This window comes from Hyla sarda, chromosome 3 (assembly GCF_029499605.1).
Source record: "Hyla sarda isolate aHylSar1 chromosome 3, aHylSar1.hap1, whole genome shotgun sequence".
Lineage (NCBI taxonomy): Eukaryota > Metazoa > Chordata > Amphibia > Anura > Hylidae > Hyla > Hyla sarda.
The window spans coordinates 306,397,698-306,469,519 of record NC_079191.1 but is presented as its reverse complement, the minus strand read 5'-3'; the positions used below and the strand labels follow the sequence as shown (position 1 = coordinate 306,469,519).

The following is a 71,822-nucleotide window of genomic DNA, read 5'->3' as shown; positions in this document are numbered from 1 at the left end:
AAAATGCACGCACGCAACCTGCTCATGTGGGCCTGGCGTCTCTGGGTACGGAGTCTGCTTCTCCATCTCTCTCTGTGCCCATACGGATTTCTCCTTCTGCCAACTCCTCCTTCTCTGCTGTGGCCGTCTTGGACTCTGGTTCTTCTGGAAATTTTATTCTGGCCTCTTTGCTTGATACGTACTGCATCCCGGTGACCCGTCTCATCAAGCCGCTCTATATTTCTTCGGTCAACGGGGTCAAGCTGCATTGCACTGTGCGTTATCGCACAGTGCCCCTGCTTATGAACATTGGACCACATCTCGAGGAAATTGAATTTTTGGTTTTGCCCGGCTGTACCTCTGAAATCCTCCTCGGTCTGCCATGGCTCCAGCACCATTCTCCCACCCTTGACTGGACCACCGGGGAGATCAAGATTTGGGGTCCTGCTTGCCGCAAGGAGTGCCTCACGTCTGCTCCCAGTCCCGTCTGTCGGTCCTCAGTGTCTCCTCCTGTGCCTGGTCTCCCCAAGGCCTGTCAGGACTGTGCCGTGCCCCCTCATAGTCCCCGTCCTGGTGACACTCCGCCCCGTGCCAAGCCTCACCCTCTGCCCCCCCTCCCCATTCCCACTCCTTCTGACCGGTCTGCCATTCATGTTTATACCCAGGACTTCACTGTCCCCCAGAAGGAGACTCTACAATCGCTCCCGATGTCCTCGTCCTCTGTGGAGCGACATCCCGACAAAAAGAGGGTGAGACCTAAGGGGGGGGGGGGGGGTACTGTTACGCCGAGCGCTCCGGGTCCCTGCTCCTCCCCGAAGCGCTCGCAGCGTTTCTCTCCCTGCAGCGCCCCGGTCAGACCCGCTGACCGGGAGCGCTGCACTGACATGGCCGGCGGGGATGCGATTCGCATAGCGGGACGCGCCCGCCCGCGAATCGCATCCCAGGTCACTTACCTGTCCCGGTCCCCGGCTGTCATGCTCTGGCGCACGCGGCTCCGCTCTCTAGGGCACGCGCGTGCCAGCGCTCTGAGATTTAAAGGGCCAGTGCACCAATGATGGTGCCTGGCCCAATCACCCTGATTAGCTTGCACCTGTTCCTTGCCCTACTTATACCTCACTTCCCCTGCACTCCCTTGCCGGATCTTGTTGCCTTGTGCCTTGAGAAAGCTTTACTGTGTTACCCATACTGTGTTCCAGACCTCCTGCTATTCCACCATTGACTACGAACCTTGCCGCCTGTCCCGACCTTCTTCTACGTCTGACCTTGCTCTTGTCTACTCCCTTGTACCACGCTTATCTCAGCAGTCAGAGAGGTTGAGCCGTTGCCAGTGGATACGACCTGGTTGCTACCGAATCGTGACAAATACACAGTGATGTCACAGTACAGGAATAATACACAGTGATGGCACAGTACAGAGTTAATACACAGTGATGTCACATTACAGGGATAATACACAGAGTGATGGCACAGTACAGAGATAATACACAGTGATGTCACATTTCAGGGATAATACACAGAGTGATGGCACAGTACAGAGATGATACACAGTGATGTCACAGTACAGGGATAATACACAGTGATGTCACAGTATAACCATCTCACAGCCGGACCACCATGTAATTTCAGCAGAAAATAAAGCAGGGCCTCATGTTCAAGTTTCGCCTAAGGCCTCACAAAGTCTAAAGCCGCATCTGGTCGGCCCTACCATGGGACCCGGTGGGACCATAAGTCCCAGGTGGCACTTTTCAGGGGCGGCATTTTGCTGCCCCCCTTTTTTTTTTGTGCCTAGTAGGTTCATGGTAGGGTAGGCGCCGCCGCTGCTCACTGTTCTAAAGCAGCTGCGGGGTATAATAGCGCAGCGGGCACTTTAGACAGTGAGTCTGCCTCCGGCCGACCGGGGTCTGACGAGGGACGTCGCACAAGTGACGTACTTCTGCAGACCCGCTCAGGAGGACGTCAGTGACGTCACTCGTCAGGCCGCTGCCGGAGAGGAGAAGCGCTGTGCAGGGCAGGTAAGTGTGTCTCTGTGTGTGTCTGTGTCTGTCTGTGTGTTTGGGGGGGCTATGGCTACCTAATGTGAGGAATCTATGCTACCTAATGTGGGGAAACTATGTTACCTAATGTGGGGAATCTGTGCTACCTAATGTGGGGAAACTATGCTACCTAATGTGGGGAAAGTATGCTACCTAATGTGGGGAAGCTATGCTACCTAATGTGGGGAAACTATGTTACCTAATGTGGGGAATTTGTGCTACCTAATGTGGGCAAACTATGCTACCTAATGTGGGGAAACTGCTACCTAATGTAGGGAATCTATGCTACCTAATGTGGGGAAACTATGCTACCTAATGTGAGGAAACTATGCTACCTAATGTGGGGAATCTATGCTACCTAATGTTGGGAATCTATGCTACCTAATGTGGGGGGCTTGAATGAGCTGCGGCATATGGGAGGCCTTAATAAATAATTAGAAACTTATACAGCAAGTGACATATAGGGGTCCACCTGAGTAAGTGACACATGGAGGGGGGGTTCTGAACAATTGATGTTTTGGGGGGGGGGGGGGTGGGGGGTCACAGGCACATTCTTTGCACAAGGGCCCTCTGCTGTCTGTGTCCGCCCCTGGGTAGAGAATAAGGGGTAAAGTGGAACATAGAACAAATGCAGTTATTTTTTTCTTAATTTTTTTTTAATGAAGTAAACGAGATAAAGGTAAGCAATGACTTTTCCTCAGTCTGAAGCGTGGTCCTCATCGGCAGGAAGCAGTGAGGAGGAGGAGGATGACGGAGGTTCTGATTCCATCTCTGCTTCTTTTTCGTCCCTCTCTATATGTAGGGCCGTGGCCATGAAGAAGGCCCCTCCGATGACTGCCATTATGGTGCAGGTCATGAGGGCATACTCCAGGCTGCGGTATTTCAGAAGAGGGGATTTGGCATATCCTCGTTCGTAGGTGTCAGATATCAGGCCGATGAGGTACGGGCTGCCGGCGTCACCTAGGAGGTGATAGATTGTCATCTGCACGGCCAGGGCTGAAGATCTCCTCCACGGAGTTACTACTTTTAGTATAATGTCAGATATGAGGGTGAAATTTACTGACAGAAGCGTCTCTCCGATGAAGATGAAGATGTTGGTGGCAACGAGGCTGATGTTGCCAAAAGTCAATGCCAACAGAAGAAAAGGGGCGGAGAGCATCATCGCGCATCCACACACAAGCGGGTCCGCCCGTGGGTTGGATTTGCGATATCTTTTACTTATCTCCGTCCCTGCTACAACTCCCAGAATGCCGGAAACGACTGTAACCACACCAAATATTAGGATGTCGTGATAGTCACACGGTTCAGCACGGCAAGGGTCCTTCTCTTGTAGGAGTGTTCGTGCGTGGGTCAGGTATGACGGACCCCATACACCTATGGCTCCCACTATGAAGGATACAGCCGTCGATCCCATGGTGGTTAACATGAAGCTTCGATTTTTAAATAGTTTTTTCAGATCTGTCGCCCATTTGGCAAACTTCTGGGATTTGTTGTTCTTCTTCCCGTTTGTAGTCGTTCTTGGAAGCTCTTTTGTGACCAAAATCATCAAAGCCACAGCTATGAGGCCCAGGCCAGGGGTGACTCGAAACGCCCAGTGCCAATCACCCCTTGCTGCATCAGTCACTTTGGGCCCGATGATGTATCCTAGTCCGCAGCCTACAGGTATGACGGAGTAAAACACGTTCAGCATGCGGGTCCGCTGGTCACTTGTAAAAAGGTCTGCAATGATGGAGGGGGCGATGGTGCAGAAAGTCGCCTCTCCGGCCCCAACCAGTCCACTCGTCAGCAGGAAGAGCAGGAAGTACCCGTCAGGGATGAATGACAGGGTAAGTGTCATGCTCAGCCAAACGATGACTCCTGCGCAAACAGTATATTTCTTATTACAGTGGTCGCCCAAATATCCGGCAATTGGTGCGACCAGCACGTAGCTTCCAATGAACAATGTATTCAATAAGCCGGACAGACTAGCATTGGTGTCATATGCTTTCTGTATATAAGGCAGCACCCCCGCCACGCTGGAGCGATTTGCATAGATGAGCAAATTAACAAAGGCGAGGATCACTACGGTGATGATGGAACGTGCGGTGGACATCACGCTTAGAGATGGCAGGTTCTGCCTCTCAGGGATATCGCCCTTTTCTACATCCATATCACTATGGTCCTCCATTGCTTCTTCCTCCTCCTTCAGCAATGGGTCTTGTGGAGAGGCCATGGTCACAGGTCAGAGCCTGAAAACACTAGAGAGAGAGAGATAAGTGAACACATTAGACAACATGTCATCATTCCTGTCATTATACAATAGATCCTTCATACAGAGCAGAAATGTCCAGCACAGAACCACAAGATAACACTAAGACCATCGCAGCCTCAGAAGAAGACGCTTCTCTATAAGTGTTTTATATGGAGACGTCTTCCCTGAGGTTACCAATGTCTGATAACCCTGAACCTGTCCGGTCCTAGTAATATCTGATAACCCTGAACCTGTCCGGTCCTAGTAATATCTGATAACCCTGAACCTGTCCGGTCCTAGTAATATCTGATAACCCTGAACCTGTCCGGTCCTAGTAATATCTGATAACCCTGAACCTGTCCGGTCCTAGTAATATCTGATAACCCTGCACCTGTCCGGTCCTAGTAATATCTGATAACCCTGCACCTGTCCGGTCCTAGTAATATCTGATAACCCTGAACCTGTCCGGTCCTAGTAATATCTGATAACCCTGAACCTGTCCGATCCTAGTAATATCTGATAACCCTGAACCTGTCCGGTCCTAGTAATATCTGATAACCCTGAACCTGTCCGGTCCTAGTAATATCTGATAACCCTGAACCTGTCCGGTCCTAGTAATATCTGATAACCCTGAACATGTCCGGTCCTAGTAATATCTGATAACCCTGAACCTGTCCGGTCCTAGTAATATCTGATAACCCTGAACCTGTCCGGTCCTAGTAATATCTGATAACCCTGAATCTGTCCGGTCCTAGTAATATCTGATAACCCTGAACCTGTCCGGTCCTAGTAATATCTGATAAACCTGAACCTCTCCGGTCCTAGTAATATCTGATAACCCTGAACCTGTCCGGTCCTAGTGATATCTGACAACCCTGAACCTGTCCGGTCCTAGTAATATCTGATAACCCTGAACCTGTCCGGTCCTAGTAATATCTGATTACCCTGAACCTGTCCGGTCCTAGCAATATCTGATAACCCTGAACCTGTCCGGTCCTAGTAATATCTGATAACCCTGATCCTGTCCGGTCCTAGTAATATCTGATAACCCTGAATCTGTCCAGTCCTAGTAATATCTGATAACCCTGAACCTGTCCGGTCCTAGTAATATCTGATAACCCTGAACCTGTCCAGTCCTAGTAATATCTGACAACCCTGAACCTGTCCTAGTAATGGCGGATTATAAGGGCTTGGCTGTATGGTCGCTGGGCCATGTGAACTTCATACTGTAGATACAAGTGGGCTATCCTGCTATATACATTTACTAATAATGAACCTACCCCATCTCATTGGGATCTATCCGTACCCTATATGACTTTCTGCCACTAGTTGATTTGAAAATGTTCCCTTTCGGAGTACACGGAGTATTTCTATTGTTAGTACACACAGAATTCTATTATATACTTATTATATTTCTGCCCTAATCTTTCTGTCATTCTTTTACTACACCACCAAATCTTTCTCATAGACTTATATCTTTTAGAACTTCATGAATTAGGACTCTTTTTCTTGGGGGCTATTTTGGGCATAATTGCATTTTAGCAGTTTTGCAAGACAAAGCTCTGGTCATGATACTATCTGTGCGTTTTATTATGTTTAATGCCTAAGCCAAGTATTGTCACAATGCTATGAGGAATATAACTTTTGTTATTTCTTTTGGAAATTAATTTCTTGTTTTTTTTTTTGCTAAAAAAAAAAGCAACAGCAATAAAAAAAAACTGTCAAACAAAAAGCCCTGTGTATGTATGAATAGAAGAGGCTGAGACTTACCTTGTGGTTCTCTCTTCAGACAAGGAACGGTCAAAATCTTGAATTCTCTATCGCAAATAGAAACTCTCTAACAAACACTTTGCACCACAGGTTGTGAATGCAAAACACACTGAAGAGACTGCAGCCGGCGCGCACCTCCTTGTACAGCTTACGGTGACATCATCACAAGCATGTGTGACATCACAAGGTTCTAAACCATCTTCAGGTATGTGTATATCTGTATAGTAAATGTGAGTAGCCGTATTAGTCCAGTGATGCAGATTGTAATACCTTTTTTATTGGACTAACAGAATTTTGTAGAGACAAACTTTTGGGATTCCTCCCTGATAATTTATAAAGTCCTTTGATCATTAGTCCTTGACTATTGGACTTGATAAAGGGAGGAATCCTGAAAGCTTGCCTCTACAAAATTCTGTTAGTCCAATAAAAAAGGTATTACAAGAGACTGCAACATATTTTTTGATTTGTGTGTGTATATACATATATATATATATATATATATATATATATATAGTTCCAAGCGTGAGTAGGTGCCTCCAGCTAGGGTCCGTGTCCAGGATCCTGCATACGTAGTTCCAAGGAAAATGCTGTGGCACTCAAGGTATGGTGAAAAAATGAAAACTATTTATTCATCCCAAATGTGCAAAGAGCAACGTTTCAATGGTCTCACACCATCATTATCAAGCCACTTGCTCTTTGCACATTTGGGATGAATAAATAGTTTAAATTTTTTCACCATACCCTGAGTGCCACAGCATTTTCCTTGGAACTACGTATGCAGGATCCTGGACCCGGATCCTAGCTGGAGGCACCTACTCACGCTTTAGGAGTGCTGCTTTCTTCTTTGACATATATATATATATATATATATATATATACACCTAGAAATACATCAAGTACATAAAAACATCTTTTAGAAAAATATTTCTCCAGGCCTGCCGAGTATATCCCCGTACTTCACAGTGTCTTCTTAGTTTATATATTTTAATCTTTTTACCTTTTAACCCCACTAGGACCAAGGGCATCCTGGGACTTAACCTCTTCAGGACATAGGGCGTATGGATACGCCCTGCATTCCGAGTCCTGAAGGACGCAGGGTGTATCCATACGCCCGTGGGAATTCCGGCCCCCACCGCTAGCCGGTTGGGGACCGGAGCCGGATGCCTGCTGAAATCGTTCAGCAGGCATCCCGGCATATCGCCCAGGGGGGTCATTATGTCACAAATCAGTCCAGCGATCTGCGGCGATTCCGGGTCAATCGGGTCTCCAGTGACCCGGTGACCCGGAATTACTGGCTGTTCGGGGCCGTCTCTGACGGCCCCGAACAGCCAGAGCCTGCAGGGGTGAGGTGGCACTGGTGCCACCTCACGATCGCCCTGATTCGTCGGCCGGATTACCGGCCGACCAATCAGGGCGCCTGCTGCGGGTGTCACTCCTGCACCCGCTCCGCCCCTTTCCGGAGGACGTGAGCAGGTGTGGGACGTGCACCCCGGGTGCTTGGGACCCCGATCCCCGGCGTCCCTGCTGTGATCGGGGCCCCAGGAGCAGCGGAGGCGGCGGGACTGACCTCATGTGGCTGGATCGTTGGAGGTGAGTGACAGCCTCCTGCTGTTGCTTAGCAACAGCTCCCAGCATGCAAAAAGGGCATGCTGGGAGCTGTAGTTATGCAACAGCAGGAGGCAGACTACCACAACTCCCAGCATTCCCTTATGGGCATGCTGGGACTTATGGTTTTGCAACAGCTGGAGGCACATTTTTTCTATGGAAAAGTGTACCTTCAGCTGTTGTATAACTACAACTCCCAGCTTGCACAAACAGCTAAAGTGCATGCTGGGAGTTGTAGTGGTGCATCTGCTGGTTGCATAACTACAACTCCCAGCATGCCCGTTGGCTGTCGGTGACTGCTGAGAGTTGTAGTTTTGCAACAGCTGAAGGCACACTGGTTGTGAAACAGAGTTTTTTTTTTACCTAACTCAGTGTTTCACGACCGGTGTGCCTCCAGCTGTTGCAAACTACAACTCTCAGCAGTCACCGTACACCATGCACCGTACATGCTGGGAGTTGTAGTTTTGCAACAGCTGGAGGCACACTGGTTGTGAAACACTGGGTTAGGTCACAAACTCAGTGATACATAACCAGTGTGCCTACAGTTGTTGCAAAACTACAACTCTCAGCAGTCACCGACAGCCAACGGGCATGCTGGGAGTTGTAGTTATGCAACAGCTGGATGTCCCCCCCCCCCAATGTGAACGTACAGGGTACACTCACATGGGCGGAGGATTACAGTAAGTATCTGGCTGCAAGTTTGAGCTGCCGCAAACTTTCTTCTGCAGCTCAAACTGCCAGCGAGAAACTACTGTGAACCCCCGCCCGTGCGACTGTACCCTAAAAACACTACACTACACTACCACAAAAAATAAAATAAAAAGTAAAAAACACTACGTATACACATACCCCTATACAACCCCCCTCCCCTCCCCAATAAAAATGAAAAACGTCTGGTACGCCACTGTTTCCAGAACGGAGCCTACAGCTGTTGCAAAACAACTCCCAGTATTGTCGGACAGCCGTTGACTGTCCAGGCATGCTGGGAGTTTTGCAACAGCTGGAGGCACCCTGTTTGGGAATCACTGGCGTAGAATTCCCCTATGTCCACCCCTATGCAAGTCCCTAATTCAGGCCTCAAATGCGCATGGCGCTCTCACTTTGGAGCCCTGTCGTATTTCAAGGCAACAGTTTAGGGTCACATATGGGGTATCGCCGTACTCGGGAGAAATTGTGTTACAAATTTTGGGGGGTATTTTCTGCTTTTACCCTTTTTAAAAATGTAAAATTTTTGAGAAAACAAGCATTTTAGGTAAAAAAAATTTTTTTTTTTTTTACATATGCAAAAGTCGTGAAACACCTGTGGGGTATAAAGGTTCACTTAACCCCTTGTTACGTTCCCCGAGGGGTCTAGTTTCCAAAATATAATGCCATGTGGTTTTTTTTTTTGCTGTCATGGAACCATAGGGGCTTCCTAAATGCGGCATGCCCCCAGAGAAAAATTTGCTTTCAAAAAGCCAAATGTGACTCCTTCTCTTCCGAGACCTGTAGTGCGCCAGCAGAGCACTTTTCACCCCCATATGGGGTATTTTCTGAATCAGGAGAAATTGGGCTTCAAATTTTTAGGGGTATTTTCTGCTATTACCCTTTTTAAAAATTAAAAATTTTTGGGAAAACAAGCATTTTAGGAAAAAATGTTTTTTTTTTTTTTTACATTTGCAAAAGTCGTGAAACACCTGTGGGGTATTAAGGTTCACTTTATCCCATGTTACATTTCCCGAGGGGTCTAGTTTCCAAAATGGTATGCCATGTGGTTTTTTTTTGCTGTTCTGGCACCATAAGGTCTTCCTAAATGCAACATGCCCCCCAAAAACCATTTCAGAAAAACGTACTCTCCAAAATCCCATTGTCGCTCCTTCCCTTCTGAGCCCTCTACTGCGCCCGCCGAACACTTTACATAGACATATGAGGTATGTCCTTACTCGAGAGAAATTGGGCTACAAATACAAGTAAAAATTTTGTCCTTTTACCCCTTGTAAAAATTCAAAAATTGGGTCTACAAGAACATGTGAGTGTAAAAAATGAAGATTGTGAATTTTCTCCTTCACTTTGCTGCTATTCGTGTGAAACACCTAAAGGGTTAATACACTTACTGAATGTCATTTTGAATACTTTGGGGGGTGCAGTTTTTATAATGGGGTCATTTATGGGGTATTTCTAATATGAAGACCCTTCAAATCCACTTCAAACCTGAACTGGTCCCTGAAAAATACTGAGTTTGAAAATTTTGTGAAAAATCGGAAAATTGCTGCTGACCGTTGAAGCCCTCTGGTGTCTTCAAAAAGTAAAAACTCATCAATTTTATGATGCAAACATAAAGTAGACATATTGTATATGTGAACCAAAAAAATGTATTCGTAATATCCATTTTCCTTACAAGCAGAAAGCTTCAAAGTTAGAAAAATGCTAAATTCTCAAATTTTTCAGCAAATTTACGGATTTTTCACCAAGAAAGGATGCAAGTATCGACAAAAATTTACCACTATGTTAAAGTAGAATATGTCACGAAAAAACAATCTCGGAATCAGAATGATAACTAAAAGCATTCCAGAGTTATTAATGTTTAAAGTGACAGTGGTCAGATGTGCAAAAAACACTCCGGTTCTAAGGCCAAAATGGGCTCCGTCCTGAAGGGGTTAAAGGGGTATTCCAGCCCAAAACTTTTTTTATATATATATCAACTGGCTCCAGAAAGTTAAACAGATTTGTAAATTACTTCTATTAAAAAATCTTAATCCTTTCAGTACTTATGACCTTCTGAAGTTAAGGTTGTTTTTTTCTGTCTAAGTCCTCTCTGACGACACCTGTCTCGGGCAACGCCCAGTTTAGAAGCAAATCCCCATAGCAAACCTATTCTAAACTGGGCGTTTCCCGAGACAGGTGTCATCAGAGAGCACTTCACAACCTTAACTTCAGAAGCTCATAAGTACTGAAAGGGTTAAGATTTTTTAATAGAAGTAATTTACAAATCTGTTTAACTTTCTGGAGCCAGTTGATATATATAAAAAAGTTTTTGCCTGGAATACCCCTTTAACCCGATAACGACCACGGACGAGTATAGACGTCCAGGTTGGCGGCCGTTCCCGCACCTTGACGTCTATACTCGTCCATTATTCTCGTGGGTGCTGCCCAGTGCACCCACGAGATCGCGGCAGGGACTCGGCTGTATCACACAGCCGGGACCCTGCTGCACTGCCAGGACCGAAGTAAACCCTTTTAGCCGCGGTCGGAAGTGACCGTGGGCTGTAAGTGTTATGACAGAGGGATGGAGCTCCCTCTGTCTCCTCTGCAGCACCCCGCATCGCGATCGAAGGTGCTGTGTGTGGCCGCAACTGGCCGGGACCTGCCGCACTGCCGGGAGTGAAGTTCACTTCACTCTCGACAGTTTAACCCTTACAGCCGCGGTCAGAAGTGACCGCGCTGTAAGGAGTTCTGACAGAGGGAGGGGGCTCCCTCTGTCTCTCCTGCAGCACCCCGCAGCGCGATCGCGGGGTGCTGTGTGTGGCCGCACTGCTGGGAGTGAAGTTCTCTTCATTCCCGACAGTTTAACCCTTACAGCCGCGGTCAGAAGTGTCCGCGCGCTGTAAGGAGTTCTGACAGAGGGAGGGAGCTCCCTCTGTCTCTCCATCAGCACCCCGGAGCATCGCGGGGTGCTGCTGCATATCTGGGCAGCCGGGGGTCCTACAAAGACCCCCAGGTCTGCCCTGGGTATTGCCTGTAGGACGTGCCAGAGGCACGTCCTAATATGCTGCCTGCTAGTGAAAACTGGCAGGCAGCATATAACTGCAATGCTTTGGAATACTAAGTATTACAAAGCATTAAAAAGTGTAAAAATAAATAAATAAAATAAAATTGGAAAAATAAATAAAAAAATGTAATAAAAGTGTAAAAAAAAAATTCATATATATATATATATATATATATACCGTATTTATCGGGGTATACCACGCACCGGCCTATAACACGCACCCTCATTTTACCAAGGATATTTGGGTAAAAAAAGTTTTTTACCCAAGTATCCATGGTAAAATGAGGGGGTGTGTGTGCGCGTGTATACCCCGATACATCCCCAGGAAAGGCAGGGGGAGAGAGGCCGTCGCTGCCCGCTTCTCTCCCCCTGCCTTTCCTGGGGTCTAGAGCCCTGCTGCCGGCCCTTCTCTCCCCCTGGCTATCGGCGCCGTTGCCCGTTCTGTCCCCCTGACTATCCGGCGCCGATAGCCAGGGGGAGAGAAGCGGCGCCGACAGCCAGGGGGAGAGAAGGGGCATCAGCACCCATTGCCGGCGCCGCTGCCCCGTTGCCTCCCCCCATCCCCGGTGGCATAATTACCTGGGTCCACGCTGCTGCAGGCCTCCGGCGTGCGTCCCCTTCGTCGTTGCTATGCGCTGCACGGCGCGGCGCGTCACGTCAGTGCGCCGCACCGTGCATAGCAATGAGGCAGGGGACGCACGCCGGAGGCCTGCAGCAGCGCGGACCCGACCCAGGTAATTATGCCACCGGGGATGGGGGGAGGCAACGGGGCAGCGTCGCCGGCAATGGGTGCCGCTGCCCCTTCTCTCCCCCTGGCTGTCGGCGCCGCTTCTCTCCCCCTGGCTATCGGCGCCGGCAATGGGGCGCCGGTACCGATAGTCAGGGGGACAGAATGGGCAGCGGCGCCGATAGCCAGGGGGAGAGAAGGGCCGGCAGCAGGGTTCTAGACCCCAGGAAAGGCAGGGGGAGAGAAGCGGGCAGCGACGGCCTCTCTCCCCCTGCCTTTCCTGGGGGTGTATCGGCGTATAACACGCACAAAGACTTTAGGCTAAAAATTTTACGGTATATATATTAAAAATACATTTATTAAATGAATCTAATAAAAAAAATGCATAATGTGTAGGATCGCATTGGCGGACATCCGCAGCATGTAATATGCTGCGAATGTCCACCATGTGATCCTACACATTATGCAGCAGTCACGGTAATGAGCTCCCTGCTGCGGCTGGGTAGCTTTGTGTGTCCACTCATAGCGGCGGATTTCCCGCCAGCAGTCATGAGCGGACGCACTGAGCTACCCAGCCGCAGCAGTGATGGATATATTCGCCATGAGCGGGTGCTTATTCCCACAACATGGCGGATATATCCATCAGGAGCCTTAACTGTCACAGACAGACGCGTTATACTGCCAGCCGACCAAGGACCAATCAGAGAGGTCCCTGGTTCAGCCAATAACTTGTAGGGGTATTTAAATGGGGTGGGGGTACTGTTCTGCCCTGAAAGCCAAATGGCGCCCACGCGGCCAAGGAACCATAAACGGCCAAAGCGGGGGTATTTCCGAACATGGGACAAGCAGCTAAATAAAATATAAGGTGCATTTCTTTCAATATCAGAAGTGATGTACAAAAAATATGCCCCACAAATGATGCATTTGTGAAAAATTGCAAATTTCGAATTTTTAACACTGACTTTGTAATAATTCCTGCCAAAAAACTATGGTGTTAAAATACTCACTGTACCCCCTAGCGAATACCTTGAGGGGTCTAGTTTTTAAAATGGGGTCATTTGGGGGGGGTGGTCCTATGTTCTACTACCTTTTAATTTCTGCAAATCTTGCATAGCACACAAAAAAAGATGTACTTTTCTAATTTTGAAAATTTTCAAAATTTCAAGTTAAATTGTTAGGCTTCTAACTAATTTAAAATGTTAATGAAAAACAAAAAAATGACGTCAAAATAAAGAAGACATCTGAAAGTATAAGTTTCATAAACTATTTGGTCAGTATGTATAAATATATGCAACCTATTAGTGTTAAAATAGCAAAAAATCTTAATTTTTTGTAAAAATTTCATGATTTTTTACATTGTAAAAAAAAAAACTACAAATGATATCGGCTTACTTTTACTATGTACATGAAGGACATCTTGTGACAAAAAAAACAATGTCAGAATTATCGTGATTGACAAAACGTTACCAGACAGATAAAGACAGACATCCCCGATTTGAAAAAACAGGCCTGGTCTTTCAGGGGCGTACAGGTTTATTTGTATTGGTCCTTAAGGGGTTAAGATTGAACCGATTATTATTGATATATGTCATGAATACATCAACGGTCAGATGGTCGGACGACCAAATGATGACCACATCGTCTACATACCTCCCATACCATGCGAGGCATGTGGAAAATGGATTGGTGTCAGAAAAAATAAACTGCTCCTCCCACCAAAAAACAAAAAGCTTAGCCCGAGCTGGTGATGACTTTGCTCCCATTGAAGCACCCGTGCGCTGCAAATAAAAATTGTTACCAAACATAAAATAATTGTATTTTAACACAAAATCTACCACCTCAATAATGTAATGTCTCAAATCCACAGAATATTTAGAAAAACTCATCAGTATATCCGAGATAGCTGATAATGCCAGGTTTTGCGGAATACTGGAATAGAGCGATTCAATGTCGCAAGTAAGTCACGACAGAGAATCGCTCCATGTGAATTTAGTTCTTCTGACCAGGAGTTTACTGAAAATTCAGATTGTTCAGATACCACGGACACTAGCGGGGACTCAGAACCGCAATATGTGAACACTCACAAGAATCGCAATGCGAGAAGACAGTCAAAAAACGAGAAAGGCGCGGTGGCAGAAAACATAGGAAGAAGAGCTTCGGAGCGTAACAAGGACAAACGGAAAAAGTAATAAAAGAGGATTTTCAAGTCATCAACATTTCTGCACAAATCATTACAGATGAAGAAACCTCGGTCCTGTGGAAAGGACTGGGTTTCTCTCCTACACATCATTTTGATTTTTATCGGACAATTTTGGATATAAATAAATTTGTGAGAACTTTAACAGTTAAGAAACATTTTTTTGTGGAAAATGCTGATGAACCATCGGACCCACCTCAACTTTCTATAAACCCTGATTTACCACTAATGCATACATTAGCAGAACGAATTGCTTTTAGAGATCTCTGTATCCTTGAAAATAGTGGGATATCAATTTGTGATGAAGTGAATACTGCACATACCTTCTCCACTAAAAAACTAAATTTTTACCCCATACAGACCAGACCAGCAATTTTTGATTGGTTCCAGGACCTTATCATGAAAGATTTGGTTAATCTACAATCAAAAGTAATGTCCAAGGCGTGGCCTAGACGCTGAGCCGAAGGACACATGCTGAACTAGCTCCGCTCTGAACCGTGTTATTTAGCATCCTCTCTTCATCCTGGACATCAGAATTTTGCCACAGAGACTTCGGAACCGCAGTGGATCGGTGGGGTCCATCATGCCAGCTAATAAGAGAGGTGTGGCGGCAGCCGCGAAGTTGCAGAGTTTTGCGCGCGGCTCTGACCAAGATGGCGCCGGGCCCTCTTCCTCCGCTCCTGCTGAGCCAGTCGCTGACTCCCGCCCGGAGACTCCCTCTACACTGGTCGCTGTCTCAGGGGAGGTGACCCTACGTGAGGTGTTTGCGCAACTCGTGGCCGCCATTACCATGTGCAAAACTTCCCTGACGAGTATGCTGGAAGAAGCGAAGATTGATATTGGCCTAATCAGGCAGGACCTGCACAACCTCCGGGACAGGGTGAGACAGGCTGAAGATCGCATCTCTTCGGTCGAGGACTCGGTGGTGCCCTTACCTGCTGCGATATCAGACCTGGAGCGCACCGCGTCGCAATGGAAGGAGAAGGCAGATGACCTGGAGAAATGGTTGCAGAGGAACAACCTCCGGATTGTTGGCCTACCGGAACACTCTGAAGGTCAGGACCCCGGCTCCTTCGTTGAAAAGTGGCTGCGGGAGCTATTGCCTGACGCTCCGTTCACTACCACCTTCGCGGTGGAGAGAGCACACCGGGTCCCGACTCGCCCCCTCCCGCCCGGGGCCCCGCTGAGGCCGCTCCTGGCTAGGATGCTGAATTGTAATGACAGAGACATCGCCTTACGACTGCTCCGTCGTCTGCCAGAGCTTACCTTCAACGGATCTCCGGTGTCGATATTCCCTGACTTCTCCCAGGACCTGCAGAAGAAACGTGCCACCTTCCAAGCGGTGAAGCAGAAGCTGAGAGACATGGCGATCCCTTATTCTATGGTGTACCCGGCCCGACTGAGGGGCCATTTTCTTCATTACCCCACAGGAGGCTGACGAGTGGGCCTCAAGGAGGCGCAATGTGAGGCGTTGAGGTCTTGTGCGCCATCTGGGCCCGGCTGGGCCTTGTCACTTTTTGCTCTGCCTGGTACTCCTGGACTGCCAGTGAACTGTGAGTACTGCTGTCTACAGTGACTTTGCTTCTGAGACCCCTGGTGTGCCCCCTGTACCCATCTCCCGGTCCCCTCATGGTCTACTCCCCCATGTGCATACACATTCTGGGCTGCACCCAACTGCCACCTTCACCCGTGGACTTTCGTCCTCCGTGCCTGCATACCCCACCTGAATACCCCACCCGGTCTCGCTGTCCTACCCCCCCCCCCCCATGGACTGCCCCTCAGTGACTGTATGCTCCATCTCATGCCGGACCCATGCAGACTCTTTCCTCAAGCTGCTCTGTGCCCAGCGGATCCTGCATTTTCCCTGTGCCGCTTATCCCTTTCCCCTACGCTGGACTTCCCCACAGGGGACCTGGTACTCCACTGGCGAATGTCGCCATATACCTGTGATTGAAGCAGTTCTGATGGTCCGTTAATGCTTTGCTGATGGGACTTGATGTCTGGTTGATACCTCTGGACTGCATGTTGTTTTGCACTGCTCGTACTCACTATACTGTGCGGTGTATTAGCCGGGTCATAACCCACCCGTACTTACTTTTGTTTATGTACCCTAGTTATTTGATGGCACTGCTGTTTGTCCCTGGTGGCCGATTGTGGGGTCTCTTTCCCCTGCGACCCCGATTAACACGGTTCTCCCCGTATTGCACACCTCTTCTGGGCCTTAGGCTAATGGCCTTATGCATGTTGCATTTGTTTATGACCCTCTTGTTTTGTCTTTGTCTAGTGTTCTGTGTCTGTCTCGTTCTGTGTACGTCCCGGTCGGGTTGCTTGCCCTTCTTCCCTCTTTCCTTCCCTCCTTCTCTGTGGTTTCCCTGCTCCTCTGCCTTCCTCTGTCATCCCCCTACCTGCCCCCTCTTCTACTTACACATTGGGTACTCGCTTTACCCCTGTTTCTCATCTCTCACCATTCCTTTCATTTCAGCTTTACTCTCTCCACATGGTGAATGTTAGGTACCTTTCGTGGAATGTGAGGGGTCTCGGCTGTCCTCGTAAGTGAGGACAACTGCTGTATGCAACTATACGTAAGTACCAACCAACTGTGGTTTGTTTGCAGGAGACGCACTTGATTGCTCCTAATACCCGGTGGTTATCTAGGCCCTGGGTGCAATGGACGCTACACTCTTGCCACACCTCACATTCCAGGGGAGTCTCTTTTATGATACATAAATCCCTGAGGTGGGAGGCGAGGCATACTCGGGTCGACTCTGAGGGCAGGTATGTGTTTATTTTCTCACTTATTGATAATTCCCCCTACGTCCTCTTGGGTATTTATGTCCCTCCTCCTGGTGCCCTGGAGGTTCTACACCAAGCTGCAGTTTTCGCTGCCTCTTTTCCAGGGGCTAGAGTTCTCTGCATGGGTGACTTCAATAATGTGTTGGACCCGGCTTTGGTTAGGAGAGGGGTTGGCATTGTCCCCTCCTCTTCCCCGACTCCGCTGAGTGCCCTGGTTCAGGAACTAGGTTGGAGGGACATCTTTCGACACTTACATCCACATGCCCGAGTTTATTCCTGTCAAGCTGCTAGTGGCAACTCCCTTTCACGCATTGATATGGTGTTGGGTAACCCGCTTGTCCTCCCTATGGTCCAGGCTGTAGCGTATGTCACTAGGGGGGTCTCCGATCACTCCCCTCTCCTGCTGACCCTGCTGGCCCCTCTAATATCCGTTGCTGGAAATTAAATCCTTATTGGTTATCCTTATTTGGCCCTCATGATGGTATACCTGGACAACTTTCCATGTTCTTTGTAGATCATAATGGGGTTGACGACCGAATCTTAGTGTGGGAAACCACTAAAGCATTCCTATGGGGGTGTTTACAGTCGGCCATATCTTATATTAAGCGGGAGGCGATGAGGGAGGAGTCTGAGCTGGGGGATCATTGTGCTCACCTGGAGAGGACTTACATCACTGACCCGACCGATGACAATAAAACTGTATGGCTGCAGGCGGGGCGACAGTACTTACATTGTCTGCAGGAGAAAGCGGCTCGTAAGCTTTTTTTTACCCAACAGAAGGCCTTTGAGATGGGAAATCAGTCCAGTAGATTGCTGGCCCACCTTATTCACCAGAATTCCCAGTCTCTGACGGTTCTACAGGTCCGTTTGGTGGATGGGACTGTGTTGACCACTACTTCCCAGATCTCTGACAGATTTGTCTCCTTCTACTCTGATTTATACACCTCTCAGGCCACCTACTCCTCACAGGAACTATCTGACTACCTGGACGACATCATATTCCCTCGACTGTCCGCTGTCAGTGCTTCCTCTCTGGAGTCGGAGTTGACTATGGAGGAATTGGAAGATGCCTTGGGTGCCCTGGCGAGAGGTAAGTCGCCGGGCCCTGATGGGATTCCAGTGGAGGTTTACCAGCAATACAAGGAGCAGCTGGCTCCGGTATTGCTGGCCATGTATAACTACGCGTTTGCCTCTGATGTGTTGCCCGAGTCCTTTTATGATGCTACTATAGCGGTCATTTTGAAGCCGGGTAAGGACCCCTTAGAATGTTCCTCATACAGACCCATTTCCCTCCTCAATTTAGATTATAAGTTGCTCGCTAAAATACTCTCCCTTCGGCTGAATCGCGTTATTTTGCAAATCATTCATGCAGATCAGTCAGGCTTTATGCCTGGGAGGTCCACATCTGATAACATCAGGAGGGTCCAGACACTCACCCAGATAGGTGCTACGGGGGGGAGGGATTGGGCGTTGGCCTCTTTAGATACGGCTAAGGCATTCGACTCCGTTGAGTGGTCTTTCCTGCTGGAAACCCTCCGGAGATTTGGCTTCGGACCTAACTTTATAAAATTGATTTCTCTTAGATCCCCGAGGGCACGTATGTCCATCAACGGTGCTCTTTCTCCTTATTTTTCCCTGGGCAGGGGCACGCGACAGGGCTGCCCTATCTCTCCCCTGTTATTTGCTATTGCTATTGAACCTTTGGCCCTCCGAATCTGTCAGCATCCAGGGTACGCTGGTATATGCATTGGCTCGAGGGAGGATAGGGTAGGCCTGTATGCTGACGACATGATCTTATTCATGTCTGATCCTGCGTGCACTCTGGCTTTGGGGATCGGCCTCATTGACAGCTTTGGGGTCTATTCGGGTCTTAGGATCAACTGGAGCAAGTCGGTGTATATGCCCATCAGAGATTCTCAGGTAGGGACCTGCTTACATGGCATGCGGGTCGTAGATCAGTTCAAATATTTAGGCATCAACATCAATAGGCGGTTTGGGGAGGATCACCAGACGAACATTCTACCTCTTCTACCCTATGTCCGCACCAAATTCCGGACCTGGGCTGCCTTACCCCTTTCTGTGGCGGGCCGAATTAATCTCATCAAAATGGTGGTCCTCCCCAAGTGTCTTTACCTGTTAGAGCATGCTTCGGCCATAGTACCAGTCTCCTTTTTTAAGCAGCTGCATTCTCTCTTTCCCCCATTTATATGGGGCTGTAATAGATCCAAGCTAAAACTGACCACATTGCAAAGACCTAGAACTCAGGGAGGTATGTCACTTCCCGACCTACAGCTATATTACATGGCTGGCCAGCTCAGGTATCTTAGACACTGGGTCTCTTTGCAGCCCCTCCCCAATAGTGAGCATCACCTCGCCCATAGTTTACACCTCTTTCACTTGGGGGGCCCTTGGCTTCCTTTGCATAGACTGGCCCTGAAACTCTGGACCTATGCTAAACGTCTATTTGTTTTTACGGACAACATGTTGGATCGACAACTGTGGCATGATCCTACGTTGCCACACTTCTCTGACCAACTGGACCCGCACTTTTGGAGGTCCTATGGTGTGATCTCCATTAGTGATGTCTATGATGGTAGTGCCTTTAGGGACTTCCAGTTCTTTATTGATGTTAAGTCTGTCCCCAGGCGATCATTTTACCGATACCTCCCTCTCAGACATGCCTTCCAAGTACAATTCCCTAGGTCTAGTGCTCCTTTCTCCCATTTCCCGGTTATTGGGGTTTTCACCACTCAGGGGCCTCGGGGCCTTATATCGGCTCTATATACTGCCCTTTTGAATGCTAGGTTGGGGGGGGGAGCCGCTATCGGTTGAGGCGCGCTGGAGGAGCTGTGTAGCTGACATGACCGATGAGGAGTGGAATGATGCCCTCTCCTCACATCTCTATGTCTCACCTTCTATTAACAACCGACTGATTCAGCTGTATGTTCCACCAGTCGTACCTCACCCCGATACGCTTGGCTAAAATGGGTAGGCGTCCTGACTCATCTTGCCACCGTTGTGGGCACCCTGACTCTGACTTTATGCACATGATGTGGTCCTGCCATTATATAGCATCGTTCTGGTCCGAGGTGATACAGTTTCTCAATACCTTAACTCGGCGACCGGTGCCGCTCCTTCCGAGGTACTGCCTTCTGGGTCTCTTTGATGAGGAACTGTGGTCACCAGCTGAGATTATATTCCTCAGGGAAGTTCTTTTCCTTGCACGCAAGGCCATAGCATTGCGTTGGATGGACTCTAGGACTCCCACAGTTGCTGGTTGGAAAACCCTTGTGAACACCTCAGTGAACTATGAGTATCTGGTTTATAAGCATCGTAAGAACCCTGCCAAATTCTATAAAATATGGGCAACCTGGTGTGCCTCCCCCCATGCCCAATACACGGTCTCCAGGTTTTTAGCTGTAAGAGACCTCCTTCTATCACAGTCTTCTCCCCCGGCTACTTGATTTCTCTTTTCTCATCTGACCTATGCTGATACTCCCCCCCTTCTTCGTCTCCCTCTCTCCTTTCCCTTCTTTCTTTTCCTTTTCCCTTATTTTCTCTTGTTCTTCTTTTTCTTCTCTCCCATCTCCCTCTTCCCCTTCCCCCTTCCCCCTGACCTGGACGGATTTGTGCGGTTTTGTGTTTGTAGTGTCTTGTCTTTGTGTTTGTCTTTGTTTCCCTTTCCGTAGTTCTTGCGTTCCCACCATATGGTGGTTGGTTTCAATGTTTTCTGTGGTTTAGTTTGGTTCATTGCTGATGTATCTGCTCGTGTCATGCTGATGATTGATCCTCCTTTTTCCGGCATGGTGTTGGATGATACCTGAATGTCTCACCACCAGCTTTTGATATTTGATATTGATATTGCAATAAAAACAGTTAAAAAAAAAAAGTAATGTCCAATACAACTTGTCCTAATTTGAATAAAAAGGAGGCTGCTGCCATAAAGAAATTAAAGAAAAACAAAAATTTGACGATCCGATCCGCTGATAAAAGCGGCTCGGTAGTATGTATGGACACGGGACTGTATATCAATTTAAATGAAAATCTACTATCTGATGATAAAACTTACCTTAAACTTTGTGGGGATCCCACTGAACCTTTTAAAAAAGAACTGTTGACTCTGTTGGAAGAGGGGAAAGCCAGATCTATTTTGACCCAAAAAGAAATGGATTATGTTTTCGTGCCTGCTCCAATTATTCCTATCTTCCACTCGCTACCCAAGCTGCATAAGGACCGATTCCCGCCGCCGATGCGTCCGATCGTGGCGGGGATCGGATCCCTTAACAAGCACCTATGCGAGTGGTTGGACTCAGTACTGCAACCTCTGGTTATGCAATGCCCAAGTTATATCAAGGACACTAAGCACTTGCTAAAAATCATGGATGAATTCACATGGAGCGATTCTCTGTCGTGGCTTACTTGCGACATTAAATCGCTCTATTCCAGTATTCCGCAAAACCTAGCATTATCAGCTATCTCGGATATACTGATGAGATTTTCTAAATATTCTGTGGATTTGAGACATTACATTATTGAGGTGGTAGATTTTGTGTTAAAACACAATTATTTTATGTTTGGTAACAATTTTTATTTGCAGCGCACGGGTGCTTCAATGGGAGCAAAGTCATCACCAGCTCGGGCTAAGCTTTTAGTTTTTTGGTCGGAGGAGCAGTTAATTTTTTCTGACACCAATCCATTTTCCACATGCCTCGCATGGTATGGGAGGTATGTAGACGATGTGGTCATCATTTGGTCGTCTGACCATCTGACCGTTGATGCATTCATGACATATATCAATAATAATCGGTTCAATCTTCCGTTTACCCACACATGGTGTAAAAGTGAAACCCCCTTTTTGGATGTCATATTACGTGGCAACCCTGATACAAATAAAATTGAGGTTGATCCTTACAGAAAAAAGATATCAGACAATACCATCCGAAGGGCGAATTCATGCCATTCCAAACAAACGGTAAGAGCCATACCAGTAGGTGAACTTATACAAATTAAGTGGAACAGTTCTTCCGCCGAGGTGTACCGCAGGGAAGCTGATGCAGCATGCACACGCCTGGCGGCTCGAGGTTACCCTGGATGGCTCTTGAAAAAAGCTCGGTCGAGAGTGGATCCTATGGATCGAAAATCCCTTTTTACAAGTAAGCAACCAACTGAATCACAAGATTGTCCTACATTTGTCACCACGTACAGTCCAGAATTTAATGACATCAAACGCATTGTAATTAAACACTTACCTTTGCTATCAACAGATCCCACGGTAGGGGAGATTATAAAGTCAGGTGTGAGATTTGCAGCGAGGAGGGCACCTACTCTATCCAATCTCTTTGTTCCCAGTATGGTGGACACGGCTAGTGTTACCACCCAGTGGATTAGCACCAAGGGCTTCCACAAGTGCGGTAAATCGCGGTGTGTGGTATGTCCCTTTGCCGAAAAATGCCAGAAAATAGAAGGTACGGTGGATGGCAAATGCCATGTCATTCACAACTTTAGAAACTGTGATAGCACTTTTGTTTTATATAAAATCATGTGCACACAATGTCACTTAACATATGTGGGTTACACCAAAAGGTCCCTTAAAAAACGCATGCAAGAGCACATTAAACATGCTGCTGGCCCTTTAAGCTCGAACATTTCTAACATATCTAAACATTTTCTAATATGTCATAATTCAGACACCACTTCCCTCAGGTTCTCAGGCATTGAGAAGGTGAACCTAAATAAAAGGGGAGGTGACCATATTCGATCCCTCCACAATAGGGAAATCATGTGGATTTATCTTTTGAATTGCATTCAACCCCATGGTCTAAATAGCAAAACAGATTTAATATTACATTACTGATATGTCTCCGAATAATTTATCTGTGTTTGGTCCCGTGTTTTTGTTTTAATCAGGTGCACATGTGATGTGGACCTGTCCCTCCCCTTCCTGTGGGAATGGGGAAAATGCCGTGGAGTATATAAGGGTGCCTCATTTGAGGATCTACAGGCTATGAGTAAGGATCGATAGATCAGAAACGCGTCAGCCATGCTTGGGACCCCCCTCTGTTTGTGCAATATTTCATATTTATGATATGTTCACGGTTTGTCTGCCACCGTGAAGGCTTTTAAGGAAGAACCCTGAATAAAGACGAACGTTTTACTTCTACTTGCTGGCTTTTTTAGTATTTTATTTTAGTTTTATCCACTGTGCCAGGGATGAAAATTATTCCAAAAGAAACTAACTCAACTGTCTATGCTCCCCCGTTGCTCCAATATTGGTGTCCCGTTCTCTGTTCGCCGCCTTCTGCTTTTCCTGCAGGTCAGTGAATCACCGTGCGCTCAGTGTCATCATTGTTTCAGCACCAGTTTTACAAATCAGTGTGCCTCCAGTGTTACACCAGTGTTTACAAATAAGTGTGCCTCCAGCTGTTGCAAAACTATAACTTCCAGCATGCCTTGACAGCTAGAGACTGTCCGGGAATGCTGGGAGTTGTAGTTTTGGACCACCTGGAGAGACACTGTTTTGTAAACACTGCCTTAGTCAGTATTTTCCATCCTGGGGACTTCCAGCTGTTGCAAAACTACAACTCCCAGCATTCCCCTGACAGTCTTTAGCTGTCCAGGCATGCTGGGATATATAGTTCTGCAACAGCTGGAGACACTCAGGTTTGGTAGGTAGGTCCTTAGTCCATTGTTTTCCAACCTGGGTGTCTCCAGCTGTGGAAAAACTCTAACTCCAAGCTTAAGACTGTCCGAGCATGCTGGGAGTTGTAGTTTTGCAACAGCTGGAGGCCCCCAGGTTGGGAAACACTAACTACGGCAGTGTTTTCGAAACATTGTCTCTCCATCTGTTGCAAAACTACAACTCCCAGCATGCTCAGACAGTTTTAAGCTGGAAGTTAGAGTTTTGCAGCAGAAGGTGGCATTTTGGTGGGTAGTTGGGCCCTTAGTCCAGTGTTTCCCAACCTGAGTGCCTCCAGCTGTTGCAAAACTACAACTCCCAGCATGCCCAAACATGCCTACCAAATGTAACGTGGCCACCCACCTACCAACCAAACATATTACCTACCTAGCAAATGCTTTTCCTGCCTACCTAACAAACGTATACCGTATATACTCGAGTATAAGCCGAGTTTTTCAGCACGATTTTTCGTGCTGAAAACCCCCCCCTCGGCTTATACTCGAGTGAACTCTCCGCCCTCAGTGGTCTTCAACCTGCGGACCTCCAGAGGTTTCAAAACTACAACTCCCAGTTGTTGGGAGTTGTAGTTTTGAAACCTCTGGAGGTCCGCAGGTTGAAGACCACTGCGGCCTTCGACATCATCCAGCCCCTCTCACCCCCTTTAGTTCTGTACTCATCTCCGCTCGGTGCTGGTCCGGTGCTGCAGGACTGTCCGGTGGGGAGGTCGTCCGGTGGGATAGTGGTTACGGGCTGCCATCTTCATCGGGGGGGCCTCTTCTCCACGCTTCGGGCCCGGAATAGTCACGTTGCCTTGACGACGACGCAGAGGTACGTTCATTACCAACGTCCCGCTGCGTCATCGTCAAGGCAACGCCTCTATTCCGGGCCCGAAGCGCGGAGAAGAGGCCCCCCGGTGAAGATGGCAGCCCGGAACCACTATCCCACCGGACGACCTCCCCACCGGACAGTCCTGCAGCAGCGGACCAGCGCCGAGCGGAGGTGAGTACAGAACTAAAGGGGGTGAGAGGGGGCTGGATGATGTCGAAGGCCGCAGTGGTCTTCAACCTGCGGACCTCCAGAGGTTTCAAAACTACAACTCCCAGCAAGCCCAGACAGCCGATGGCTGCCCGGGCTTGCTGGGAGTTGTAGTTTTGAAACATCTGGAGGTCCGCAGGTTGAAGACCACTGTATCAGACATTGACAAGCGGTGATGATGATGACATGTGGTGATGATGACAAGGGGATGATGAAGGGGGGGGTGTGGGATTATGACAAGGGAATGATGAAGGGGGGGTGTGTGGGATGATGACAGGGGGATGATGAAGGGGGGGTGGGATGATGAAGGGGGGATGATGACAGGCGGTGATGATGAAGGGGGGATGATGAAGGGGGGATGATGACAGGGTGATGATGACAGGGTGATGATGATGAGGGTGTTAATGACGGGGGTCTGGATGATGACAGTGGGGGGATGATGTATTTCCCACCCTAGGCTTATACTCGAGTCAATAACTTATCCTGGAATTTTGGGGTGAAATTAGGGGCCTCGGCTTATATTCGGGTCGGCTTATACTCGAGTATATACGGTAACCTACCTACCTAGCGGCAAACCTTTTACTTGCCTTCCTACCAACTGAACTTACTTACCTGCCTAAATAACTTGCAAACTTACTACTTGCCTACCTACTTAGAGAATGTTCTACTTACCTAATTTACTACTTGCAAACCTACTACCTGCTTACCTAGCAAACATATTACCTGGGTGGGGTGGGGTGGGGGGGCCCAGGCATATTCTTTGCACAGGGGCCCTCTGTTGTCTGTGTCCGCCCCTGATCCGTGCTGTATTGCTACAGCAGTAATTCCAAACCAGGGTGCCTCCAGATGTTGCAAAACTACAACTCCCAGCATGCCTGGACAGCATTTGGCTTTCCAGGCATGCTGGGTGTTGTAGTTTTGGCAACACCTGGAGGCACCCTGGTTTGGGAAACACTGTGCTAGAGGCTGCCATAGGAAGAGTCCTGGCAGCCACAGAGGCTTTAAGCAGCCATAAAAACTAAAATGAATCACCTCCCCACAATGCGACTGGATAATTGCACCACCAGTGAGGCACATAAAGACCGTTTAGATGCCACTGTAAGTTTTGACAGCGGGATCCAAATCGTTAATAGCTGAGTTTTGTGATAAAAAAATAACTTATCCTCTATCCAAAGAATAGGGTAAGTTATAGAGTGCGGTGAGTCAGAGCGCTGTGACCCCCCGCAATCTCCTGAACTGGGCCCCAGCAGTCTGCTGGAAAGGGGCGTTCCGACCTCCACACGGAGCCCCGGCCGACACGCCCCCTCCATGTACCCCATAGAGATACATGGAGGGGGTGTTGGCCGCGGCTTCCTTTGGGGTCAGAACGGCCGCATCTGGCAGAGCGCCAGGTCCCCGTTCAGGAGATCCCCAGTGGTCCCAGCGCTTAAACCCCCTGTGAACTATAACTTATTCCATATCCTTTGGATAGGGGATAAGTTATTTTTCGCTGCACTGGTCCTTTAGTCCCTTAAAGGGGTACTCCACCCCTAGACATCTTATCCCCTATCCAAAAGATAGGGGATAAGATGCCTGATGGCGCGTGTCACGCCCCCTCTCATAGACTTGCATTGAGGGGGCGGGGTGTGATGTCACACGGGGGTGGAGTCGTGAAGTCACGATCTTCCATTCCCGTGGTCGGGAGCCAGACCCTCCAGCGCTTCCGGAGCAGTAACAGGTGGGTGCTGCGTGCTATATTGCGGGGGTCCCCAGCGGCGGGACCCACGCGATCAGACATCTTATCCCCTATCCTTTGGATAGGGGATAAGATGTCTAGGGGTGGAGTACCCCTTTAAGGACAGACCCATTTTTTACCTTAATGACCAGGCTCTCTTTTTAAAATTTGACATGTGTCTCTTTAAATGGTAATAACTTTAGAACGCTTTTCTGAGCGGAGCGATTCTCGTTTTTTTTTTGTTGACATGAAACATGCTACCTTTTGATCTTTTTTATTCCGCCAGTTGCATGAAAATTTGCACAAAATGACAATACAGGGCTTTTATTGGGAAAGGGGCATTTTATTTTTTTTACACTTCATACTTTTTTTTCCCCCCACTTTTTACAGGTTATATTATGCTGCAATACATTTGTACTGCAGCACAATATAGCCTGATCGGCTGCACATGCTGCAGCCTGTGGCTGGATCTCACAGGCTTCCATAGGCAGACAGGAGGTCATCATATGACCTTTCGCTGTCATAGCAACCAACAGTGACCCGCGATAGTATCGCGGCGCCGCCGTTGGTGAACAAGGGGAGCACCCTCCCCCTGTCAACACCATAGATGCCGTGATCAGGATTGATCAGGGCATCTATGAGGTTAATGCTGCCAGGAACGGTGCGATCACAGCCCCGGCAGCTGCAGTGGGTCCCTGGCTGTGAATGAGCTGCCCGCAGCATTGCAGGAGTTCGCAGGGACGTATGCATAGGTCCCATAGCGGGAAGGGGTTAATAGATGGCAGCTGATTGTTAAAAGCTGTGTGTGGTTTAAATAAATAAGTAAATAATAACAAACGTGGCCAAAATAAGCTGCTTCCTTCTTAGAGTCAGCCGCTACCTTGCAGCATCTATCAGGTGTGGGCCATCTGCACCATAACCACTTTCCTTCTAACCTCCAAAGTCAGTGTCTGGTGTCAATCAGCGTGCGAAGAAAGACTTGATGAACTATGTAACAACAGGGAGTGAATTGGCCCCCCCACTTTTGCCATGATCCCCTGGTTTCCCCCCCAAAACATGAAAGCTGGAGATGCCACTGCTACCCCCCCTCCAGCAAGACTAAGGTGCCAGGTATCAGGGCCGCCCGGTGTCCCACCCCCGGTGCTGACGATGTGTGTGTGTGTGTGTGGGTGTATGTTGTGTGGGTGTATGATGTGTGTATATGTACGATGTGGGTATGTGTATATGTATGGTGTGTATATGTGTGTATGTCTTCTGATGATGAGCCACCAAGCCGGCAGAGATGCAAACCTCCTCTGCTCCTGTCCCTGTGCCCCATGCTAGTATGAGCCCCCCTGGCGCTCATACTAGTCAAGCCCCCCAGCCAAGTATACTGGTGGCCTGTACCGGCGAACTTGTCTGGACTCAGCCAGCGGACCATGAGCCCGTGATTCCTGAGTTTGTTGGCGATTCAGGAATCAAGATTGACATCGTCGAATTCACTGAAATTGACTATTTCAGTTATATTTTTTCAGTGACGACTGAAAATGGTTGACCAGACGAACCTGTACACCCAACAGTTCGTTGCCGCAAGCCAGGGCCCATTTTTAGCTAGACCCAATGAGTGGTTCCCAGTCAATGCAACCGAAATGAGGACATTTTGGGGCCTCGTGCTGCATATGGGTCTAGTAAAAAACCCAGTATCAGACAATACTGGAGTGGGGACATCCTTTCGCAGACCCCACTCTACAGTATGGCCATGGCACGTCCCCGATTCGAGGCCATTCGGAAATGTTTGCATTATGCTGATAATGCAGCATGTCCCCCCCCCGCATATGACCGCCTGTATAAAATCAGGCCGGTCATCAATCACTTCAGGGCCAAATTTTGGGAGGCCTATGTCCAGGGGCGGGAGCTTGCTATTGATGAGTCTCTCAGCTTCCGGCAATACATCCCAATCAAGCGAGCGCGGTATGGCATGAAGATGTATAAACTTTGCAAGAGTACCTCAGGGTACACTTGCAAGTTTATGGTGTATGAGGGACGAGATTCCCATATTGAACCCCTAGAATGTCCCCCCCTCTGGGTGTTAGTGGGAAAACCTTTCGGAGCCTTTTGCATCCATTGCTAGATAAAGGTTACCACCTTCACGTGAATAACTTTTATACTAGTGTCCCTCTCTTCACTTCCCTCGCCGACAGATCCATGGTTACTTGTGGGACAGTCTGGAAGAATCAAAGAGGCCTTCCGCCCCATCCCCTACACGCTCCTATCCCCCGGGGTGAGTCCCGTGCTTTTTTCCATGAAAACCTGTTGCTGGTTAGGTATAAGGACAAGAGGGATGTCCTTATGCTCACCACAATTCATGGGTTGCGGTCTACATAATACAGGTTGCCATGTACAACTCTTTTGTACTGTCCCAGTATGCTGGCAACACAGGGACATTCCTGTGTTTCAAGAGGTAGCTCTTAAGGCCCTCATCTTTGGTGGCCGCCAAGGAGTGGGTCAGAGCACCTCTGGAACTGTGGGCCCCCGGATCGTCCCCGGGCCAACACTTTCCAGGTGAGGTCCCCCACACTGGAAAGAAGGGACGATCCCAGAAAAAATGCAGTGTGTGTCACAGGAGGCGGATTCGGAAGAACACCACTCAGTGTGACACTTGCCCCGATTATCCCGGCCACTGCATTAAAAACTGCTTCAGCTGCTTCAGGGAGTATCACACTTCCATGGAGCTCTACATTTTTAATCCTTTTCCCTAATTTTAATTCCCCAGAATTCGACTCGAATGTACCAGTCCAGAGTACATTGTCTTCCAAATTTTAAAACTAAAACTCCCCCCCCCAAAAAAAAAATTCCAAAACCTCTTTCCCAATACCCCTGATATGTTCCCCCCCCCCCCCACCCAAAAAAAAAAATGGGTCATGGAACACAGAGTCAACAGCATTGGGGTTTGCAGTTGCCTCAAATGCGCTGCGCTCTCTCCCCACCTGAGCGGGGTGCGCATTTGAGGTAACAGAATAGGGACGGTCACACAGATCACATTCCCAGAATGATGATTCAGAGCATAGGGTTTGGGGCGGGCATAATTTTTACTTTCGGCTATACTCTGGGTTATCATTCTGGGAATTGGCATGTCAGTATTAAAATTGCAACCCCCCCCCCCCCCCCCCTCAATAGTACACTTCACCCATTCCTGGAAAATAAATTTAGGGAACACCCGGCTGTTCCAAATCTCCACTTCACCCCTAGGGGGTGTACTGTTTATAATGAGCTCACTTGTGGGTGTTCCTTTCTTGTATTTTACTCTGAATGCATGCAACTGTTAGGTCCATAAGAAACATCGGCCTCAAATTCGAAGAGTTCTCACTCTTGAGCTCTGTCGTATTTCCAGGCAACAATTCGGAGTCACATGTTAGTTGTTCCCAGAAAGATGAAGCAGAGTATAGGTTGAAAATTTCAATTTTCAAAAGCTACCCTTCATCCATTCCTGGAAAATAAATTTAGGAAACACCTGTGCGTTCAAAATGTCCTCTTTACCCCTATACCCATTCCTCAGGGTGGGTACTTTCTGTATTGGTCTCACATGTGGGTGTTTCATTGTTGTATTTTCCTTTGAATGTATGTAACCGTCAGCTACTGATATGCCATAGGGCTCAAATGCAAACAGACCAATATGACTTCTGAGCTTTGTTGTGCGCCCGCCCAGCACATTACCCTATATGTGGATGTGTTTCCATAGTCAGGAGAAAAAGCCCTCCAAAATTTGTAACCCAATTTCTCCAATTACCCCTTGTGAAAATGTAAAAAATTGGGTAACCCCAGCATTTTAGTTTAAACAAAATCTGATTTTTCATTTTACGGCCCACTGCTCAAAAAATCTGTGAGGTATAAGTAATCACTGTACCACTTGTTACCTTCCTTGAGGGGTGAAGTTTCAAAATTGTGGTCACTTGCCAGGGTTCATTATTTTTTTTTTTTTAGATTTTACATCAGAACCTCAACCATTGCAGTGCAAAGCACCACTTTAGGCCTTAAATTTCATTGGTGCTGTCTCACTCCTAAGCCCTGTTTTGCACCCTTATAGTGCTTTACTGCCATATATGGGGTATATCCTTATTCTGGAGAAATTGGGCTACAAATTTTGTGGAGCTTTTTTTCTATTACTACTTGTGAAACTAAAAAAAATGTGGTTAATACCAGCAATTTAGTATAAAAAATCTAATTTTTCACTTTTACAGCCCACTGTTCAAAAAACCTGTGAGGTGTAAGTACTCACTGTAACCCTTGTTATGTTCCTGGAGGGGTCTAGTTTCCAAAATGATGTCACATGTGGGGGGGGGGGAGCTCTGCTGTTCTGGCTTCATGGGAGGTTTGAAAATGCACATGACCCCCGACTTCAATTTAAGCAAAATTCTCTCTTCAAAAGACCAATGGTGCTCCTTCTGTTCTGAGACCTGTAGTGCGCCAGCAGAGCACTTAATATCCACATATGGGGCATTTTCTTAATCGGGAGAAATTGGGCTTCAATTTTAAGGTCCATTTTCTCCTATTACACCATGTGAAAATGAAAAATTTGGAGTAACACCATCATTTTAGTGTTAAAAATCTAATTTTTCACTTTTACAGCCCACTGTTCAAAAAACCTGTGATGTGTAAGTACTCACTGTAACTCTTGTTACATTCCTGGTGGGGTCTAGTTTCCAAAATGGTGTCACATGTGGGGGGTTTCTGCTGTTCTGGGAGAATCGGGAGAAATTGGGCTTCATATTTTGGGGTCCATTTTCTCCAATTACCCCTTGTAATTTTCACGTCCAACTTCAACGCAAAGTCGTCAAACACCTGTGAGGTCTTAAGGCTCACTATACCTCATGTTACGTTCCTTGAGGGGTGTAGTTTCCAAAATAGTATGCCAGGGTTTTTTTTTTGTTTTGTTTTTGCTGTTCTGGCACCCTGGGGACTTTTTAAATGCAACATACCCCACAAAAAACATTTCAGCAAAATTGTCTTTCAAAAAGCCAAATTTTGCTCCTTCTCTTCTGAGCATTGTAATGTGCCAGCAGAGCACTTAACATCCACATATGGGATGTTTTCTTAAATGGGAGAAATTGGGCTTCAAATTTTGGGGTCAATTTTCTCCCATTACCCCTTGTGAAAATGAAACATTTGGGGTAAAACCATCATTTTAATGTTAAAAATCTAATTTTCCATTTTCACGTCCAACTTCAACGCAAAGTCGTCAAACACCTGTGGGGTGTTAAGGCTCACTATACCCCTTGTTATGTTCCTTGAGGGGTGTAGTTTCCAAAATAGTATGCAATGTGTTTTTTTTTTCTGTTCTGGCATCATGGGGGCTTCCTAAAGGCAACATGGCCCCCAAAAAACATGACAGCAAAATTCCTTTTCAATAATCCCACAGTTGCTCTTTCCCTCTTGAGTCATGTTGTGAGCCCACAGAGCAATTTATGTCAACATATGAGGTATTTCCATACTCGAGAGAAATTGGGCTACAAATGTTGTGGGGCTTTTTAACCTAATACCACTTTCAAAAATGGAAAAAATGGGGCTACAAGAATATGTTAGTGTAAAAAATGCTGATTTTGATTTTTCTCCTCCACTTTGCTGCTATTCTTGTGAAACGCCTTAAGGGATAACAAACTTTCTGAATGTCATTTTGAATACTTTGAGGGGTGTAGCTTCTATAATGGAGTCATATATGGGGTATTTCTCACAGAAAGGCCCTTCAAATGCACTTCAAACTTAACTGGCCCCTGAAAAATTCAGATTTAAAAATTTTCGCAAAAATTTAGAAAATTGCTGCTATACTTTGAAGCCCTATAATGTCTTCATAAATTAAAAAAAAATTCAACTTTATGATTTCAACATAAAGAAGACATATCGTATTTGTGAATGAATATAAAAAATGTATTTGGAATATCATGTTCCTTACAAGCAGAGAGTTTCAAAGTTAGAAAAATACTTAATTTTTTTTTTTTCATCAAATTTTTGAATTTTTCACCAAGAATAAGATGCAAGTATCGACGAAAATTTACCACTAACATAAAGTAGAATATGTCACGAAAAAACTCTCTCGGAATCAAAATAATCGGGAAAAGCATCCCAGAGTTATTAATGCATAAAGTGACAGTGGTAAGAATTTCAAAAAAGGGCTCAGACCTTAAGAGGTTAAAGGGGTACTCCGCTGGAAAACATTTTATTTATTTTTTAACCATATTGTGAATTTATAATTACCAGTCCTCTAAAGTACTATAAGTATAGATTATAGAATAGTGAAAAATAGAATAGAATAAAAGATTATGGTATAAGTATATATTATTTATTAAATATTGTGTGCCTTCACCTCAGCAGGACCCTTGCATAAGGTGAACGGAAATATAAAACACTTTATAAAATGTGGCAGTAAAATTGTTATAAAACGACAAATAACTGTCATTAAAAAAATATTCGAAATGTCTGTCAATAATGAAGAAGTATCTAAAATATGCTTATTGCACTTAATCCGTTGGTGATATAGTTCGTATATCTGTATATTGTACTTATCCGTAGGTGATATAGTTCATATATGTGTACACTTATTGCACTTAGTTCGTTGGTATTATAATTCTTACAGAAACAGTTCTTTATAAATTGTGCAAATGAGTATAGATATGTCTTAGTAGTATCGCGCTGTATTAGAAGAGCACTGTAATGATTATCGGTGCACAGCATCACTCACCACCCGCAGGATACACTTCTGCTCGGGGCTGGTACGGCTGTCACGGCTTTGTCCTGTGCTGTCAGCGGCCGGGTCCTGGGTTGTGGAGGATGCCCGTCTGTGTGGGTGGTGAGTGGCACTCCGGCAGTCTGTGGGTCCCAAACTGGCACGGCAGGCATACGGCCTTTTGCAGTAATGTCCAGGACTCACGTAGGGAAGCCGGGGCTGTGGATGCAGCTGGATCGGAGAAGGCGTTCCACGTGTCTGACCTAGGCGCTATGCGCACGAGGGGCATCCAGCAGTTTTGGATTGTTTAAAGTATTCCATCCATCTATCTTTTTCCTCTTTTTCTCTCTTCCGTGTTTTCCTTCTCTCCCTCATGAGATGAATGTTACATCACTGTCCAGACACTATAAATAAAGAGACCATACCCTATAGACCAGATACTATATTGCTACTGAAGAAAATGCCCGAGGCATTGAAACGCGTCTAGCTTAATAACAATATATGCAGTTTGCACAACAATCCAAAATCCTCATCTTGCCATTTGAAACTGCTGGATGCCCCTCATTTAGAGACTGCCACAACACGCGCGCGCATGGCGCCTAGGTCAGACACGTGGAACGCCTTCTCCGATCCAGCTGCATCTACCATCCACAGCCCCGGCTTCCCTACGTGAGTCCCGGACATTACTTCAAAAGGCCGGACGCCTGCCGTGCCAGTTTGGGACCCACCGGAGTGCCACTCACCCCCCACACAGACGGGCATCCTCCACAACCCAGGACCCGGCCGCTGACAGCACAGGACAAAGCCGTGACAGCCGTACCAGCCCCGAGCAGAAGTGTATCCTGCGGGTGGTGAGTGGTGCTGTGCACCGATAATCATTACAGCGCTCTTCTAATACAGCGCGATACTACTAAGACATATCTATACTCATTTGCACAATTTATAAAGAACTGTTTCTGCAAGAATTATAATACCAACGAACTAAGTGCAATAAGTGTACACATATATGAACTATATCACCTACGGATAAGTACAATATACAGATATACGAACTATATCACCAACGGATTAAGTGCAATAAGCATATTTTAGATACTTCTTCATTATTGACAGACATTTCGAATATTTTATTAATGACAGTTATTTGACGTTTTATAACAATTTTACTGCCACATTTTATAAAAAGTGTTTTATATTTCCGTTCACCTTATGCAAGGGTCCTGCTGAGGTGAAGGCACACAATATTTAATAAATAATATATACTTATTCCATAATGTTTTATTCTATTTTTCACTATTCTATAATCTATACTTATAGTACTTTAGAGGACTGGTAATTATAAATTCACAATACTATTCAGCTACAGGCCTTTTTAGGGTGAAGGCAATACCGTTAACCTCGAGTACTACATCTTACATCCTAGGTGAGCTACACAGTTTTTTCACTTTTTATTTTTTAATCAACTGGTGCCAGAAAGGTAAACATTTTTTTTTTCCGAAGTAAATCTTTATTAAAGTTTACATTAAGAAAATAACAATACAATAACTGCAACTTGTCAGAGAGGCACAGATAGCAAACAACAATGTGTCGCCCTTTGGGGTCAGAAATATGGGACATCAGCCATAAACAGTCCAACTATGTGTGTGGACTCATTCTAGAAACTTAGGTAATCAACATGATTATAAAGGTTTCTAGGCCATTCAGGCGCACATTGGCAAACAAAGCAGGTAAGAAACAGAGACACTATATCATTCTTCCCACAGGGGCAGAGGAGAACCGTATGGATGAAAGGAGGAATAAAACTAGGTCAATGGGAAGGGCTGCGAGGAGCTACATAACCAAAGGGTCATGGGGACATATCCAACAAGTGCAGATCGCAGACGGACCGACATGTGGTGGTACAAAGGACAAAGACAAAAGAAAGGAAAAGGAAAGAGAAGTGAAGTGAGAAGAGAAAGAGAGAGGGGTAGAGGGCAAGAAATAGGTAAACAGAATAGGGGGGGGGGGAGAGAAGAAGGTCTAAGGGATGGACGTAGTATACTTCTTGGCGTGGACGGACACCGGGACACCCAGGGCATGAGCGCAGGTACATTGGCAGGACCAAGTGATGTTGGGCTCAACGAAAGGGCCTAGTCACTCGAGTGAAGGGTGTCAAAATCAGAGGAAGACAAGAACTCCAACCAGGGCCTCCAAATACTAAGGAACCTATCTGGGTTGTTCCGGGAGTCAGCCAGGAGTTCTTCCATGCGGTACAAGTGGGAAACCTCGCGAAGCCAGGACGAAAGCGTGGGAGGTGAAGATGATTTCCAGAGCCTGGGAATCACCGTCCTGGCGGCTAGGAGAAGAAAGTGGATAAGCCTCTTTGATAATGAATGCCCTGGGTCAGGAAGGATGGATAGAAGGAGTGGTTTCGGTGACTTCTCAATACGGTAAGACGTCAATCTATGTATAATCTCAAGTACCTGGGACCAGAAAGATGTCAGGGCAGGGCAGTTTAGCCAAATGTGGGTCATGGTGCTGCCAGGATTCCCACAACGCCAACATGCGTCAGAGACGTTTGAATATATGCGAGATAATAGAGAGGGAACTCGGTACCATCTCGAGATTATTTTATAATTAGTTTCATGTGCTTTACATGAGATGGAAGACAGGTGGCACCATACAAAGGCTTGACGCCACTCCTCCTCAGAGAGAGAGCAGTCCAATTCCCTCTCCCACGATAGGCAGAAGGGCAAGGGGTCAGTCGCAAAGGCCATCAGCATGTGGGCGTAAAATGTACTAGTGGGCTTGAGTGGCGGGGAGCGGGAAGTGTAGAGATGTTCAAGGGTGGAGAGGTCCCTGTGTAGGGCCAGGTGGGTCTTTTGGGTCACATAAAAGTGAGTCAGCTGGGTGTATTGGAAAATAAGACCAGTCGATGGAGGGGCCCCCCGAGGAGGTCCGGGAGGGATCGTAAACCATCTTGCGTGATCAAGTCACGTAGTGTGGGTGCATCTACCCGGTGGAAGGACAGGAAAGACATGGCATCCTGTGCTGGTGGAAAGTCCGGATTGCCAAACAGGGGGGTGAGCGGGCCCGATGGAGGGAAGAGGGGCAGGTGTTTGAGATATGTCCTGTATACCGTGATCAGAGAGGCCGCAATCGGGGGGGGGGGTGTCCAAGGGTGCCTTGCTAGTGAGGGTGTGTATAGGCATCCACAGTAAAGATTTGATATCAGTCCCAAAGGCTACACTCTCAAAAGTCACCCATTGTTTCACAGTCCTGTGGTGAAAGCCGTCAAGTATCCTAGTTAAAGTTGTGGCTAGGTAGTAGGACGTGAAGTCAGGCCGGGCCAACCCGCCTTCCCGTTTGCGTCTTATGAGGACGTGTCTCGCTATGCGCCGGGCCCAAACAAACCCAGTCTGGAGCGCAGAGACCACCCTGAAGAAGGAGCGTGGCAAGAATACTGGGATACGAGAGAAGAGATAAAGTAATCTGGGGAGTATATTCATTTTAAACACATTAACTCTGCCCAGCCACGAGAAGTCTCTGCGCTCCCACCTGGCCAAGTCCGAGCGCAGCGCCTGAAGGAGCGGCGGGAAGTTGAGGCGATAAGTGTCGGCCAGATCTGCGGGGACCTGGATGCCGAGATATGTGAGTGAGCAGGTCTGCCATTTAAAAGGGTATGCCGATTTCAGGGCCGTAACTAGATGAGGGAGTATAGTAATATTCAGGGCCTCGCATTTAGAAGGATTAAGCTTGTAATTACTAAAGCTAGAAAAAGTGTGTAGGGCGTCTAGGAGAGAGGGCAAGGACACCAAAGGGGAGGTCAGGAACAGGAGGAGGTCATCGGCAAATGCCGAGCATTTGTAATGGAACGGAGGCAGAGATATCCCACGAATATCCGGGTTTTGTCGGATAGCCACCAGTAGGTGTTCCATGCAGAGAACATACAATAGAGGTGACAGGGGACATCCCTGCCTCGTCCCATTGCGAATGGGAAAGGGGGCCGAGAGCCGACCGTTTACACGTAGTTGCGCAGATGGGTCTGCGTATAAGGCCAGTATCCTGCTCAACATCAATCCCCCTAGGCCCAGATGGGAGAGTACAGCTCTCAGAAAGTCCCAGTCCACCCGATCAAAGGCCTTCTCCGCGTCCAGGGCTAAGAGGAGGAGAGGGATCTTACGGCGTCGAGCGTAGAATACAGAGGAAAAAACCCTGAGTGTGTTATCCCGAACCTCTCGGCCACGGACAAAGCCAACTTGATCAGGGTGGACAAGGGAGTTCAAGTGTACCGCCAGTCTGTTAGCTAGCAATTTCGCGTATAACTTAGCGTCTACGTTGATCAAAGATATCGGCCGGTAACTAGGGCAGAGGAGGGGGTCCTTGCCCTCTTTGGGTATGACCGTGATAAAGGCCCTCATAAAGGAGGGTGGGAGTGGGGAACCCGGGGAGACACCGTTAAAGACCGTGAGGAGCGGGGGCAGCAATTCCGTCTTAAGAGTTTTGTAAAATTTTGATGTGTATCCATCCGGGCCTGGGCTTTTACCCGACGGGAGGGCAGAAATCGCGTCCCCTAGCTCCTCAGGGGCAAAGGGTGACTCCAGAGCCTGAATAGCCTCATTGGAAAGGCGCGGAAGTGCTGTGGATTCCAGGTATCGCTGTAGGGAGGGAGGAGGAGATTCAGGTGCGGCGAACGCAGAGGGCTTGGGCAAATTATAGAGGTCCATGTAATATTTGTGGAATGCAACTAGGATGTCAGGCGTAAGGTGGGAAGTGGCGCCAGAGGCCTGCTGGATAGCCGCTATAAAAGTAGAGGATTTCTTACCCTTAAGAGCTGAAGCTAATAGGCGGCCCGACTTATTGCTCCACTCGTAGAAGGTCTTGCCTGTGAGTTGCCTATAAAAAAGGTGTTGAGTGTTCAGTAAGTCAAGAAGTTCATGACGCACACGAATCAGTTCTCTGTAAACCTGGTCTTGTTGAGTGCTCTTGTGTTGGGACTCTAAAAGCTGGAGTGTCTGCGTCAGCGATGTAAATTTGGCAGATGCCTCCTTCTTCAGTCTAGCCCCATGTTTCACCAACACCCCCCGAATAACACACTTCAGAGCATCCCACTTCATGGTAGAAGGTGTGGGGTCAGAGGCGTGATCGCGCTCGAAGTGTGCTATGGAGTCTCTGACCTCCTGCAGGCGCAATGCGTCCAGGAGTAGAGATTCATTAAGCTTCCATGAGGAGTGGGGTTTGGCAAAAGAAGGGATCGTGAAGCTACAGAACACTAGGACGTGGTCAGAGAGCATCATTAGGCCAATAGAGGCAGAGGAGGCAGTTGGGAGGAGGTGGTGGGGCATGAAAATGTAATCTATCCTACTGTATGTGTTCCTAGGATAAGAGTAGAAAGTAAAGTCTTTGTCTTGGGGATGCAGTGTGCGCCAAACGTCACTCAACTGTAAGTCGTGTAATTTCCGTCTCAGGGCCCTCAGTTTAGCATGAGAAATAGAGGAACATCCCGCAGATGTATCGCAGGAGGGGAAGAGAGTGGCATTCAGGTCCCCACATATAATAATGGCCCCGGTAGCAAAGGACGCTAGGGTGTCCAGGGTGCGAAGTAGGAACGGAATCTGGGAGTTATTAGGGGCATATACAGAGGCTAGGGTGAAGCGTTGGTTTGCTATAACACAGTTGATAAAAACGTATCTGGCATTCGGGTCTAAGAGTGTGGAATCAATTTGGACAGGTAACGACCTATGGAAAGCGATAGAGACACCTTTCGTCCTGGCTTCGAGATTAGTGCTATGAAACCACTGCGAGTAGTAACGTGTATTAAGGGGGGGGGGGAGGTGACCCTCCTTAAAGTGGGTTTCCTGTAGGGCAACTATATGGGCATGTTGCTTGTGAAAGGAGTAGAGAATTTGTGCCCTCTTCTCAGGAGTGTTGAAGCCCTTAACGTTGAGGGAGGCTATTTTAACGTCAACTGCCATATCGATCAGCTTGGACAATTAACCACTCACCCAGGTGCCCAGCGTCCGTCCAGTCCACCGTCACGAGGAAGACAGGAGAGTTCGATGAAGTAGACCTGGGAGGAGAGAACAAAGTGGAGAGAGACATAAGAGCAAGGATAGAACATAGAAGCCGACGTACAGACACGTAAGCACAGGGACTAAAGAGTGTGGCCGTAAGGGCCGAGACCATAGCCAGGGCCAGCCCGGCGGTCAGCCTAGCGGGGGAAACATCGAAGGCGCGATGACAGGAGGTCCTATAGCGGTCTCTGTGCACCATTTAGATGGGTAAGCACACGAGCACGCAGGGGCCAGGGCCTAACAATCACAAATGGGAGACTCAACTCTGAGTAACAGAGAAAGGCTGCGGAAGGAGGGCTACGAGGTGCGGGTCGGGCGGAAGGCCCTTTAACATCCTATGAATGGGAGGCAAATTAAGGCTAATTGGGAATAGTAGTAAAGAGATCAGGCTAAGGAGGGGAGTGAGTGTAGTATAAAGTGTTTGTCAAGGCATATCAGCAGACATAGGTAGTAATTACAAAATAACAATAGACATGGTCAACCATAACTTAGTAAAATAGACAATGAGAGCAATATACTACGCCTGCAGACATGAAGAGTCCTGGAGGAGGTTCAGCAGCCAAGGCTCACAGGGAGGGCCTCCAGGATCAACCAAACCGAGAAGGAAAAGGTGTCAACAATGAGCCGGTCAGGTCTTCCTCTTCGGACGTTGAGGGAGGGGAGCCTGTGAAGAGGATTCCAGATCTCGGTGTGTCAGAGGGAGTCTCGGGGTCATCAAGGGCGGCGATCTGTCCTGACCCGCAGCGGAGAGCCCCAAGTCCGGCTGAAGGGGGTTATATCCAGAGTACATGTTGAGCCACTCAGGGAGTGAAATCGGAGGAAGACGAAATGCCCGCAAGAATTGTTGGAGGTCATCCGGTCGTCTCAGGGTGGCAGTGGTAGAGCCATATTTGGCTGTTAAAGAGTAGTTGTGAAACTTCCTTTTTAATTGGCTGAAGATCCCTTTTCCAAGCCGATCTCAAGTCTGTGGCCAGCGAAAGCATATCTGCCTTAGTAGGAAGTAAGGCTAGCAGGGCTTGGAGTTCAGGGTGGCTTTTTAACGTGTTGACTGCCATTTCTGGAGAGGGCAGAGTGGGTTCCAAGTTGCTCAGGGCTGGTGAGGGTGGCGTGACCACAGGTGGGGATGACACATGGAGTTTAGACGGTTTTAAGTGAGCGCTGTCTCTCATTCTGTGAGTCCTCTGAGGAGGAGCCACGTGATCTGGCGGCCGACAGTTTAGAGGGGGTTTTAAATAGTTTTTTCTTCACCGGAGGGCTCGCTCCCCAGTAATCAGGTGTGTCAGTGTCACTGGAGGAGTCGCCCGAGCCCCCAGTGGATTGGGCCTCCGCTACTTCCATATCTGTAGCCCAATGAAGGACATCCCTGGGTGGGGGGCCTGGAACTTGACAAGGCACAGCTGTTGTGTTAGGAGACTCGGGCACGCTCCCATTCCCAGAGCATAAATTTCCAGGTAGAGTCCTGATATTGTGCCCAGGTGCAGGATACAGAGTCGGTTTGAGAGGGGCAGCGGAGTCCTTTGGCTCAGTCAGGGCAGGGGCAGACCGGCCATAGGGACGCACAGGGGCCTCCAGGGGCATGGGAGTAGCCTGTGGTGTTTATGGTGGCGACTGCACCGGCAGGCAGGACATTGGGGGGAAATCCTCTTTGTCCCACTGCAATTGGAGCGAGTGGGAACCCAGGGGGGGATGTCCAGAAGCGGGGTCTGGGTGTGCCAGCATTTGGGGGGGGGGGGGGAGAAGAATTCCGGAGCTGTGGAACGGGAGCCTTCAATGTGCATGACGGGGCGCTCACTGGCATCTCTGTGCTCCCCGACACAGCAGCCGGCACAGTGTGAGGAGAGGACAGGGGTTCCGTACCTGCGCTCTGTTCCCAGACTTCAGCTGGAGGCAATCCAGTGCCCTGTGCACTTGTGTGGCTCCTTGTCTGCCCTGCTGTGTGACTCGGAGTTGTAGTGGAGGCTCGGGGCGGTACGGTGCAGGGGTCCGTGCAGGGAGGTGTTGCGGCGTCCATAATGGCGGCGGTAGCAGGCCTCGCTGGAGACGGAGCTTCCGTGCGGTGCCAAGGAGGCTGGAAAAAGCTGGCAATCGTGCGCTGGGGGTCCACGGATGTCTGAGACTGCTGTAGGGACTTCTTTTTGCGTCACCTGCCTCCCATAGCACCCAGTTCTAGCCCTTATTCAGCTGGCCCAGGCAGGAGCACTCAGAGGACACGTTTTCCTTCCAGCGTGCCAAGCCACGCCCCCCAGAAAGGTAAACATTTTTGTAAATTACTTCTATTACAAAATATTAATCCTTCTAGTACTTATAAGCTTCTGTATGCTCCACAGTAAGCTTTTCTTTTTGAATGTCCTTTCTGTCTGACCGCAGTGCTCTCTGCTGACAGTACAAGCAAATGCCCATAGCAACTCTCCTGCTCTGGACAGTTCCTGAAATGGACAGAGGTGTCAGCAGAGAGTACTGTAGACAGACAGAAAGGATATTCAAAAAGAAAAAAACTTCCTGTGGAGCATACAGAAGCTTATAAGTACTAGAAGGATTAAAACTTTTTAATAGCTGTAATTTACAAATCTGATTAACTTTCTTTTATCAGTTGATTTAAAAAATATACATATATGATTTCCAGTGGAGGACCCCTTTAAGACACCACAGGGACAGGCAGATAAGTGAAATAAGCACTGTTTGTTTGCTATGGGCAACAGATTAACTTTTTCTCTTCACTGTTTTTTTTTTTTTTTTTAAATCGTTCCCAAAGATTTCCAAATTGCTAGGACATGATCTGGCAACATTGATTCTGTGTTTTAGAATTTTTTTTGGCAAAATCTCAGGTAGAAAATATAGGGTGACACTTATCGAAACCTGTGTTGAGGAAGAGTGGAGTAGTTGCCCATAGCAACCAGATTGCTTCTTTCATTTAAAAAAAGCCTCTGAAACAGTAAAGAAGCGATCCGATTGGTTTCTATGGGCAACTGCATCACTTTTCTTCTACACAGGTTTTGATAAATCTCCCCCATTATGTGCAGGGGTTTTGCTCAGTCAAATGTGTACAACTTCACAAGACAACCAATTAACCCCACCTCCCAAAATTATATATTTGGGAAATTTCTAAATTTCCCCGTGCGGGACGCTACAATCCAGCACCCTCCTGCTTATGTGATTTGCAGTGTCCTTTCTTTGCTTGACTGTTAATTGTTTATTCTTTCGTACAACTTATGTCTTACATTGTATTGGCATTGGCAATCTACTATGTACTATATGTAGTCACCTCAGAACTTGCGGTAGAATGTCATTTTTCTAAGGCAAAGCATTAAATTGCGTTTTTTATGTTTTGCGCCTGGTAGATATCTTCCACTGCAATGTCAATGGTTCACTGCATTTCACAGTCAGTTTTGTCTGGCTGTAATTTGGTGCAAAATTGTTAGCAAAAAAAATAAGTTTATGTAAAACTTATCTTGTCTAAAACACAAAGAGGGGAATTTATAAAAGCCGGTAAAGGACTTTTATTTTGCTTATTCTATGCGCATATATTGTCGCATGTGCACCAAAGCAACTTTCCGTGCGACTTTTTGAAGGCAATGGCTTTTAAGCAAATTATTTTCAAAACCCTAGGTAAGCAAGTTTTCAATATTTCACTTTGCAGTAGTAGTGAATTTATTAAAGCGACATTCGCAAATAAAAAAAGTCGCACAGAGGTAAAAAATACAGCAGAGCAAAGCAAATAAAATCCTGTCTTTTGAAAACCACTTACAGTACAGACCAAAAGTTTGGAAACACCTTCTCATTCAGAGTTTTCTTTATTTTCATGACTATGAAAATTGTAGATTCACACTGAAGGCATCAAAACTATGAATTAACACACGTGGAATTATATACATAACAAAAAAGTGTGAAACAACTGAAAATATGTCATATTCTAGGTTCTAGCCACCTTTTGCTTTGATTACTGCTTTGCATTCTCTTGATGAGCTTCAAGAGGTAGTCACCTGAAATGGTCTGCCAACAGTCTTGAACGAGTTCCCAGAGATGCTTAGCACTTGTTGGCCCTTTTTGCCTTCACTCTGCGGTCCAGCTCACCCCAAACCGTCTCGATTGGGTTCAGGTCCGGTGACTGTGGAGGCCAGGTCATCTGGCGCAGCACCCCATCACTCTCCTTCTTGGTCAAATAGCCCTTACACAGCCTGGAGGGGTGTTTGAGGTCATTGTCCTGTTGAAAAATAAATGATGGTCCAACTAAACGCAAACGGATGGAATAGCATGCCGCTGAAAGATGCTGTGGTAGCCATGCTGGTTCAGTATGCCTTCAATTTTGAATAAATCCCCAATAGTGTCACCAGCAAAGCACCCCCACACCATCACACCTCCTCCTCCACACCAGCACACCTGTGAAGTGAAAACCATTTCAGGTGACTACCTCTTGAATCTCATCAAGAGAATGCCAAGAGTGTGCAAAGCAGTAATCAAAGCAAAAGGTGGCTACTTTGTAGAACCTAGAATATGACATATTTTCAGTTGTTTCACACTTTGTTATTTTTCTAATTCCACATGTGTTAATTCATAGTTTTGATGCCTTCAGTGTGAATCTACAATTTTCATAGTCATGAAAATAAAGAAAACTCTGAATGAGAAGTTGTGTCCAAACTGTTGGTCTGTACTGTATGTACGCAATATCAATGGGCCTGGTAAGGTATGTTAGGTGATATTTTAAGTTTGACTTTGATAAATTTTGCACACAAAAGAAAAACTAAAGCAAAAAAGAAACTACTTATATAATTACTTTCTGAAGTAACCTTTGATAAATTCCCCTCAAAGAGATTTATGATGACTTGTTTCTTGGTCTTTACTAGCAACTGTGTATATATCGTTTCCAAAATAAGACATATGCTTAGATAAAAAGCCTTTTTATTGAACAAATGCAAATATGAAAGGTGAGGTTACATAGAATAAGAATTTTAGTGTTGAGCAGACTTACAGAAAATATGACCAAGCTTGATGTCTCAGGCCATTATGTGGTGGTGTGCAGTGTGAATGATGTAATGCACAGTTCATGACGCCAGGGTAACGTTAACCACCACAATCCAAGGTTTAGACAATTCTCCTGGGCAAAGCATTGGGGGGACAATAATGACCACAATGCAGGGTTACAAAAACTCTCTTTCAGGTAGGATAAATGTTAAATCCATTACAGTACAGATCAGAGTAGGGGAGATGCAGCATAACCCCTGGGAGCCTGTTGCCTTGCTGGGACTTGTAGTTGCTGGAACTTAACTGTACTGTGAATGTAGAAGACTTTGGACTTTCGACTGATAGCCACCCAAGCTGATTGTTAGACTGATTGAAGATTATTCCACGGTAGCTTTTAGCTTACCGCCAGGTCCGAACTTCATCTGCACGATGGGGCTCTTGGAAATTGCGTGGCTGTAAATTTTAGACTTCTCTCCTAAAGCCTCCTCAGATCACCTAAGACCTCTTCACACTGTCCCTCATCATAAACTGAACAGCTCCTGCCACCTACACAACATAAGGATTAAGGTGGAGGCATCCCATTGGGGCATCAGAATCACCTGGTTTACTCTACACAACTTCCCTTAAATGGGCACTCATTAAAATTATTTTTTGATATTTTATTCTTCATGGTGAAAAAATAATACGTCTAATTGAAACACATTAAAAAAAATAAAGTTTTACATGAGTTTTTTCATCTTTGAAAACCCGTCCACTAGGGGTCTCCCTCCTTTACTAGAACACCTTTCTACCCTCTCACGAGCACATACTTCGGACGTCAGCCAGCTGGGCAAAAGTCCTACGCCAGGAATTGACGTCTGGACAGGATTACTAGCACAGCTCGCTCACAGCCTGTGTGCTAGCTGGCTCCAGCTGCATGGCTAATTTGCATAAATTAGCGGGATTATGCAAATTATCCATGCAGCCAACACATAGACGCCGCAATCAAATTTGATAGTTAATGGGTTAATGTGGGTCCCGGCTATGGTGTGCGCACTGCATAGCTTGGGAGCGGAGAGTGGACGCATGGAGCACAGTAAGGGAGCTCCATCCGTCCATTCTTAGACCAGATCATGACAACGCAATTACACTGCGGTGATCCCGATTAGCATTCCCTAAGGTAACCGGCAGGACATCTCAGCACTTTTAGACACCGCAATCAAATTTGATTACGGCGTCTAAAGGGTTAATGCGGGTCCCGGCTATGATGTGCGCTCAGCTAATGAGCACAATGCATAGCTTGGGAGCGGAGAGTTCAGGCAGGTCACCACCGGGTCAGCGCGGGAGGGGGGGGGGGGGGGTTTGTCAGCGTTATAGCTTGCATTGAGAGGCGGAGGATGACATCACACAGGGGCGGAGGCGTGACATCACACGCCACCGGCCCGGTGGTCACCCGGAACTAACACGTTCCAGGGACTGATTACAAACGAGGTGCCGCGTGCATGATCACAGGTGTCCCCAGCTGCAGGACTCTCACAATCAGGCATTTTATCCCCTATCCTTTGGAGAGGGGATAAGGTGTTAGCACCAGAGAACCCCTTTAAGAGGTTTTTTTCACTTGTAGTTCAGTTTGTGGTATATTATTTAACTTGTGTATGTGGCTTATACTACATTGACCACAATGTACAGAGTGCGTGCACAAATGAATAATCACAACATTCATGTTGATTTTATTAAACCTAGTGTATCTCGTCACATTTGTTTAGAACATGGGAGTGATAAACTCAAAACATCCTTAACGATTAAAACGATAGCATTGTCCTGTTCCAATGGCATTAGACTTGTCAGTAAAAGCAGAAGGAGGAAGAGACCACTGTGGTACTCTGCAGCAGTGGGAAAATTCATAACAAAAAGCTAGCATTTAGGAACAAAAAAAATAAAAGCAATGAAGATAGGAAATCTACAAGATTAGGAAGAGGCCAAGCAAGTTATAAGAACTTCTAAAGCACAGGCAGAAGAAAAGCTAGCTCAGTCTGTGAAAAAAGGGGATAAGATTCTACAGATCTATAAATGAAAAAAAAGGAAATTAAAACAAGGAATTACTAACTTAAAAACAAAGGAAGTAAAGGGCTAACCAACATCCTTAAAAGAGTACTCCGGTGAAAACCTTTTTTCTTTTAAATCAACTGGTGGCAGAAAGTTAAACATATTTGTAAATTACTTCTATTAAAAAAAATCTTAATCCTTCCTTTACTTATTAGCTACTGAATACTACAGAGGAAATTCTTTTCTTTTTGGAATGCTCTCTGATGACATCACGAGCACAGTTCTCTCTTCTGACATTATAATAATAATGCTTTATTTATTGTTGTCCTTAGTGGGATTTGAACCCAAGTCCCCAGCACTGCAAGGCAGCAGTGCTAACCACTGAGCCACCATGCTGCCCTTAGCATACATCTGCTATGCACGGTTGCTAAAATGGACAGAGATGTAAGCAGAGAGCACTGTGCTCATGATGTCAGTGTTCCAAAAAGAAAGGAATTTCCACTGTAGCATTCAGCAGCTAATAAGTACTGGAAGGATTAAGATTTTTTAATAGAAGTAATTTACAAATATGTTTAACTTTCTGCCACCAGTTGATTTAAAAGAAAAAAAGGTTTTCACCGGAGTACCCCTTTAATAAATACTTCTGTTCAGTTTTTACATAAGAAAAAGAACCTCAATGAGAGAGGAAGACTAATGAATCATTTGCTGAAGAGGTTCTACATTTGCTGTCTAAAGTGAAGACAAATAAGTCACAGGAGCCTGATGGGATACACCCAAAAGAGCTTAGTGGTGAGCTAGCAAAACCCTTAAGATTTATTTAAACAATCACTGGTAACAGGAGTTGTCCCGGAAGATTGGAAATTAGCAGATGTCATGCCCATTCACAAGAAAGGTAGTAGGGAGGAAACAAGCAACTATAGGCCAGTTAGGCTGACATCAATAATGGAAATTAATGGAAACCCTACTAAAGGATAGAATTTTGGAACATCTAAAATCCCATGGATTGAAAGATGAAAAACAACATGGATTTACTTCAGGGAGATCATGTCAAACAAATCTTATTGATATTTTTTTAACTTTTGATTGAGTGACTAAAATAGTTGGCAGAGGGGCAGTAGACCTCGCATATCTAGATTTTAGTAAGGCTTTTGACTCTCTCCCACATAGAAAACTTAAACTGCTGTCATGGAGCTTGGACTCCCATATTGTTGAGTGGATTAGGCAGTGGCTGAGTGACTGAAAACATTCCATTGACTATAACCCTCTATTGTCTGAGAAAGGTCTTGTTACCAGTAAGATACCTCGGGATTCTGTACTGGGACCAGTATTCTTTAATATCTTCATTAGTGATATTGCAAAATGTCTCGCTGGCAAGGAATTTCTTTTTGCTGATGACACAAAGACATGTCATAGGGTTTATGTTCCTGGAGGGATACGCCAAATGGGAAAGGATTTAGGCAATTTAGAAGACTGGTCAAAACTCTGGCAACTGAAATTTAATGTGGATAAGTGCAAGATAATGCACCTTGGGCATACAAACCCTAGGGCAGAATATAGAACATTGACACAGTTCTGACCTCAGTATCTGAGGAAAGGGATTTAGGAGTAATTATTTCAGAAGACTTAAAGGGGTACTCCGGAGCTTACATATCTTATCCCCTATCCAAAAGGATAGGGGATAAGATGCCTGATCGCAGGAGTCCCGCAGCTGGGGACGCCCGTGATCATGCACGCGGCACCCCGTTTGTAATCAGTCCCTGGAGAGTGTTCCCTCAGAGTCTGATTACGGTCAACCGCAGGGACGGCGGCGTGTGACATCACACTCCACCCCTCAATGCAAGCCTACGGGAAGGGGCGCGATAGTTATCACGCCCCCTCCTGTAGGCTTGCATTGAGGGGCGGGGGCGTGACGTCACACGCCGCCGGCCCTGCGGTCGAGCGTAATCAGACCCGGAGCGAACACGCTCTGGGGACTGATTACAAACGGGGTTGCCGCGTGCATGATCATGAGCGTCCCCAGCTGCGGGACTCCCGTGATCAGGCATCTTATCCCCTATCCTTTGCATAAGGGATAAGATGTGTAAGCACCGGAGTACCCCTTTAAAAGGTAGGGAGACAATGTAATAGAGCAGCAGGAAATGCTAGCAGAATGCTTTGACGTATAGGGAGAGGTATAAGCAGTAGAAAGAGAGAAGTGCTCATTACGCTGTACAGAACACTGGTGAAGTCTCACTTGGAGTATTGTGCACAGTACTGGAGGCCATTTGTCCAGAAGAATATAGATCAGGCATAGGCAACCTTCGGCACTGCAGATGTTTTGGACTATATCTCCCATGATGCTTTGTCAGCATTTTGGCTGTAAGAGCATCATGGGAGATTTAGTACAAAAATCTGCAGTGCCGAAGGTTGCCTATGCCTGATATACTCTAGAGAGTTCAGAGAAGAGCTACTAAACTAGTACAGTGGTCCTTCAACATACGATGGTAATTTGTTCCAAATTAACGATCGTTAGTTGAAACCATCGTATGTTGAGGGATCCGTGCAATGTAAAGCATAGGACAGTGGTCTCCAACCTGCAGACCTCCAGATGTTGCGAAACTACAACTCCCAGCATACCCGGGCAACCAACGGCTGTTCAAGCATGCTGGGAGTTGTAGTTTTGCAACATCTGGAGATCCGCAGGTTGAAGACCACTGGTAGAGGAGGTTACACAGTACTCGCCTGTCCACGCCGCTCACCGCCGCCCTGGATGTCTCCCTCCATTGCTGTCACCGCATCCCCGGCCCGTCTCTGCTGTGTCTCTTCATCGCCGTCATCACGTCGCTGCGCACGCCGATGGCGGGACGGCGTGTGTGATGACGATGGAGAGCGCAGGCGATGCAGGGGATCCCGAAGAGGACGGTACAGATGAGTGACACCCACCAGACCACATGGGGCACCTTAAACGGCTATCCGGCAGCAGCAGTCTGCGCTGCTGGATAGCCATTTAAGCGATGGCCCCGACATAAAGCATCGTATGTTGATGCTGCCTTCAACATGCAATGGCCTCTGAGAGGCCATTGCATGTTGAAATTATCGTATGTTGGGGCCATCGTAAGTCGGGGGGGGGGGGCGCGGCGGTCACTGTACATGGATTGCAGGATAAAACTTACCAGGAAAGATTTAAGGACTTTAACATGTATAGCTTGGAGGAAAGAGACAGAGGGGATAGAGACTTTTAAATACATAAAGGGAATCAACACAGTAAAAGCAGGAGAGCATATTTAAAAAAAGAAAAACTACCAAGAGGATAGTTTTAAATTAGAGAGGAAAATGTTTAAAAGTAAAATCAGAAAGATTCTATTAAAATGTAACATGTTTGTGCCAGAAGGCTTAAATGAAACTATTGAGGACAATGGTATAATCTGTCAGTTTTTGTATATTTGTGCACACTTCAAATGATGTATATATTAACTTATAGATCTATACAGAACACAGTATTTTTCTGTTATGTGCATGTATGCACACGTGTCCAGTAGTGTTGAGCGGCATAGGCCATATTCGAATTCGCGAATATTCGCGAATATATGTACGAATATTCGTCATATATTCGCGAATATTCGCATATTCGTTATATTCCCGTTTTATTTTCGCATATGCGAATATTCGCGTACGCGAAAACTATCATATGTGCATATTAGCATATACAAAATTAACATACGTGAAAATTCGCATATGCGCAAATTAGCATATGCTAATTTTCGCATGTGCGAATTTTCGCACGCCAGTCTCACACAGTAGTATTAGAGCCTTCTTTACACCACACAAGCTGGAAGCAGAGAGGGGTGATCACTGTGATGTGTACTGTGAAAAAAAACAAAAAAAAAAAAACGAATATTCGTAATTACGAATATATAGCGCTATATTCGCGAAATTCGCGAATTCGCGAATATGCGATATTCGCGAATAATATTCGAATTGCGAATATTCGTGAGCAACACTAGTGTCCAGTAATATTTTTTATTGTATTTATCAGTTTTTTATTTGTACTTCTGTAGTATTTATATGTTTATACTTTGGGTAAGAGAGAGAGAGAGTGTGTGTGTGTGTGTGTGTGTGTGTGTGTGTGTGTGTGTGTGTGTGTGTGTGTGTGTGTGTGTGTGTGTGTGTGTGTGTGTGTGTGTGTGTGTGTAACACATACGTGTGTATTTACTTATGTTTTTTTTATTGATTATACACGGTTTATAATTGGATATATTGTTGAAGGGGTTAATTCCCCACATCATCTTGTTCCCTTTCTTATGAGAAAATGTAAACCTAAGACTACAATTCCCATGATACATCTGTTGGAGTTACTGATTTCACCGGTGAGGTTTTACCATGTGATCTGAGTATTTCTTAATTAGTTGGCTCTATTTGTAAATGTGATCATGCCTGAGGAAGAAGCCGGATAGGCTTGGAAACATGTTGCATGTTTAATGAATACAGCGGGTTTCTTTTAACTCCCAAATTTTTATTTTCTATGATTACTTGGATCCCTTTTTACCTTTGACGTGGATTCACTCTCTCATTCCTTCATCTGTTGTGTGGCTGCGCCCGGTTATCCCCGAGGAAGAGAGAGTGGTGATGGCTGAAAACATCCCAAAAAGAAATAATGCAATCTCACACACACCTCCAACCTGACTTCTATACCTCCCCCCCCCCCCCCCCCAAACACTGTCAGCCTCCTCCAAACACAAATTCTTCCATACTCCCACTTAAGCACCTTGTAGAGACAAGACCCCCCCCACCCAGTAAGAAGCTGGGCCATCTGAATGGATCCTTTTTAAGTAGATTGCACCCCTAATGTAGGAGGGCCAGTGCTACCCTACACCATCTGAAGGAGGATACACTGAGAACACAGCTGCACTAACCTCATCCCAGAGCATGCACACTGCAACACAGATGTCTCTTTCCTCTGTGCACAATTGTCCCAATAAGTCTGCAGAGGAAATAGAAAATTTCTCTGCACCATCTTTCCTACCTGGGTGTCACTGCACCAGATGCGGCAAGACTTACATAACTTACAGCAGCCAGTACAGGAAACATATGATGCAAATCACTTTAATGTAAAAGGTGCATTATTTTATAAGAAAGAATCTTTCAAACTAAAAACTTAATATATTGTTTCTTATGTAATAAGACAATTTGCTACTTACTTGCTGTTAAAATTCGCAAGCTATGTTTTTTAATGTCAATGAAAAAATGGCCACTAGGTGGCTCTGTTCCCTGCGCAAGTCAAACAGCTTGGTTTCCTCCTGGTCTGGCAGAAAGTGCATAGGGGGTGCGGCGAGGCACAGCTCTTACAGGCTTCAGTGATATCGCACCTGCTGGGGAACACCCGCTTTCTCCTGCCAGGAGCTCACGCAATGTAAGCAAGAGGAAAGCTATGATACAGAGCTTTAAAAAAAAAAAAAAAAAGTTTATATTTATTTTTAGGGGCAGTAGTGGTGTTAAGAGTAGTTAGGGAATAGAATCTGAGTTTGTTTAGAAAATATGGTTTGATGACAGGTACATAAGATTGGTTTCTCCTGTGAGCAGGCAAGGTTTTCTGTCTTCCAAGAATCAGACTAAAACAATGTTAAAGTAGGTCAAAACCATGCTAAAGTTCTTTATTACAGTTGTCTGCAAACAATTATAAAAGAATCTACAAATCCATTAAAACTATATTAACTAAAATTAGGACCATTTTGAATCTGATAAAATCTCAGTTTGTGATAAGGGGATTGCTATAATTCAGTTTTGAAAAATAAAATTCTAAGAAAGCACATGCTCATCCAAACATCTCCTGGGATGCATAAATCATATATAAAAAGCCATCTTCATCCTTATGGTCCCTGTACAATTCTGACATGGTGAGGGACATACTAACAAGGCTCTTCTCATTAACCAGAATATAAAAAGCTTGTGTTGCTGATAAGTCCATTCGGTTTCTGAAAATAAATATATAAAAAAAGTCAGCATAATAAGGCCTTCTCAATGTTCAAAGTGTGTTTATCTAGTAATGGCTTTTTACACTATGGACTATCACCAAGAAAGGCCTCTCGATTAGTGCACAATATTTGTTCAAATAAATCAGATCTATAAATGCCATTTTATTAATTAATGATCAAATAATGATGTGTCCAATTTTGATTTGGAAACATGCACTTTCCATATCAAAATCCACATTTTTATGCCACCAATTCTACTTTGTAATTACAGTCATTTTACCCCCCAAAAAAAATCTACGGCAAAACTGAAAAAAAGAAAATGAGAAAATTTGTAACTTCTGGGGGCTTCAGTTTCTACACAGTGCATTTTTCGGTAAAAATGACATTCTGTAGGTCCATACGGTTACAAGGATACAACATTTAGGTAGGTTTTATTTTATTTTAATACTTAAATTATAAACTACATGTACCAAAATTAGTATGTTTAAAATTAGCATTTTCTGACTCCTATAACTTATTTTTCAGCGTTGGGGGCGGTATGAGGGCTCATTTAAAATATGATTATTTTTATTCTTTATTACATTTAAAAAATGGGAAAGGGGGGGGGGTGATGTAAACTTAATAGGGAAGGGGTTAATTTTTTTTTTTGGACAAATTTTTTTAGCCCCCATAGGAGGCTACAACATGCAGTCTTCAGATTGCTTACACTGATCAATGCTATGCCACAGCATAGCACTGATCAGTATTCTCGGCTCTCTTCTGCTCCTGCCCGCTGAGCAGGCATTGAGCAGTAGATTGCTGATCAGAAGACGGAGAGGCAGGTAAGCACCCTCCCGTCGTCTGGTAAACAGATAGCGATTTTTTGAGATCGTCCCGATCAGCTCCGCTGAGCTGCCGGGATTCTCACTTTCCCTTTAGACACCTCAATCAACTGATCGCGGCTGCTAAAGGGTTAAGGCCAGGCATCAGCCCGATCGGCCGTGCCTGGCATTAGCAGTAGGTCCTGGCTACCCGTAGCAACCGGGACTCACCAGGTTTAACCCGTTCTCTGCTAGTGGAGGATTGAAACCCGGTAAAATGAGACCAGTGTGTACAGGAACGCCCTGCGTCCTTAAGGACCACAGATGCAGGGTGTATCTGTATGCCCTGCGCTTCCAAGAGGCTAAAATAGATAGAAGTGTGGCGGGGGTGGTGAATTGCCATTTGCACTTTATAGAACCTTATCAGTTTACATAATAAATCATGGACAATATGGAGATTTTAGACCCAACTTTTTGTCAGGCTTGGACTGGAAAGTGGTAGATGAGGTTCAACACTGAAAAATGTTAGGTTATGCACAAAGAGGCATAATCCATGCTGGGAATATTTATTAAATGGGAAATATTTGGGGGGGGGGGGGGGGGGGAGATTTGTTTAGTCACAGTAAATTTAACTGAAGCAACCAATGTCAGGCAGCTGCTGCCAAGGCAAGTGACATCATTTTGAGTACATCAAAAAGGGACATAGATGCAAGAAAGAAGAAAAAAAAAAAGTATGCATTTAGGCCTTTCTTGAATGTGTTCCATTAATCCATCATCATATGACATACAGCTGCAAAGCATCACTGCTTACAGTAATACATATACATTGTGATAAGAGTCTAAGGGTGAATCCATATGATTTGTACTTCTGCTACAAATGTAAGAACCTTTTCAAAATAGGTTGCCAACATGCATTCTTCTACTGGCACAGCACCACTTTAAATGGGCTGAACATAGTTAACGACGGCCATTACACCATGGTAAAAAAAGTCCATTCAGTCATTAACCCTCTCAGACTTTGTGTATATTCACAAGTGTGACACTCAGCAATAAAAAGGATTCAAATGTTTTTCAGTAGGATCACACCAAGACCATGGAATATTGTGGTGTCAAATCTGATATTATTGAAATAGCAACATGCCATCAGCAGACTTTGCCATAACTGACAAATGTATTGCTGTCATGATGTTGCGTCTAATGCAAGTGAATGGGGCTGTGTTGGGATCCATAAGGAGCCTAAACCTAGGCTCTTTCCACATGCAGGAAGGTCCCGATGGCACTAGAGCCAAGGTATGCCTGAAATCTTAATGAGGGTAACAATATGTCCATGTCTACATAGGGCTTCTATTTAGCAGAAAACTGGTTTTCAAGGATTTTAATGGTTTAAGTAGTATAAATTTGTTACTTGAAAATACCTCAGTTCACACACTATTGATACTGACTGTATAGTCCACAATACAACAAGTGCTTTTTCCACCCTTTTAAATACAGCAAAAAAAAAAATAAAAATCACCCACCCGCTACCACCATTCTTTACCATAGGGATGGTATTGGGCAGGTTATGAGGCCAAAAACTTCAATCTTGACCAGAGAATCTTGTTTCTCACGGCCATTTTCACATGTCAGAATTTCTGTGCCGGATTCTGCATTGGAATTTGCCACAAAGATTCCGCTGTAGCATTTATTCTTTCTGCCGACTCCGCACGGAATGCATAGCAGTCTACGCGGCTATGCCGCCACCCGCAATTTGTGGAATGTTCACACGAATCCTCCATGCAGGCATTCTGTAGTGTCAACATAGCATAAGTCAGAGGCTTTTTGTGAACTCTGGGCTTTTATATATCTTTATGCTACAGTGGCCAAGAAGGCTCTCCTGTTAACCCCTTAAGGACTGGAGCATTTTTTGCAAGTCTGACCACTGTCACTAAGCATTTATAACTCTGGAATGCTTTAATAATTCTGATTCAGGGAGTTTTCTTCATGACATTCTACTTTGTTAGTGGTAAAAAGAAACGGTTGAAATGTTTTTTCTTTACATGGACCAGATTCTTACATCTATTCCCTGCACGCATTAGACAGAATGCTAAAGGACTGCTTTGGCCTCACCACTTTGTTTCTAGAACAGGCTATAGGTGGTGGAGATCCCTTGAATCTTGACTATTGCTGCTCATTCCCCAACAACATTTTTGTTCTTTCAGGATCCTATTGCTCCGGTGCCCAGACTTATTTGCCCCCCACCCCCACTGGTTTTGACTGCTTACTGTGGGTTCGCCTTCAGACCTAGCAAAAATGTGAACCCATGGACTTGTGAATTGTCTATTTGGCACGCTTGTGTTTCGCACTATTATACCTGAACCCTTCCCCTACCCCTTCTTCCCCTCCTCCCTAAATGCATTATGTTATTTGAAAGATATTGGGGGGGGGGGGAAAAATTGCTTGGTAGATTCCTGCAGTGCTGGTTGACCTGGAAGTGGGGGGAGATTTATCAAAACCTGTGCAGGGGAAAAAGTTGTCCAGTTGCTGCTTTCATTTTTCAGAGGCCTTGTTAAAAGTGAAAGCAGCAATCTGATTTTCAGATTGTGGCCCGTCTGCGCAGTCCCTGTCGGTCACATGCGCTGCTGCCATCTCTCCTGCCGGTCACCTGCGCCACTCCCGCTGGTCACACTTGCTGCCGCCATCTCTCCTGCTGATCACCTGCGCCGCTCCTGCTGGTCACACTTGCCGCCACGGCAGCCAGCCAGGGGATTATGACTTTTGAACCCCTCTGACAGCGCCGATCACCGTTATCTTTCAGACGATCAGGTCGCCAGTGAACCGATCAGACGGAAAAAGCTGTCATTCCAAAGTACAATTGGTGGTGCTAAAAACAAGCCCTCATATGGGACTGTAAGTGGAAAATTTTAAGTATTGTGGCTTTTAGAAAAAAACAAAAAACGAAATTGCGAAAAAATAATTTCCTCCTACTCAAGTAGCAAGGGCGTACCAGTACGCCCGTGGGAGTTTGTACCCGCCGCGATCGCTGATGAAGGGGGTCTCAGGACCACCCTGGGCGATGTCCTGGGATGGCTGCTGATCAATATCAGCAGTCATCCCGTTCCGGTCACCACCCGTGCGCGACGGGGACAAACTCCCATGGGCGTACAGGTACGCCCTTAGTCCTTAAGTAGGAGGAATTTTTGCACTTTCGTTTTTCTAAAAGCCACAACACTTTACAGTCCCATATGAGGGCTTGTTTTTAGCGCCACCAACTGTACTTTGTAATGACAACTCATTTTACCACCAAGTCTACAGCAAAAAAAAAAAAAAAAAAAAGTGTGTATGTGTATTTCTACAAGCAATTTTGCATCTTTTCAGGTCTTCCATTTCTACACCGTGCACTTTTCGGTACAACTGACATGTTATTTTTATTTTGCAGGTCCATACAATTAGAACGATACTAAATTTAGGTAGAGTTTTATTTTACTACTTTTAAAACACTTATGGGAGAGATTTATCAAAACCTGTACAGAGGAAAAGTTGACCAGTTTCCTATAGCAACCAGACAAATTTTTGAAAAGTCCTCTGAAAAATGAAATAAGCTGAGTGGTTGCTATGGGCAACTCAACAACTTTTCCACTGGACAGGATTTGATAAATCTCCCCCTATAACTATTAAAATTAGTATGTGTAAAATAGTCCTTTTCTGACCCTATAACTTATTTTTGTGTAGACTGGGGATGTATGACCGTTTATTTTTTGCGCCATGGGACTTAGGGGATAAGATGTCTGATAGCGGGGGGGTACGTCCTCATTCCTTCAGTACCAGGACGCAATGGTGTACATCATCCTTAGCAGGTTAAAAATGGGAAAAGAGGGGGCGATTCAAAATTAGGGAAGGAGTTAATTCATACACACTTTTTTTTAACACTTAATTCACTATGTTTTAGTCCCCATAGGAGAGCATTGATCACTGCTCTATTGCTACAGCCTGCAATGGCTGACTGCAGCATAGGAACACTGAACGGATGGCAGGGAAGGAGGTAAGAGGTTTTCTACCGTCCTTACAGCTGATCGGGACATCGTGATTTTCTCCGATTGTCCCAATCGGCTCCGGCATTCTCCAACATTAGCCGCAGGTCCTGGCTGATGATAGAAGCCGGGACCATGCAGGTATGATGCAAACCCAGCTCCTGAGCTTGCTTCATACCCCTGTGCAGTATATAAGCAGCATTATGCAGCAAGGGGTTAAAGTAGTATATTAGAAAAACTTGTGTTGCCAAGAAGAACAACATCTAAAAAAAAGTTTATATCTGACAGTGCCCATTTAAGATGTTTAAATAGGAGTAATTTACAAATCAACGTTCTGGGACCAGTTAATTTGAACACATTTGTTTTCCACCGGAGTACCCCTTTAATTCCTGCAGAACTCTGAGATGGGTTCCATCTGGGCACTGTGATTTCTGTGTTTTAATGTTAATAAAGTGCTGCTGCCCTTTTTTTGGGTTACACAAGAATTTACATTAACTACTTCTATCTGACATTGGATTTTCTTGTGTTAACCCCTTCATGATGCAGCAAGTTTTGATTGAAAATGTTTTTTCCTCCTTATATTCTAAGACCCATAATTTTTTTGTTTTTCAACTGAAAAAGTTGTATTAAAAAGGCTTATATCCTGCAGGACAAGTTGGACTTTCCAATGATTCCCTTTTATCATATAATGTATTACAAAAGCCAGAAAAGATTATGTGCACGGCAAAATTGAAAAATATGGAATTGCACATGGAGTTGCCATATCAACTGTCTCCAGAAAGTTAAACAGATTTGTAATTACTTCTATTAATAAATCTTAATCCTTACAGTACTTAGCTACTGAAGTTGAGTTCTCTTCTGTCTGACAACAGCGCTCTCTGCTGCCACCTGTCTGTCCAGAGTAGGAGAGGTTTGCTATGGGGATTTGCTCCTACTCTGGACAGTTCCTGAGACAGAGGTGTCAGCAGGGAGCACTGTTGTCAGACAGAAAAGAACTCAACTTCAGCAGCTGAAAAGTAATGGAAGGATTAAGATTTATTAATAGAAGTAATTTAAAAATCTGTTTAACTTTCTCTTGCGAGTGGATATATATATCTATAGATAGAGAGATTATATATACACACACATATGTACACACATACACACTGGCATAAGTCTTTAATACCTCATCCTCCACCACTATTACACCTAGATTATTTCTTAGAAGGACAGCATTTTCAGTTTTAGGTGCCCAATTTATGTAGGTGAAGCGTATTTTGTGTTTATTTTATGTTTTGGGGAAATCTCTGTTACCAGCACTATAACCGGGTCAATCTCATACACTTTTGTTTACTCATACACACCTTTTACCTGTGCAATTTTGACATAAATGCACCTGTTTGCCCATACTACCCAGTATGCTTTTCATCTAATAAATGTTATACTGACAGCCTATCTGCACTTATGCTCTGTGTTACTATTGAGGTTATGTTCACACAGTGTATATGCTGTGGATTTTATGCTGCATTATATATTTTTTTCACATTGATATACACAGCCAAAACTCTGCAGTGTATAATGAGATGTGTGAACATACACTTACCCTTGAGCCAGTGCTCAGCTTTCCTTGCTTTCTGTTCATTAAGGGTACTCCACCCCCTGGCATCTTATCCCCTATCCAAAGGATAGGGGATAAGATGTCTGATCGCAGGGGTAGCGCCGCTGGGGACTCCTGCATTCTACCATGTGGCACCCACATGTAACGGCTTCTGGAACCGCTGGAGGCTCTCAGGCTAATACCATCCCGACCATGGGGACGTAAGATAGTGACATCACGACTCCGCCCCCATGTGACATCACACCCGCCCCCCTCAATGCAAGTCTATGGGAGGGGGCGTGTGACGTCACGATCTTACGTCCCCGTGGTCATGATGGTATTGGCCTGAGGGCCTCCAGCGGTTCCGGAAGCAGTTACAGGTGGGTGCCGCATGGTAGAATGCGGGGGGGGGGGGGGGCTGGGGGTCACCAGCGGCGGTACACCCGCGATCAGACATCTTATCCCCTATCCTTTGGATAGGGGATAAGATGTCTAGGGGTGGAGTACCCATTTAAATGGGCACTGTCACCAACTTTATTTTTGGATATGTTGTAGTACTTATGTACTACAACATATCTCTAATATACTTTTAGAATTTTTTTTATTTTATTAAAATGGTTTAATTTACATTTGAAAACCGGCCACTAGGGGTCTCCCTCCTAGTGGCCGGCTGCAGCCTGGCGTGACGTCACGCCTGAAAAAGCACTGATTTTGGCCGGGCATCAGTCCTTTTTCCTTCAGCCTGTGCTCGCTCCCTGTCTGTCAATCAGACAGGCAGGGAGCAAGCGCATGGGCTCCCCGGCCACTGGCTGGGAGGCCATTCCTCCCGCACATCGCTGCCGCTGTCCCTGCCGGACTCCGCAGTAAGTGTAATGAGGGAACGGGGTATAGCGCGGGGGAGGGAGACGGAGGGGACAGGCTAGCGCCGCATGTAACTAACTAATAGTTTATCTACACAGGGTGCCTCCAGCTGTTTCAATACTACAACTCCCAGCATGCCCTGACAGCCAATAGATGTCAGGGCAAGCTGGGAGTTGTAGTGGTGAAACAGCTGGAGGCACCCTGTGTAGATGAACTAAGGGCGGAAGTCCCCCCCAGCAGGCATCAGTGACGTGGTGCCTGCTGGGGAAGTCTGCCTGGTAGTGAGCACACTGCCAGGCAGACAAAAGGCATTTTTAATATAGTAAAAATAAAAATTAAAAGCAGGGAGGGGGTTAGGGATAGATTGGCAATAGGCAGGGACAGAAAAAAAAAAATATAGGATGGCGGGAGCTACTCTTTAAGTGAAGCATGGAAACTTGTAGCTACTTCACATATTTCTGTAGCACTCAACACTGCATCTTAAGAGAGCAGATGCACACTTTACTGCACCAGTGGAGAAGATTTCACACTGATGCACTGTGCCAGCACAAGATCTTTATAACTACTGGCATGCCTGGCCATGCTAGGAGATGTGGTTTATGCATCAGCTGGAGAGCCACAAGTTACAATTCATCCCTACAGAGGTTCATGTCAAGGTGATCAGGCTGTGTTGTATATATGTACACACAAACATGTTCTTGTGTTATTTGTAAGGGGGAAAAGCTAAAGAATACATTGCATGTTCTGCTCAGTGATCAGCCGAGGAGGCTGTATAACCAGCAGTGGAGAGACTAGTTCTACTTCTAGCAGCAGCCTGCAGTTTCCCAGCGTCTTCTTTTTCCATTGTCCTCAGCCTACCTAATAAAAATAAACTAACTTTACCCTGCTCTCTCATCGCTCTGGTATCAGGGTGCCCGATATAGATATGACGTCACAGACGCCGCTCAGCCAGTCACTGCCTGCAGTCGTGCAATGCAACGCTTTGCAGCTTTTTTTTGGGGGGGGTGGGGCAAAAATAAAAGAGCGACCGCCTACAAGCGTGGTGCCTTAATACCAGCTCTACAAGGGAGCAGAGGAAAGTACCGTATTTATCGGGGTATACCACGCACCGGCCTATAACACGCACCTTCATTTTACCAAGGATATTTGGGTAAAAAAATTTTTTTTACCCAAATATCCATGGTAAAATGAGGGTGCGTGTGTGCGCGTGTATACCCCGATACACCCCCAGGAAAGGCAGGGGGAGAGAGGCCGTCGCTGCCCGCTTCTCTCCCCCTGCCTTTTCTGGGGTCTAGAGCCCTGCTGCCGGCCCTTCTCTCCCCCTGGCTATCGGCGCCGCTGCCCGTTCTGTCCCCCTGACTATTGGTACCGGCGCCGACAGCCAGGGGGAGAGAAGGGGCAGCAGCACCCATTGCCGGCGCCGCTGCCCCATTGCCTCCCCCCATCCCCGGTGGCATAATTACCTGGGTCGGGTCCGCGCTGCTGCAGGCCTCCGGCGTGCGTCCCCTTCGTCGTTGCTATGCGTTGCGCGGCACATGACGTCAGTGCGCCGCGCCGTGCATAGCAAGGATGCAGGGGACGCACGCCGGAGGCCTGCAGCAGCGCGGACCCGACCCAGGTAATTATGCCACCGGGGAGGCAACGGGGCAGCGGCGCCGGCAATGGGTGCCTCTGCCCCTGGCTGTCGGCGCCACTTCTCTCCCCCTGGCTATCGGCGCCGGCAATGGGGCGCCACTACCGATAGTCAGAGGGACAGAACGGGCAGCGTCGCCGATAGCCAGGGGGAGAGAAGGGCCGGCAGCAGGGCTCTAGACCCCAGGAAAGGCAGGGGGGAGAGAAGCGGGCAGCGACGGCCTCTCTCCCCCTGCCTTTCCTGTGGGTGTATCGGCGCATAACACGCACATAGACTTTAGGCTAAAAATTTTAGCCTAAAAAGTGCGTGTTATACGCCGATAAATACGGTAAGTTTTTTTTTTTTGTGTTATTAAAACAGCCTGGCGCAATTCCAAAACAATAAGTTCCCCTAGACAAAGTTTATGGTGTCATTTTTAAAGAAAATGCTAGTAGTAGTTCCAGAAACAAATTACTTGTTTACATGTTAAGTTAGTTTTTTGCCATGAAAACAAAGAACTAGCAGTTTACATAAATCACGCTGTAATCATAGCCATAAACTTTGATATGTAGGTAATGTATCAATAGAAACCATAAAAAGCTTATAGATTGGGATGAAAAAGTGCTGGGTTCCAAATCATGCTTTACAAACATTCAGGCAACCACGTGAGGATTAGAGATGAGCGAATTTACAGTAAATTCGATTCGTCACGAACTTCTCGGCTCAGCGGTTGCTGACTTTCTGCATAAATTAGTTCAGCTTTCCGGTGCTCCGGTGGGCTGGAAAAGGTGGATACAGTCCTAGGAAAGAGTCTCCTAGGACTGTATCCACTTTTTCCAGCCCACGGGAGCACCGGAAAGCTGAACTAATTTATGCAGGAAAAGTCAACAACCGCCGAGCCGAGAAGTTTGTGACGAATCGAATTTACTGTAAGTTCGCTCATCTCTAGTGAGGATGCACTAACCAGGTTAGATAGCAAAATGCAAACAGGCCCAACTATATACCTACCTCTACTTGCTCCTTAGGGTGCTGCCTTACACAAGCTCCTGATACACCAGGCCCCTTGCGGGGGTGTTTTTATATTTTACTATAACCAAATGAACATACCTGATAATATTTACAAAGTGAGACATAGAAAGATCCTGAGGAACAAGAAATTTGGTTTTGTCTAGGAGAGGAAGGTATTTTTCTTTTTGGTATCTCTCTACGATTACCTGAAACAGAAGGATAGCATTAGAATGTGTTGATGAAAAGTGAACAAACAAAACAACAAAGTGCACATTAGTAAATATACAGCAGAGCAGTTCAAGAAACTCAGTCCATATAGTTTTACTAGGAAATAACTGAAAAATATCAGAAAACACATTACCGGGATTTTTGTAGGAAACTTGGCCTTTATACCAATGACTTCTGACTTTCTGGTTGCTGTGAGAGATTGGGAAAAAAGTAAGAACAGCTCTTCACCTGAATATCTTGTATTACTTAAAAACTACGTTTTTACCTAAACATTTTCTTTGTTTGAATGGTTTAGGTGGAGCCTTTGAAGGAGACCGTGTTTTTTTCTGCATTTTGCGCTCTAAGTTTGTGCATGTATCAGTAACCCTCAACCTTCACCTTCTCACTTATAAAATCCTGGATTCCACTTGCTATCAAACGCCTAAAATGTGTAACGCAGGTCAGGTGATTGCAACTTTAACTGAAAATGAGGCTAGGATTAGGGTGTGTCTCCATGCAGGAGATTTATTAAAACCTGTGTAGAGGAAGAGAGGTGCAGTTGCCTATAACAACCAATCAGATTGCTTCTTTTATTTTTTAATTGGTTGCTGCAAAATGAAAGAAGCACTCTAATTGGTTACTATGGGCAACTGCACCGCGCGAAAATAATAAGGGTAGATGGTAGGGTCACACTATGGGGAAGATTTATAAAAACCTGTGTGGAGGAAAACTGCTCAGTTGCCAATAGAAACCAATCAGATCGCTTCTTAAACTTTTCAGAGGCCTTTTAAAAAGTTAAAGTAGCAATCTGCTTGGTTGCTCTGGGCAACTGCACCACCTTTTCTCTGCACAGGTTTTGATAACTCTCCCCCTGTTATTGCTAAGGCTGCTTTCACACAATAAAATTCATCCGTTTTAAAGATCCGTTTGATGTTCCGTTATGAAAACCCTGAAAATCGGCCATTAAACTGCCGTTACAAAATCCCATACGTCCGTTAGAAAATCCCATTATAGTCTATGGGATTTTTACATTATCTGTTTTAATTCGTTATAGTCCGTTATTAATAACGGATGTTATTTTGTGATGGGAGAATGAACGGAAGAAATAGTGCATGCACTATTTCTCCCGTTACTATCTTCCGTCGCAAAATAACATCCGTTATTAATAACGGATTAAAACGGATAATGTAAAAATCCCATATACTATAATGGGATTTTCTAACGGACATATGGGATTTTCTAACGGACATTTAATGGCTGATTTTCAGGGTTTTCATAACGGAACATCAAACGGATCTTTAAAACGGATGAATTTTATAGTGTGAAAGCAGCCTTAGTTTTACGGATCTGTTGGCATTCTGCTGATAATGGGATGGTGACTTATACTGTTAACGGGAGCAGTTGACTCCATTGATTTCTATGGCCAAATAGAGTTACCTAAGGACATATGTGCTGTTTTATGAAATAGCGCATATGTCCTGAACAGAATCACATTGGGGGAGATTTATCAAAACCTGTCCAGAGGAAACATTGCTGAGTTATCCATAGCAACCAATCAGATCATTACTTTCATTTTTGCAGAGGCCTTGTTAAAAATGAAAGAAGCAATCTGATTTGTTGCTATGGGCAACTGGGCAACTTTTCTTCTGGACAGGTTTTGATAAATCTCCTCCTTGGTGATTCTGTTTGGCCATAGAAATCAGTTTGGTCCAATGCTCCTGTCAACAATATACATTGGCATCCCGTTTTCAGCTGGATGCTGCCAGATACAACTTGTGGTGTGAATCTACTATGAGGGGGATTTATCAAGTCTTATACTCCAGTGTTCTGGCATACAAAAGCCACAATTAGAGATGAGCGAACTTACAGTAAATTTGATTCGTCACGAACTTCTCGGCTTGGCAGTTGATGACTTATCCTGCATAAATTAGTTCAGCTTTCAAGTGCTCCGGTGGGCTGGAAAAGGTGGATACAGTCCTAGGAAAGAGTCTCCTAGGACTGTATCCACCTTTTCCAGCCCACGGGAGCACCTGAAAGCTGAACTAATTTATGCAGGATAAGTCATCAACTGCCGAGCCGAGAAGTTTGTGACGAATCGAATTTACTGTAAGTTCGCTCATCTCTAGTCACAATATTTTATGAAAGCTGGGGGGGGTGTAAGTCCAAACGAGGATGTGGACATATTCTGAGGCAGAGAGCAGTGGGTGTCATTTGTTTCAATGGCTCAAACAGCATCACTAGATGTTCTATACGCTATTTAATGGGACTTAAAAGTGCAACAGACCACACTTTTGAGTTCTGTTAAAATAGCATATATAGCATCTAGTGACTCCATTTGGACTATTGGAAGGAATGGCACCTGTTGTTCTCCTCCACAGTGTATGTTGGCATAATGCTGACTGATATCTGAAATCTACAAAATAAACAGATTTTCCAAAGTTTTGCCACTTTTTGCACTGCGCTTGACACTTTTTTGAACTAGGTGACTCAGTTCGGCCATATAGAGCAATGGGTGCCAATATATGTTAGCATCCTGTTTTCAGCAGGATAAGACTAACAGGGGCACTGATGTATTTATATACCCTTAGGCTAGGTTCACACTGCATAAGGTTTAACTCAGAATTCTGCTGAATTCCACCTAAATTTTCTGTACATCCAATGGGATTCTGCTGTCCCATTCACACAGCGGAATTTCTGCCGTTGAAATTCCGCTTTCCGCAGTCTTAGGCTGGGTTCACACTACGTTTTCTCCCATACGGGAGCGCATACGGTAGGGGGAGCTAAAACCTATGCCTTCGTATGCGCGCCCGTGTGTAATTCATTTCAATGAGCCGGCTGGAGTGAAACGTTCGGTCCGGTCGGCTCATTTTTGCGCCGTATGCGCTTTTACGACCGGACCTCAAACCGTGGTTGACCACAGTTTTAGGTCTGGGGGAAAAGCGCATAGGGCGCAAAAATGAGCCAACCGGACCGAACGTTTCACTCCGGCCGGCGCATTGAAATGAATGACACACGGGAGCGCATACAAAGGCATACGGGAGCGCGAGGTTTTAGCTCCCCCCTGCCGTATGCGGTCCCGTATGGGAGAAAACGTAGTGTGAACCCAGCCTTATAGGGGGAGATTTCTCAAAACCTATGCAAAGGAAAAGTTGCCCATAGCAACCAATTTGATTGCTTCTTTCATTTTGCAGAGGCCTTGATAAAAATCAAAGAAGTGAGCTGTTTTGTTGCTATGGGCAACTTTTTCTTTGGATAGGTTTTGATAAATCTCCCCCATATTTAGCAGAATTCCGAAATCTCGTCTTGGAGCTTGAATGTCAGCGTAATTCTGTGTTCTAAGAGCAGAGAAATTCTGCTGCAATTGCCCCCCCAGACTAATTTCCCCCTTCACAGTCGGGACATCCTTGTGTCCCGAAATATGTTTTCGGGACACAAGGATGTCCCGGTTACCTTTCTGCGTCCCGATGTCCCGTGAGTGCGCCCATAGAAGCAGAGAGGAAAAGCTAGGATGGGGGGGGGGGGGGGTAACTATGTTGACGACCTAATGTGGGGGGAACTATGCTGACAACCTAATGTGAGGAGAACTATTCTGACAACCTAAAGTGGGGGGAACTATGCTGACAACCTAATGTGGGGGAAACTATGCTGACAACCCAACCTAATGTGAGGGGGAACTATGCTGACAACCTAGTGTGGGGGGGGGGGGACTATGCTGACAACCTAGTGTGGGAGGATCTATGCTGCCTACCTAGTGTGGGGGAGCTATGCTGCATCCTTAAAGGGGTACTCCACTGCCCCAGCATTTTTAACTTTTTGTTCCGAACTCAGGGTGCGGGCTGCAGGGGTTGTGACATCACGGTCATGCCCCTTGTGACATCACGCCACGCCCCCTCAATGCAAATCTATGGCAGGGGCGTATCAACCACTGCACGATACTCTGATTGTGCCCCTCCTGAGAGTAGACTCTGGATCCCCCCCTGTGCAGAATTCTAGTGGACATTCTGCCTTGTGAACATACCCTTTGGCAGAAAAAAAAACCCAGAGAAACAACTGGGTTAAAAAAAAAAAATAATATAAAACACATCTAAATTTTTCCAAATTTTTTCCATGTTTTCCTGTTTGTGAAATCACCCACACATTTGCATTCTTTCATACTTAATTTTTTGGAGCATCTTTAACAACTTTTTTTAATTTTTAATACATATACAATTTTGGCGTACGTTTCTCTCAGGACCCTATACTCTTTTGGGCCAAAAAACAATGTGACCAGATGTTAGCTGGGAGTGAATATGAAAAGATTAAATTAGTTTTTTCACCCCTGGCAATTTTTTTTTCTAAATCACAACATGCCCTGGGTATTGCAGTGTAATGTATTAAAAATACACTACTCAAAAAAATTAAGAGAACACTTAACCAACACAATGTAACTCCAAGTCAATCACACTTCTGTGAAATCACACTGTTTAGTCAGGGAGCAACACTGATTGACAATCAATTTCACATGCTGTTGTGCAAATGGAACAGACAACAGGTGGAATTTATAGGCAATTAGTAAGACACCCCCAACAATGGAGTGGTTCTGCAAGTGGTGACCACAGACCACTTCTCAGCTCCTATGCTTCCTGGCTGATGTTTTTGTCACTTTTGAATGCTGGCGGTTAGAGATGAGCACATTTTTGAAAAATTTTATTTGCCCGATTTGTCGTATTTTCCGAAAAAATTTGGTTCGGTTCGAATTTATTTGTGGCGAATCTCTATTAAAAACGGCTATTTCTGGACTACAGAGAGGCTCAATAATGGTGTAGAGCACTTTGCCTTGTGTCATTGAAATATTAAGTTGTCACATTGCCTTCATATTGTGCGATATGGCGTAGATTCATGTGTTGTCAATTGGTCACCATAGCTGCAGATGTGGTGGTTATTGATGGCACATGGATATGTATCATATCTTCTGTAGGCTAAATCCTTACCTTGTAAACTAATGCTGACTGTATCGTTGTGGCTCTGTACTGTATGTGGGAGTGGTTTTGTAAACCCTCCCTTTTGTTAGGTATAAATAAGCACCCACACTAGCAAGGGGGATTCTTCCTGAAGCTGGGGGGAGAACCACGTTGTTGAATCACCATATGTTGTTTGTGCTTCTTCAACTTACAAATTTACAAATCTGTTAAACTTTCTGGCACCAGTTGATTTAAAAAAAAAAAAAAAAAAGTTTTTCACCGGAGTACCCCTTTAACATCCTCCGGATGCTTGATGAAGAACTGCCACACCACCGAGTAGCTGATTTTACAACCAACAGTCCGCACTAATTGACTGCTACTGCCGCCATCTCCAGGAACCCCTGTTCCACTACCTCCCGGGAAGGTAGGCTGCCGTGAAGCAGGTGCTGTTAGGACAGGCCGGATCTTACTGTTAGGATTCACGGCAGGTGAACAACAGGAGGTGGATTTTCTGGGCCTGTGTGGATAGAGACTTGAGCCGTGCAAGGGAGCGGGGTCTTAGGTGCCACTGGTTTTCACCAGAGCCCTCCGCAAAGCGGGATGGTCTTGCTGCGCCCAGGTCGCTACCCCTGGCATGACTCGTCCACACAGGTAGCTGGGGGGTGACGTGGCACAGACAGAGACTGGCAGGATGTGGCAGGCAGGACGTGGTGGGCAGGATGAGGCTGGCAGGGCCAAAGGACAAGGCTGGAATACAGGAACAGGAGAGGCCGGAACTAGGGACAGGTACACAGACTGGGGAACAGGACTAGACTCGGAACAGGAGTAGACTCAGGCATAGGACAATCACAGAAAAAGCCAGACAACCAAGATCCGGCCCCGGAAGCAGGGAGGAGCAGATACTTATGGACCAGAGGACATGTGCAGACACTTAAACTAATAGGGTACTGTTCCTTTAAGAAACAGAGCTCGCACAAACTAAGGGGCAAGAGGCACACATGCCGGAGCTGCGGGACATCAGGGAGCAAGGACACCGGACGGTAAGTGACGGGCTGAGACTCACATGCGGGCGCGTCCCGCACTGCGAATCTCAGCCCCGCCGACAGTGGGGACAGAAAGTGCTCATGGCCGGTGAGTCCGACTGGAGCACAACTGTAACAGGTGGTCTCCTCTGGGCACTTTTGGCTCCAGAATTTCCACTTCTGCCACCATGCTGACTGTCAACCATACTACCACTTTGCTGGCTCAGCTGCTGCCTCAGGGGCAACCTGCAACCCTCTTTTCCTGATAATGATGAAGCCCCTTCTGCACCAGGCTCCCAATTGCGAACATCTTCATCATCATCAAGTGTCTGCACGTCACTGATGCCCTCCTCAGGTTCCTCAAAAGTGTCTGTTTCAGGACCCTGAACGCTGGCAACCCAGGAATAAAATAGTACACCACTTAGATGTACGTATGTGGCATGCACTTATGAGGAGAGAAAAATGTGCTACAGTACGCTTAAAAAGGTATTTGTGTTTAACACCAGCCGGTTGGTACTTTTTCCTTGCCTTTCACAGTATCTAGGCCCTTAAGACTTTAAGAGTAGTGATGTCGCGAACATAAAATTTTCGGTTAGCGAACGCGAACTTCCGCAAATGTTCGCTAACTGGCGAACCAGGCGAACTGCCATTGACTTCAATGGGCAGGCGAATTTTAAAACCCACAGGTACTCTTTCTGGCCACAATAGTGATTTAAAAATTGTTTCAAGGGGACTAATACCTGGACTGTGGCGTGCTGGAGGGGGATCCATGGCAAAACTCCCATGGAAAATTACATAGTTGATGCAGAGTCTGGTTTTAATCCATAAAGGGCATAAATCACCTATTATTCCTAAATTCTTTGGAATAACGTGCTTTAGCCCCCCTTTAGGCAGCACATAGAGCTCCCCTTTAGGCATCAAATAGTTAGATCCCCCCTTTAGGCAGCACATAGATTCCCCCATATTAGGCAGCACATAGTTAGAGCCCCCCTTTAGGCAGCACATAGGTAAAGCCTCCCTTTAGGCAGCACATAGAGCCCCCTTTAGGAAGCCCATAGTTAGATCCCCCCTTTAGGCATCACATAGTTAGATCCCCCCTTTAGGCAGCACATAGATTCCCCCATGTTAGGCAGCACATAGTTAGAGCCCCCCTTTAGGCAGCACATAGAGCCCCCCTTTAGGCAGCACATAGATTCCCCCATATTAGGCAGCACTTAGTTAGAGCCTCCCTTTAGGCAGCACATAGAGCCCCCTTTAGGCAGCACATATTTAGATCCCCCCTTTAGGCAGCACATAGATTCCCCCATATTAGGCAGCACATAGTTAGAGCCCCCCTTTAGGCAGCAATGGTTTTATTTCACAGCCAAAAAAGGTATTTTTTTTATTTTTATTTGAACAACTATCACACCAAATGTGATTTGCACTAGTGTGACAATGACCAAAAAAAGTTGCCAGCAGAGTTCCCCTTTTAAGGAGATGTCCCCAACCATGGTGCCTCCAGCTGTTGCATGACACTCGGACTGAACTTATAGCCCTTTTAATACACCGGAGTACCCCTTTTAACCAGCAGTTCCCTCCCAACCAGGGTGCCTCCAGCTGTGGCACTACTTCCTGTTCAGGGTGTGGTTGTGTGATCATCAGCTCCAGGAGAACCAGAGAGCAGCAGGATTTTCTCCAGCCCTCCCCCACCGTCCATGTCTGGAAGCCGCAAGGCTGCAAGGAAGGCTACAAGCAAGGCTGCAGGGAAAGGCCTGCATGAAGGTGAGGAGTTGAGGAGAAACATGGGGAGGCAAGGTACCTCTGAACCCCAGCAATGGGGGGTATAGGGTCCCAGGGAGTCTTTGGCCACTTTTGGGTCCCGACTCCAAGCAAAAATGGCGTATGGAGTATGAGCGTCTTGGCAAAATGCTTCGTGGGCTAAGAGAGGACTTAAAATTTGCCCGTTACCAGGCTGATTACGCCTCGAAAAATCTAAGGCCAGTGTATTCGGCTAAAGTGCGCACCATGAAAAAAGAGGTTGAGGAGGTAGAAAGGGTGAGGATGGAGATCATGGAAGGGGCTGGTATCTTTAGAGAAAAACTCTGCAATGAAAATCGGTTCAGAGGCAAGCAGAACCCAGAAAGAGAGGAGGAGGTCAGTCACAGCGAAAGCAGTGCAGAGGAGGACAGTGTGGAGGTGGATGGTGGAGGAGAAAGAGAGGACAGTGCTGAGGAGGACGGTGTGGAGGAAGATGGTGGTGGAGAAAGAGAGGACAGTGCTGAGGAAGGTGCTAAAGAGAAGCAAGATGGTGGTGCAGGGGAGAGTGAAATGGAGGAGGACACAACCAAGAGTACATACATAAATCCTGCTCAGGTAGCCCTGCCTGTAATGTCAGATGACAGCAGTGACGACAGCGGCAGCAGCAATGGGTTAATTGGTGTTGGATTGCTGAAGGCGATTGTGCTCCAAGAGTCACCTACCCATTTTGAGAACTTCTCATTTGGAAATGACTTGGGCCCAGATACTGAGGTGAAGGGCAAGAGGAAGAGGAGAAATAAAAGGAAAAAAAGGAGAGGTCACCAGACTTGTTTATTCTTCTCTCCAGCAGTCTGGGCCATCTGAAAAGGTGGTTCAGGCTGGTGGGCCCCGCAGTCTGCCCGACCCCGCTTTTGCTGTACAGCGGGGCCAGCATGGGGGGTACATGGTGGATAAGGTTTCTAAGATGGCTGCAGACGCCAAGGAGCTCGCCTGACCTGCTGGTAGGGAAGGGCAGGACAGGCTTAAGGTGGGCAACTCCGGTGCTGCAGGACCACCCCAGGTGGGCGGGTGGCGTGTCCTAGTGCCGGAGCTTGGTGATGTTGCTGTCTGCTCGGGGGGCAGTCCCCCGAGCCATCTGGGCGTAGCAGGGCACTCCTCTGTGAGGGGGGGAGTGTCAATGCGTCTGGATTGGCAGAAAAGCCCGGGCGGTCGGGTGAGGTGGCTCCTGAAGGTTGCACTGACGCTGTGGGGAATCCCTGCATGTCGGCTGCTGTAGGAGGGGTGGGGGTGCTTCCGGAGGGACAGCTCCCACCCAGTGGGAAGCAGTTCTCACTGGGAACATCATCGGCGTTGCCGGAAGTGACATCACTGGAACTGGAAGTAACATCGTCAGAACCGAAAAAGCGGTCATCGGGGGCGGGACCAGCAGCACAAACCCCCGTGGCATACGCAAATAACCCGGCCAGCTCAGGAAAGTTTAGCCAGGATAATAGTGTGAAAGGGAAGAGTGTAATAGAGAGTAAAAATTTTGGTGATGGTATGTTGCATGAAAATGTTAGCAGTGTGCAAGAGTGGGGCATTAGAGGAGTACAAGAGAGGGGTGCTAGTGGTGTGCAAGAGAGGGGTGCTAGCGGTGTGCAAGAGAGGGGTGCTAGCGGTGTGCAAGAGAGGGGTGCTAGCGGTGTGCAAGAGAGGGATGCTAGCGGTGTGCAAGAGAAAAGTGCTGGAGGCAACAAAGGGATTTCACTGGATCAGTAAAGAGTACTGAGGAAGTAGGGGCTGGTTCGGCTGCCCCCCCCCCCCCCCCCGGTGGTGACTGCTAGAAGCTATGCCAGTGTCGCTGCCGGGGAATCAAGAGGG

The 71,822-nt window shown here is 46.2% G+C and overlaps 1 protein-coding gene across 1 annotated transcript; it reads right to left on the bottom strand.

Moving 5' to 3' along the window:
* Window positions 1-51,384: 51,384 nt before the first annotated feature.
* MAP1LC3C (microtubule associated protein 1 light chain 3 gamma) lies at window positions 51,385-62,807 on the bottom strand. The gene is made up of 4 exons (XM_056566997.1): window positions 62,550-62,807; window positions 62,418-62,473; window positions 62,156-62,262; window positions 51,385-52,192 (listed from the first exon to the last, which is right to left on the bottom strand). The coding sequence occupies exons 1-4, from the start codon at window positions 62,614-62,616 to the stop codon at window positions 52,033-52,035; spliced, it is 390 nt and encodes a 129-aa protein (XP_056422972.1). The 5' UTR covers window positions 62,617-62,807; the 3' UTR covers window positions 51,385-52,032.
* Between the last annotated feature and the right edge of the window lie 9,015 nt (window positions 62,808-71,822).

What these genes read in the sequence shown, in the direction of transcription:
- MAP1LC3C (XM_056566997.1), bottom strand. Translation starts at nt 62,616, where the DNA reads ATGCAGAAAAAAACACGGTCTCCTTCAAAGGCTCCACCTAAACCATTC. An exon ending in CAAACAAAGAAAATGTTTAG is followed by an intron (nt 62,474 to 62,549) that starts GTAAAAACGTAG and finishes AATCTCTCACAG; the next exon opens with CAACCAGAAAGTCAGAAGTC. An exon ending in CACTTTGTAAATATTATCAG is followed by an intron (nt 52,193 to 62,155) that starts GTATGTTCATTT and finishes ATTTATTTTCAG; the next exon opens with AAACCGAATGGACTTATCAG.